We start from the raw sequence: 72089 nt of genomic DNA on the forward strand, positions 1-72089 counted from the left end.
TTCATAGGGTTACTTAAGATTTTAGTGCGCAACCTTTGATTAGGTCATACAGTGAAATATGTCTCTATAGCTTAACATCGTTGATCATTTTTGCGAGTTGCGTATTCACTAATTTGATATTCACATCATTCTCCTTTTATGAGCAATGTACTTTCATCATTCTTTTGCTGATAGAAGCGTTGCATCTCAGCTGCTCTGAGTAGCGGCATTGTCGTGAAGAGGATGCAGGTGATGCCGGTCTTCTCTTCGCGTTTCAAAGAGCTGTGGGAAGAGTGGGAGCTCCGTGGTGTCGTGCTCCTCAGCCTCACCCTCCAAATTCTGCTCATTTGTATGGGCAATCGCCGCAAATACTTCCACTCCGCCTTGCTCAGGGCGTTTGTTTGGCTGGCCTACCTAATGGCTGATTCAGTTGCGATCTATGCGCTTGGCATAATCACAAACAAGCTCACAAAGTTAAACAGCCCAAGTGTGGATGCGGAGACCCAGCTGAACGCATTCTGGGCGCCATTCCTCTTGTTACACTTAGGAGGCCCCGACACGATAACAGCATATGCCCTGGAAGACAATGAGCTCTGGTTGAGGCACTTGTTGGCACTAGTCACCCAAGCAGGAGTGACATTTTATATCTTCCTGATGGCGTGGTCCGGCCCGAATATATCCATCCTCGCCGTCATTATGATTCTTGCCGGGCTCATCAAGTATGGCGAAAGGGTTTATGTGCTCTGGGCCGCCAGCAGTGAGCAGTTCAGGGACTCCATCCCCGACCCACCTCCTAAATTTTCCAAGATATTGGAGCAACATAAGTTGATGGAGGCCGAGGGCTATGATGTCATACCGCACGTGGTGATCGAGGTCCGTGACGAGACTGTGGAAAACACTGTGGATGGTGCCGATCTTTCGTCTCCGGAGAAAAACCTCAATCTGGAGCAACGTTATAAGCGTAAGCAAGGAGAATTGCTTGCGGCCAGAGGCTTGCTCAAAATATTCCAACGCCTTTTTGCAGATCTCCTGCTGAGTTCCGAGGATCGTGACACAAGTAGGTCGGTGCTCAAAGGATAAGGAATTTCCTCGCGGTCTTCAAGATCATCGAGATTGAATTGGGAATCATGTACGATTTGCTCTACACAAAGGCCAAAGCAATCCATACTGGCTGGGGCTTGGCTCGGCGCATAACTGGATTGGTTTCAATCTGCATCGTATTGGTACTCTTCATCCTGATCGAGGATCATAATTACTCAGTGGCTGATCTTTGTTTGACCTTTGTACTGCTAGCGGTGGCCATATTCCTGGAGATTTATGCTTTGGTTTTTCTTCTTTTCTCTGACAAGACGGCTTGTTGGTTGATTAAGGAAAAGAAATTTGCAGTCTTGGATTTCATCAATTGGTTGCAACCGCTGACTAAACGGCACCGATGGTCGGATCACATGGCTCAATACAGCCTATTGAGCTTTGCAATTAAAGAGAAGCACCTCCCTTGCCATCAGATCCTCGAATTTCTGCACATTGATGAGGAGGTCGAGAAACTCCTCTATAAGCATCACAAGAAAGTGACCGAAGAGATAAAAAATCTTATAGTGTCACATGTCACACAAATGCAATCCCGCCAGCCCACCCCAGGAAGCCAGGTGCTCAAAAAATTAAATATGGAGAGTTTGAAATGGAGCATCGAGTTGGAGTTCGACCAATGCATCCTCATTTGGCATATTGCAACCGAAATGTGTTGCCACCCAAATGACCGAGACAGTTTGAAAAACTCTGGCATCGAATCAAGATCCAATATCAGTAAGTGCTTGTCCCGATACATGTTCTATATCTTTGTCATGTACCCTGTGATGCTGCCAACCGTGATCGGACGCATCAAGTTTCAAGAAACCTATGTTGAGGCGATGAAATTCTTCAGCGACCGCAAGCCCATAGCACACGAGGATACAGACCACAAAGCAACTCGTTCCAACAATGAAGGATTCTGTGCGAGTACTTGGCGACATATCAAGGAGGGGATGAAGTGCAAATTCAACTTAACTACTGCCTCCAACGAGCTGCGGAATCAGGTGAAGACAGAGCTGAATTTGACGGTCTCAAAGGGAGACCGGAGCAAGTACGTGCTGTTCCACGGGTGTCGGCTCGCGTCAGAGCTGGATGCGATCGAGAGTAGGGAGAAGAAGTGGGAGATCATAAGGGACGTGTGGGTTGAGATGTTGTGTTATACAGCTAGTATCTGTAAAGGGAGTTATCATGCACAGCAACTGAGGAGAGGAGGAGAGCTTCTGACTCATGTCTGGCTCACGATGGCTCACTTTGGCTTGACTGATCACTTCCAGATTCCGCTGACCCCTGCTATAGCTGAGCTGATTATCCAGTAGGATAAGGGCGTGTATGATAAACATACCTCTTTTTTTTTTTTTTTTTTTTTTTCTTTTTTTTTTTTTTTTTTTCTGTTCCTTAAAACAAGTTTAGAATAAAAATCCATTTGGAAAATATAGAATAGATTTATATTCTAGAAATAGATTTGACTAAAAATCATAAGATAAAAATTTTAGTAATTCTATTTCGGAATAAAAATGAATCATGAAATTTTTTCTTATCATTCATTTTTGTCACTACTTGCCACCCACTTGCCACTTGCGGGACACCGAATGCCTGCCACTGACCGTCAATCGTCGGACGCCAGGTGTTGGTTCCCCACCACTTGTTGGACGTCAGCTGCCGAATGCTTGTGGCCTATCACCGGTCGCTAGCTACCACCCCCCCACTCGGGCACCAACTGTTGATCGCCAAACACCTCCTATCACCAATCGGCGCCGATGCCTCCCACTATCACTAGGGCGGAGAAATTTTGTGTTGTTATTAAACGAATTTCTATTTCAGGAATATAAATTCTATGAAGTTATCAAACGTGTATTTTTGCTCAAAATTTTTGCTCAAAAACTTGGCTGGGTATAAAAATAGAAAATCAATTTCTAGCCAGAGATTGACTTCGGAATAAAATAGTTATCATGCGTGCCCTAACACTCTCTGTTTTATTTCAAGCATATATTGTTAATATACAAATGGTTTAGCATGCTGTTCTGTATTGGATATGCTCAATTAATTGAGACTCCCTTTGTGGAACTTGTGAATTTTGTGCGATGTAACTCAATAAGGGTGATTAAATATTTGCTGAGGATGATGACTGGAAATATAATATCTCACTTTAAATTTAATCGCCATTGCTTTAGTGATCATGAGTACAATATAACGTGTGTCGTGCTGAGGATTAACCATCACGTAATGTCTCTTTATGCAGTGACTAATCATGGCTGCAACGGAGAGTATCATAACTGACTTGAATGAGGTCGAAAGATTAAATGGTGATAACTTTGATATCTGGCACCAAAAAGTGCAATTTGTGTTAGAATAACAAGAAGCGACAATTTTTGAACCAAGCTATGGATGACCCGGCTGAAGGAAACACTGCTCAAACTACGAGAGATCGAGAGGCTTTTAGAGCCTGGGAGAAAAGGGATAGTGTGGCTCTTAATACATTGTAAGTTGTACGCAAGGATGATCTCATAAGAGAGTTTGGGTGATTTCCCTATAACATGGGAGATGTGGCTTGCACCGAAAGAGAGGCGTGGAAAAATTACTTTCACCAAGCAATATACTATAAGAAACACTCACTAAATCGTTGACTGTTAGACTTGACATCGATAAGAAACGCTCTAATCATATTATGAAACAACAACATTTGTGTGAAATGTCAAACATAAGCGAATTTGAGTCGGTTGGTCATGCCCTTCTTAACAAGCAACGAGTCCAAGTTGTCATCTGATCGCTTCTTAATTGTTGGGAGCGAAGGAAGGTTAACCTAAGTCACAGTGAGAGCATCAAGACGTTTGATAACGTCATGAATCATTGCATCCGGGGGGATGAGCTATTGATGTTGAATGAGGATGCTGTAGGTCATACTCACGTGGTTGAACAAGTACGACGAGAAAGGGAAGGAAAAAGGGCTTGGGCCGAGGAACAAAGAAGGGAAAGAAAGGCTGGATTAAGAAGGATAAGACTAAATTCCCGTGCTTTTGTGGGAAGAATGGACACTTCGTTCGGGGAGTGCACCGAGCAAAAGAGGGTTGGCCTTATCTTAATATTCCTAATAGTGAAAAATTATCCAAAAAGTCATAAATCTATCGTATAATGATCAATTTAGTCATGAATATTTCAATTATATCAATTTAGTCCTAAAACTTTTAATGATTTGTCAATTTAGTGCTAAATTTTTTCATGACTTGTCAATTTAGTTCTTTTAGCAAATTTTAGCCATAAATTGCTCATGTGGATGCTAGTCATTTTATATGACATAGCTGGTGTTGACGTGTACAAAATTTATATTTTTTTTTATATATTTTTTCTTTCCTTTTCCTTTCTTGTTATGTTTCCTTTTCTTTCCATTTGGCTTGTGGCCAAGGGCCATCCTTGCCCAGGCCAAGAGGGTTGAGCCCTCCCAAATCCAACGAGGGCAGCCCTCACCTATGGCCGGTTTCTATCGGCCATAGGCCAAATGGAAAGAAGAGGGAAAAAATTCTTAAAAAAGAAAACAAAAATTAGCCACGTTAGCGCCGGTGACCCACATAGAATGGTACTAGCTAGCCGACATTTACATAAGTGATTTCCAATCAAAATTGGCTAAAAGAGCTAAATTGACAAGTCGTCAAAAGGTTTAAAATTAAACTAGCAAATATCAAAAAGGTTTAAGACTAAATTAATACAATTGAAAGGTTTATGACTAAATTGGTAAGTTGTTAAAAGATTTAAGACTAAATTGACATAATTGAAATATTTATGACTAAATTGGCTGTTGTATAATAAGTTTATGACTTTTTGGACAATTATCCCCTCCTAGTAGTATATGTGTTTCTAACCTTGCGATGCTTGTTGAATTTTTTCCTTAGAGAGTTGTACACTAAGGAGCACTAGGTGATGTAACGATGGATCGAGGGTCTCTCGTGGACTACATTCCGATACATGCAAAAGCAAGTGGATTTTATGTAGGTAACAACTTAACAGTTGAGGTTAAAGGAGTTGGCACATACATGCTGATTTTGCATGGAGGCCGAACTCTATGCCCACTTGATGTGTCCCCTCCTCGACCTATTTGGTTGCTTTTCTCCGTTTAGTGTTTACTTTAAATTTCTTCAATGTTGGTGAAAACTCTATCGTGATTCTTGTTAATATGATTCTGGTTATGTTAAAATGATTTTATTGTACTTGATTCCTATTATATACAACTCTTAATGCTAATATTTGTTTTTTGGCTAAAGTACACTGGAAGTATCAAAACTTAGCACAAGTAGGTATTTAGGATACATATGGTAATGTTTCTATTTCTAGGAATGGTTTTTATTCAGAAACACTTTTTTCTATTTTTATTTTTGGGAACAGGTTTTAGCATTTTAAGGCATTTAGTAACTATACAAAATTTTTATTCCCAGAATAGAAATGCGTTTGGTATGACCCTAAATATTTTTTGTAGTTTAGAATTTCTTTTAATTTATTAATGATTTTATTCCACTTTTCTTTTTCTTTTTTCTTCTCCTTTCTCTAACCGGTTGCCAACCTTGACCATGAGTGATGAGGTCTCCCGAGCCTCGTTGTGGCTCAATGAACTTAGGGTGACCTTGCTAGGGGCCAACAAGGCTTCAACAAGGTCCTGAGGAGGTTGCCTTGAGCTTGTCGAGCCTCATCTAGCTGGTTGCTGACCATCACCAAGGCCAGCGACCGGCTAAGGGGAAGAAGAGAGTAAGAGAAAAAGAAAAAAAGAAGAAGAAGAAAATAAAAGAGAAAAGGCTTGTTTCTTAAGTTGTTCTCAAGAACAAAGAAGCAATTTTTTTTTTTGTTATCTATTCCAAATTTGGTATCGAGAACAAAAAAATTACCAAACGTGTTTTGTTCTATGTCTATTTCGGGAAACAAAAAACATAAACACGTGCTCTTCAGAGTGTTATCAAACATACCCTTAAGTGCCAAAACTTCTAAAAAGTACACTTAAATGCCATTTTTTTTTTTTAAATTAGGACACTTAAGTGCCAACATTGACGAGGATAGCTAGAAATCCGGCATAACTTATTTTAATAATATAAGTGGTCTAAGTGGCTCACCGGAATTCTTACTTAGCAATGACCGTACAAAATGACATCGTTTTACTCCTAAATTTATTAATTTAATATTAATTATTTTTTTTTAAAAAAAAAAAAGAAAAAGCCACAGCTTTGGTGAGGGCTATGGAGGCCCTCGCCAAAGCTATGGCTTGTTTTTAATTTAGTTTCTAATTTATTTTAATTAAAATTTATATCAAAAAATTAATTTATGGGGCTTATAGCGCCACATGGATATTTTTAAAAGCATTGCCAAAAAATTATCACGATAGTAAAAAGTTGCTGAAAAATGCCATGTTAGCAGTTTGGCCAAAATTTCTCGCCGTTGGCACTTAAATGTTCAATTCTTCTTCAATTTTGCCACTTAAATGTATCTTTTGGAACTTTTGGCACATAAGTGTCTATCTATACCAAGTTTTGGCACTTATGGCATTCAATGCTCATTGTTTTTCATTAAATGCATCAATTAGTAATGAGAATGCCAACGTAAATGTGGCATGCTAATGTAAGTTAGGGCACAATGGACAGAGTTAGATGAATATTGATGAGGGTTTTACCAAGGTAGAGTCAAGGATGCCACATTCTTAGAAAATAAATTTCCTAGTAATGGTGAAATCAATCAAGACTTCATTTTTTTTAATGAATTAAATGATGAGAAATAATGTTATTGCTCGTAATCATGGGAATGATTTTGTCGACACCCCAAAGTAACCAACTTTTAATTACTATCAACGAATGACTTTAAAAGGAGGCATATGTTGACACCCAAAAATAATAAACTCTTGGTTGTTCTCGATTAGTGACTATCATGACCCTCCCGAACGAGTGTAAGGGGAAATGACGGGTTTAGAGATAATGTTAAATAGGGGACCAACAATCTTCAATCGGTGCAAGTTCTCAAAAACTCCTACCTCATGTTATGTTGGGATTTTCAATTTAATTCAATTGACCCCAGGATAATTCTATGTGAGGATTCGCCACTAGGCTAATTGGCATTGGCGAAAAACCAAGCGACATATGGGAGTATACCTCACTTTCTACATAACTAGAGATTTAGGGTTGGGAATATAATTACATTAATTATATAACTAGTGCCTTTGCTCTCAACCATCCATCAGAGTCAAAAAAAAAAAAAATGGCTGTAAGTCACAAAGGGGAATATGCTAAGGCCTTGACTTTGTATATTTCACGAAAAAATATGACATTAATAAAAAATATTCTCTGGAAAGTGATTTTCCAAGGAAAATAACAATATATTTTGGTATTTGGCCAAGACCTAAAAATATTTTCATCTTTTGGTAATGATTTTCTAAATAGATATACATTATTCCAACGCTAGTGACTTAAGAATGAGTAGCCAAGAAAGACGACACAGGCACTGTGGTTTCAAGTTTGGATCCCGAACTATCAGGCATGAGCATGAGCATTATTGTTGAGTCTAGGCCCGGACGTTGGGGTTTCACACCCGGCATTGATGGATCGAGGTGTGGGCCTAGCCTTGAGAGTTGGGGAAGTAGGCATGAGCGCTAAGGACCCAGTCCCAACCTTGATGGACACAAGCACAACATTAGCATCTTAGGTCTAGCCTTGATGGACCTAACCGTGGTAGCTAGTGTCTCGTGCTTGGCCTTAATGGACTCAACCCCGACCTCTAGTCTTAGCCTTGCTGCCAAGGGCCCATAAACAAGTGTTGGGGTTCTCATGATCAAGCGTAGACTTTATGATCTAGGCATTGATATCTAATCATATACGGAACATGATTTTCAATTTTTAAAGAAGAAATCATTTTCCTAAATTTAATCTTTGGTAAGAAAATTTTTTCCATTAACTCATTTTTTAAAATGATCCAAACATTGGAAAACAACAAAATGTTTTTCTAGAAAATGTTTTCCATGAAACAAATGGAGCATGAGCCTAATCTTATTATTTCCTATGGGCCTTTATTTTCATGGGCTAAGATGATTTTCAAAATGTTTTAGGCTTATGCTTACGAATTATGTTGAGATGAACCGAAATAGTGGGCCTTAACATATTTCAATGGGCTGAAGTCTTTTCAATTTCTTATTGGTTATTTTTTATTGCTTTATTATTAATTTCTTTATTACAAAATTGCATATTTGAATTATTGGCAAAAATTCTTGACTCAATAGCGGCAAACTGATTAGATAAATAGTTTGATCAAAACAATTGACAAGTTGAACATAATCAACAACTCTCTGATAAAGCCATTGACACCAAACATCAATCATTGAAGGACAAAGTCATTGATGGCCATAGTAGATTTTACTAAGTGTTGGAACTTGAAGATAGTAATGATGAATCGACATTAGAACATATGTGTGCTGAGTGGTTAATTCTGTAACTTCTTGTAGATAAGTGTTGCTTAATAGTAGGAGATTGTGGAGTAACGTCTTATAACCCTTGATAGAGTAAGGATTATTTGGTCTTTCAAATTCAATAGTCATAGCATGCAATAGTTGTGCATAATTATTTGTAGAGAGTTATAAATAACCTAAGGTTGCATTTAGTGGCCCGGATTAGAGTTTGGATAGGATAACAAATTATCCTACCAAGTGTTTGATAATGTTCTTTGGACAAGATAAACCTAGATACATTTGGACAAAATGTTGGATTAAATTTAGTCTACGGGGTGGGATAAAGTCGGATTTGATATAAAATTTTAAAAATATTAAAAATTCATATTTTATCTTCACCGTCACTACCCGCCCAAGGACCACCACGAAAATTATCCATCATCATCACTTTTGACCACCGCATGATTGTCGTCGCTTTTGACCACGCTGGTCATCACTACTGGCCGGTGATTATATTTTGACGAGTGAGGATGAAAAGGGGCCCAAAGACGGTCGTCATGTTGGGTTTGCATAGATCATCCTTTCCGCCCAATCGTATATGTCCTTCACGTCAAGCTCGACTTTTCACGCATGACTCACGATCTATCTATTGAACTGTTGGTTGTCGAAGAACGGCCAGCATACTATCAGCTTCTTGGTGACCACGCTCTCGAGTGTTGAGTTCCAATATCAAGAATATTGCAATGGCACCGTGGTGCAAAACCTCTTGTGGGCCCATCCCACGACGCCACACCTTCTTCGCCGTTGCCTCTCTTAGCTGTTTTCTTTCCACAATGGAGTTCGACCGTACAACCCACCTGAAGTGCCTACCCGCAAGGCCATCCCAAAATTACGTGAACTTGTGTCGGTTGAGAGACATCATGCTCCTAAGGTCGACTTGCCAGAGCCATCATCAAGAGGATTTGAGTTTGATGTATAGGAGGAGTAAAGTCACGGATTGGATTTTTAAAGATTTTCAAATGAGAAGGATTTTCAATCTTATCTTAAGTTGCAGATTTTCGAAAATTATCAAAGTTTTTTTTTAAAGATTCCAAGTCTTATCTTAGGTTCCACCAAACATATGAATGGGTATTTTAACAATCTGGGGATAATATTCTATCCCAATCCGAATCTAGACGACTAAGGATGTGTTTGCCTGTTAGGATAAATTCAGGATGCTTGCTCAAAATAAGATAAAGTCATATATAAAGGAAATATAGGTAGGATAAAATTTTCCCATGAGAAAAGTTGAATTAATGTGCATATGATTTCTAATATCCATAATAGAAAATTTATTTTTCTCAAATAACAATATTCTTAAATTAACAAATCTAAAATTATATTTCAACCAATATAAGTTCAAAATATCAAAAAAATAACAATTTATTTTCAAATTTAATCTTATTTTTATTTATATATTTGAATTTAATTCTATCTTATTATATAAATTCAATATATAAATATATTTATTACACATTTTATGTGGTTAAGTATTTTAGGTATGTTAGTACAGTTTTTTATTTAATAAAATTTTATTAGAGAATGATGGAAGGAGAAGAAAGAAATAGAAAAGAAATTAATTTAAAAAGAGAGTAAAATAAGATAAAAAAAGAAAATAAAAATAAAGTAGACAAAAGTATCATGAGAGATTTATACCATCTCTGTTTGCAAAATTTGTGATCATTTATATTGATATGTCATTTATACTAAACAATATATATGATATAATGTGAATATATCGACTTTATTACGCAATTACCAAACTTGATTGATATGATATAGATAAATCCCTTAGATTTTATATCATATCATGTCCGATCTTATTTTGATTAGAAATTGAAATGACCAAACGTAAAGTGCATTCATTGTAAACCCCCTCCTAATCAATCACAAAACTCAACATTTTTTTGCACATTTATCTTTATGTTTACTCTACGACAATTTACATTGCTAGTCGCGATTGCCTTTAGTCTTTGTACCTTCAAAAATCTTGTCAATTTAAGCACTATTTGTTTTGTCGAAATTGTGACATTACAGTAAAATGTTTTCTGGAAAGTCATTTTCTAGGAAAATGATAATGTTTATCACTATTTGGTTGATACCTAAAAATGAATTGGAAAATATTTTTCATCATTTGGTAAGGAAAATCTTTAGATTTTTCCTAAATAAACACACATTACTTGGGTGCTAGAGACTTTCGCATGAGTAGCTAAGGAACCCAATACAAGCATCAGGTCTCAAGCACAAATCCCCAACTTCTAGGCACTAGTGCAAGCATAATCTTGGTCCACCAAAACCGAGCTAGGGAACTCGGTGCCCGTGCTTGACTCTATAGTGCCTCGACTCGATCTATAGAGGCTGGGCCAAGGAACCTTGGCCCAGCATCAATGAACTAGGGCTTGGGATCGGCTCAACCCAGTCGATCCTAGTTTGGTTCCCAGGGGAACAAGGTCGGTCATTGGTCTTGGGACCCCTAGACCTTGCACGATACAGGTTGATCCTTGGTCCGAGGAGTTTAGAGTTGGTCCAACCTAGATCAATCCTGTACATAATATATATTGTTGACACCTAATTTTTAGCGGACATGTCATTAAAGGTTAAAAAATCAAGATTAGCACCTCTAATAACGAAAAAACCCATTTCTCAAACAAAAAAAATGTTGTTTTTCATTTCATTTTGCTGTGTTGTCATTGTTAAACAATTTCCCACTCATTTCCATCGAAAACCCAAAAGTCAAATTGTTGCAATGATTGACTTTTGGGTTGACCTTTTGGTCAACTCTTTGACAAAAAGTTAACCCTAGGTCAAAAAGTTGACTTTTTGTACAAAAAGATTCTAAATAATCATAATTTCACTTTAGCTAAATTAATTTTCAAGAATTTCAAATATTTGATTCAAAAATCAACATTTTAGAAAAAAATCAACTAAATAGTTGACTTTTGTTCAACCATTTGACCAAAAAAATTGGGAAAGTAAAAAATCCACAAATCATTTCATTTTAGTTTCAATTTGAATTTAGCGTCGAAAGTCTTGTGAAAATCAATTAAAAACCTTATTTTTGAATTTTTTAGTTTTATGTTTAAAATTAACCAAAAATAAAATTACTTATGTTCTAGTCATAATTAAGTTTAATTCTTTTTACGACATTTGATCTAGGGACCATCACCCATTTATCATTTATTTAGTTTCAAGAATGATCATGTTAAAATGTGAATTGTCACTTTTAGCCTTAATTAGGGGATTCAAATCAATTCTTCATAAGTGATGAACTGACACTTCCTTTCCACTCATTTTCATGAGATAAGTTTGAATTCAAGGTTTGTTTTAGGAAATTCATTCAGGAACTTTTCAATTTAATGAATTTAGCCTTCTTGAACATAGGAAAACCAAGCTAACAGACTTCAATTAAAGAAATTGAACTTGACCCATTTGAGACTAAGGTTCAATTTTGCAAATCAAGGCGTAATTTCATCATTAAACCTTGATTCATTTTTGGCATAAAAGTTGTCTCACTAATTCAAAGTAAATTTGGATACAATAGGTCACCATAGATATGGGCAGTTGATTTAATAGGTGCCTCACAATATTAATTGAATTCAATTTTAATTAATTTGTGATTTCGATCAAGAAATTAAGTGAAATTGTCCAATTTGGCCTAAAAAGTCCAATTGCATGTACCCATGGTGTAGGTCCAATATTTTCATGTTAATCAAGCAATTAGGTCAATTGAAAATTACTAGATTGCATTTATATGGTTTAATTGGCCTAATTTCTTAAAAATTGGACTGTTTTTCTTAAATTGGGCAAGTTTTCATTCTAGGGACTAAATTGCATAGAATCTAGAACCCCAAGGACCAAGCTGCCCAAAGGATCGCCGAATCGGTTGAACTAGCTTGGATCGGTCCGATCGATCCAATTGACCACTGGCGAGGAGGCTAGTTCGGCCATCCGCCGACCGGCTCTCGATGGTCCGCAACCAACCTTGGATTTAACGTCACATATATTTTATTCCTTTGCCCCTCAACTTCCCATATTTTGCAAAAATTACCCCGAATTTTGTGAAATTATAAAATTGCCCATAATTAGGCCTTAATCGTAGATTCAGTTTAAACTTCCGATTTTGATACATCGACATCATCTAGATGATCATGTGATACATTTTGAATTTGATTAACCCCTAACGGATTTAATTAGACAATTCAATCAAGTTTCGACTGTTAGATCAAACCGACGGCTGAGATTTGATCTCAAAGGGAAAGTACATAAGCATTTTTCCATCCAAAACTTAAGGGAGGTTCATTTTTACACATTTTCTATATCGGTAAATTCTCGAAAACTCTCTCTCTCTCCCTCATCTTCCCACCATTTCTCTCTCCTCCCTCTCTCTTGTGTGCGGTTGCATTCACCACTAACTCACGGCCCCTCGCCGGCAGCCCTTGACACCGTGCCACCTTTTCTGGCCACCCTCTCTCTCCCTCGGTGCCAATCAAAGCCACTGCTGACTCTAGTGGTTGTTGGAACCGTCCGTCCAAGTCGATCTACCGATTGAAGCTCAAGACTCGCAAATAAGCCGATGATTAAATAAGTAGTTCTATCCACTCCAACCAACGACTAGCAGTGGTCCTTCATGGTCCGCCACCGCCAATCCTTCCTCAAGTGTATCCCCAAGCTCACGGTGGCTGGGGAATCTTGCAAAGGTAGATATCTGAAACTTGAATCCAATGGGGCAAGATCGAGTTAGTCGATCGGGGCTCGGATTTGAACCCTAGGTCTATATCTTATGTTTAGATCTATAATTTAGATGTTACATGATGAAATTTGATGATGTTGTGATGATTGAAGATGAGATTGAGACATGATTTGTATGTTTACTTAGTTCTGATAGGTTTTGAACATAAGTTTTGTTAGGGCTGATTGAAGTTCCTAAACCTCGTTATTTGGCTTTGAAGTGTTCTAGACATTTGATCTACATTTGATAAGCTTCGATTTGATATGTACAAGCCCTGAACAGAGTTTTTTGATACTTGAAATCTATCTTGAAAGTTGGATGATTTCTGTTGGAATTGATGTGTTATTTTGGTTGTTTTGACTTTTGAAAGTGTTGTCTATTTGCTGATTTTTTACCGATTTTTGTGATTTGATTTTGAAGATAGTTTTTTCATGAAAGTTGTACAAAACTATGTTGGTCATTACATATCTTTTTTCTAGAATTTTTGGAGTAGATTTGATTAGGAAAATCTTCAAAAAAATCATCACTCTACTATTCTGCCCTATCCGAATCTTATTTGTTCTAAAATGAGGTAGTAAACTTGTTCAATTAGATTTCTATCATTCATAAAAGTCGTAGAATGCATCACAAGATTTCTAACTAGGTATAATTGTGCCAAATTATCATCGTTTACTAGGTCAATCGTTTGTGTGAAGACATGTTCAAACTGTTGCAATTTAAAACATTGATTGCATTGTCTTGTATTCTCTTTTTCGTGTAGGTTTTTGTGAACCAAACTAGACTTTGATGTCTGCGCAAATAACAATCATGACATTGCATTCTCATGTAGGGAATTTTTGTAGAATTTTACCATGTCATTAGATTATTGAAAAAATTCACGTTCTATGCAACCCCCGCTGCAATTGTGGCTGATCATGTACCTATAAAAACGTTTTTGTTTCAGCTCCTTAAAGAGAAATTGGCATATGATGCCTTCTAGACATACTTAGAGTATATCACAAGCTTCATAATGATGTATGATATGCCTCATTTGAAGATCATTTGTCATGTGAAAACCTTACACCAAGTTGATATGTTACAACTAAAATTGTCATGCATTTTGTCATAAGTGTTTCCTAATGATGAGTCACCTATCAATGTTATTGAATTTGTGTGATTTGTTGTACATCGATCCAAGGTTAAATGTCTTAACCAAACTTATTTGTCACATTTAACCTTACGTCATATTCAAATTTCACAATTTTCATGTGTCTCGATCCGATCTCACCGCCCGATCCCTCTCATGAGGAAAGGAAGTGGGAAAGGTCGGATTTAGGGTACCTGACTATGAGAGTTCTCTCACGGTTAGCGTTCCAAAAGACGTCATCACATTGTCTATTAGATCGAACCTCTTGTGAGTTCCCTCTACAAGGTCGCGAGTTCTTCCAAACTCATACCCTGTGTGATAATGGAGTGTCAAGACCCGTAACCACACCTGCAACACACCTTGAGAAAGGAGGTTGGGTGTGAATATTAGATTTAAGGGTACCTTTAGCATGGTAGCTCTCTCTCTCTGGTACTCTCTTCTCTAAGGATGGCATCACTTCATCCATTATGAGATTTCCACATGTGGGTATGCTAAACCATGATAAGTCTTATCAAGACTTGTACCCTGCGCAACGGGTTCATTGATACGATCTAATTATTTAAGACATCCTAGAAACAAGATGAGAGTTGCCACTAGCTCGTTTTTGGGAGCCGGCTAGAAACCCAATCGAGGGTTGAGAGTGTTCCCTCGTTTCCTATATAGTCAGACATCTAAGTCTAAGAAGTTGGGTTACGCTAATATTTCTATGAGTACATTTTCGATACCTAAACAGCATGTTGTGTTTACCTAACATGTTGACGCATTTTTTCTTACATTTTTGGGATTATTAGTCTTAAACTAAGCGATCATGTGTGATTGGTCGTTTTCATGCAATTCTATTTCTAAGGAAAATGAAAAGAAAGCATTCAATTGAATTGAAAATTGCAAAGTAGTAGATAAACAAACAAGGAAAATTGTAAATCTACCATACATTCCTAGAAAAAGTATAAAAGAAAAAAACAAATGAAAAGGAAAAGAAGAAAAGAGAACTCGCAACTCATCAAGCTTTGTACAACAAAAGGAACCCAAGACATATGTTGGGGAATGAATAGTACATAATAACAATCGAAATGGACATCGACTTTCACCATCTTCATGTCCTCTTTATCTTTAGGATCCCAATCTAAACCTGGTCTCAAAAACTATATAACTAGGTACATACAATAGAAAGAAACAAGCATCCACATCAAAACAACATGACATCATACCAAGGTAAACTCTAAAAAGAAATTCAATTTCACAAATTAGATTTGAGTCTCGGGGTCAACCTTTGTCTTTCATGCGTAATTCCTTCTAAGACACCTACCCAATTCATTTTATGTGACTTATAGCCACTATCGACCAATTATATTCTCGCATGACTGATAACACTTATAAGTCTCTAATGAAGCAGTTTATGTGATTCTAGGATTTCCCTTGATATCATGCATCGACCCTATCATTCATCTAGAAATCACATACTTTTGGTGGAATTAAACATGCATACATGTCTTTTGGACTTTATTTCTTAACGAATCAAACAAATGAGTGAGCCGTTGGCGGATCACTTATTACCAAACGCATGCACCAATCGCAAACATAGATACTTCTAAATGAATGACATAATTGTGTGCGTGGGGATACATGTGATGTTTCAAAGACATTTTTCGAAATCATCCACAAAAAGTTTTGAGATAAAGTGATGTCTCGGCTATGAAAGGCATTCAATTGCCAAGACTAGCTTAAGGCTTGTATAAGTTCACTTACAAGCGTTGCATGCATTTTGAATACAATTTAAACCGTGACTTTTCACAATGTCAAATAGAATTTTAAAGAGATTTAAACATATTTAAGATTAAGGAATATCTAGATTATGGAATACATTCAATTGCTAAGGCTAGCTCAGGGCTTGCATAAATGCACTTACAAAGAGTCATAGGTATTTTGAATACGGTCCAAACCATGATTCTTCCTTAAGCCAAATCGAGCTTTGGAAATGAATATCTTAGAAATTGTTTTGGGAAACATCACATATACCAAAGTATTTTTGAAAGATGCAATTTGGAAAAGTCAATTATTTAACAACAAAAATCAAAGCATTTAGAACAATTTTCATGAAGATGACATGGCCTAATTTCATGCACAAACTAGCCTAAAGTTTATCTCGCCAACATTCTTCGGATTCGTCATGAATGTACCGACAAGGATGTTTATCCATTCACCCTTCCGCTTCTCCTCCAAATTCTCAATACGTCCCTGCGTGGTTCCATCCAGTAGGGCCAGGTTTAGGTTCACTGGAGCATGCCACCCTCTGCTATTTTTGTTCATTTTCATCATGAATGTGACCTCATATGTAGTCTTCGGCGAGAGCATGATCGTCTTAAACTTGCCTCAAGCATACTTCCAACAACTCTGCCGCGGGTATGTCTACTTCGCCGCTAAAAGCGAGAGTCCAAATTTGAAACAATTTGCTCATTAATGATGAAACTTGTAGATAATTTTTATTTTCTTTTTGTTCTTAGAAAAAAGTCTTAGACAAAATTAGTCATAATGGATGGAGCACAAATAGAATTCGATTATTTCAATTCAATTTGGTTTATTACTATGTTCTAATAGAGGTAATGTTTTATGCGAGCTCTATCGATGTAAATTAGGTATATCCGAGACTTTCAAAGACAAAAGTTGATTCTATTATTTACATTTTGGTAGACAAAATTATTCATTGATCTTTCATATTACAAGATAAGGACATCACAAGTATTATAACTTTCGTATGATACTTGAGTGCTATAATTTGCAGTCAATCACTTTAGTTTCATACTTTTTAAAAACGTTTATCCAAGTGCCGAATATTTTATGTAACATGACATTTGTGGTAAATACTCAAGTGATCAATTGAAAAGTTATATAATAATGAAATTATTTGAAAAAAAAAAAATTCATGGCGCTTAGGGAGTGTCATGCATAATTTACTTTTCCCTCCATATTACACTTTCTTGTCTTTGGGCAAAACGTCCATATCAATCCAAAACTTAAACAATTCGAAGTAAATCAAGCGGCGAAGAATACCTTTTCAGATGAAACTATGAATTAATATCAGTCATTGTTTTCTTCTATCACTCATTTTACAATACAAACACGCATTTCAAGAAATACTGAGATCCACGGTGGATGCTACTAAAAACAAACAAGTACCGGCAGGATTTCGACCATGTAAATGATTCTGTGTTCACAATGAAGAGCGAGTATAGTTACCATTTTTCCTTCTGGTCGATCCAACCCCAGTATCGCTCATTGTTGATCCCAGTGATGGATAACTCTTGAGCAAGCAACAAGAAGCAATGCTTTTCGAGATCTTGGTCGACCCAGAACTTCTACAGTTTTACACCAAAAGTGAATGGTATATTTATTTCATAGATTCAAATCTGCTACACGTTTCTTACGTCTAAATTAAATTATTATAAAAGTCACAGTTTCTACAATATTTGTTTTTCCTGATAAAAAAAAAAATCATTCAGAGAGTTGAATTACCAGTTTGTTAGGATTCATGAACACCCCACCGTAGATCCGATTGCACAATTCTTCGATGCCGATAGGGGAATCCGAGTTCGCCGCTTTTCTAACAAAAGTTACGGCGAGGAGAGGAGGCCTTCTCTCCCTTCTTCTCTCTTCTTTCGTGGCTTCTGCATCTGGCCTCATTGAAACTTCCTTTCCTTCCTGTATGTCTTCCGCCCTTTGTTTTCTCTTCCATGTTCTCCCCATTGAGTTTCTGGCAGCGGACTTCACCTGTTTCAATCCAAGAAGATGTCTCGAATCTCACAATATTGTGAGAAAGGATGAGAAGAGAAGGGGTGCCTGTCGAAGGTAGACTTTGCGGTCTTTCATTATGGGTGGTTGACTTTTCAGTCTTAAATAAAAACCACAGGGTATTCATTTTATTTTAATTTGCGAATGCACACTAGAATGAGTTAGGTAAAATCCTGCTGCCGGTTTCCAATTAACCAAAATCATGATCTAATGAATTGCAAGATCAAATCGATACTAGTCTCATTCTTTTCCCTAATAATTTTCGCTAGCTTCTTTATTTGAATACTGTATAAAAAGTATATAAAAACCAATCTCTTAATTGTGTATGCGTGACTTTTTCTTAATTAAATTGCTATATAACTAGTTTTTAATCCGTGGTAACAGATTTTATATGACAAAACATGTTATAAAGAAACTCATTTAGAGACTCTAAATTTAAATATGTACAATTAAAATGAAAAAAGTTTTGTAATCTTGCGGCACATGAAGAGTTTGAGAAATCCAACAATGAAAGCTGTTGATCACAGAAAAAAAGAAAGATTAAGAGAACTTAGGGCCCGTTTGGTTCGGCTTTTGGGGAATGCATTTGCAGAAATGCAAATACCTTTGGTGAAGGGGGTTTTCCGAAATGCAAATGTCGTTTGGTAAAATTTGCATTGAGAAACAACTTTGACCATTACTCATCTAGGAAAAATCTGAAAGCATCCCATACAATAGAAGGATATAGTACAAATCACAGCGATAGGTTCTCGTAATCCATCACCAAACACTAAATTGAAAGCTCAAGCTATCCACCAATCGACAATTCAAATGAGCGAAAATGAAACCCCTATATAATCACGACGATTACCCCCACTGCTCCGCGAGGGACTCATATTCCCAATACTCCTTGGGCTGGATCACGTTGACGTCAGCGTAAACCCGGGCTTTGGACATGCTTCTGAGGTCGCCCTGGCGCGAGAACTCGCGATCGCGGCGGCCGCCGTGGCGGGGGGCGGGGGTGGAGTCGCCGCCGCTGGGGGTGCCCGCGACGGGGAGGTGCGCGACAGGCGGGCGCAGGGTGACGAGGGCGAACGCGAGCAGGAGGTGGAGGTGGAAGGGAGGCGGCACGCAGCGGCGGGATGCTCTCATGAACCGCTGGACCGCCGTCGGGAGCCCATTTGCCTGCAACTTCTCGGAACGTCCTTCTGCTCCTTCCGCTTCACGACGAGGGCAGGAAGATCGACGACGACCTGTCGAGATCAAGATTCGATTTCCATAAAGAATCGAATTAAAAAATTGCCTTATTAATTTTAGATCTCTTTTATTTCGCCAAAAATATAAATATTGTTTAGAATAATTCATATAATTTATAAAAATAAATGAATAGAAAATATTTTCATAATCTACTAAATTATTTAAATATATCGACTAATTATCTCGATACAAAAAATTATTTTTAAAAAATTGTATTCAAATCTTTTATTAATTTTCCTCCTATCTAATCGTATAGTGCATTTTTAATATGTACATGCAAAAACAGGTGTTTATTCTATTTTCACAATAGAACGATTATTCAATTATTTTTTTCCTTTTCATCATAACTCAATCGAAATGTATCAGATTCTCTTAATCTTTAGGACGTATTCCTTGATTCTTCAATAAACCTTCAAAAAAGAGAGAAAGAGATGAAAGATCAAAAACACGAAAAATATGGGTGGGGGTGATGGGGATTTTATCAATCTATTTCACCCTATAAAGCCAATTATTTTGCCAATGCTATTTCTTTAATGGAAGGAACAATTTCTTCTCGGATTTTGCAAATATTTTGTAACATTCCATTCATCGTTGTCGCAAGACAATCACCAAGCTTTTCACATGCGCATAACATCTGCAAAAACACTAATCATTATATAATAACTCTCCTTACAAATGCCAATATCTTTGTTACAATAACTAGAAAAAAGTGCATTGCGTGTATGCAAACAAAATTACGATAAAAAAAAATTGTAATGTCAACTTATTAAGCAATATTTAGATTGTTAGTCAACGAGAAAGATATTATGGACTTTTCTGGTAAGGTTTTATAAGATAGAAAAGATTCAAAATTTGAAATTATGATACATGAAAGAAAATATTAAAGTTATTAATTTACACATTCGTCCATTCGTCAATCAATTTGCATATATAAATGAGGATAACGTGACAAGGAAAAAAAATTGCATTTCTCTAAAAGTAAGCTGTCCTCTTTGCTTTATCTAATAGTGTGATGATCATAAAAAAGTTATTATTGTTGCGAGAATATTTATCAATTTATGTGAATTCAAAGTATGAAATTTGGAAAAGTGATTAGGAAACAAAAATGATTTATGGGAAAAGCTCAAATTTTTTGAAGGTGCCAATGATGTCACATCAAGTTTTTGGCAACCTAATGAGGCATCCTAAGTGGATAGTACTAGTAATTTATCCTAATTTGGGTCATTCACTCCAATCTCTCCCGGTATGTATGGTTTATATGAATAATTATCTATACTCAATCGGTTTATGATGAAACAACTATTTTTTTTATAACAAATTACACTTCGAATAATTAAAGTATAATTTATAATAGAAGTAATAAATTATAGAGAATATGAATATGTTAAAAGTATACAAACTTGTACTTAATTAATAAAACAAGATATTGAATACAGATATCATTGATACTTAATTCTATCTAATCAGACACGCACCGCCAGCCTTCAAATTTGATTCCACTCGCAAAAGTCCATAATAGTCTAGACAATTATTGGTCTTTTCAGGGAAGAAAAGGAATTACCTATGATGCTTTTAATAGAAGAGAATAACAAAATAGCAATTTCTATTGCTTTGAGGGGAGTAGGGATTGTAGGGGGTTTGGTTTTGATCTGTTATTATCCTAAAGAAAAAACACTAACAACCTGAACCGGCGAACTACTTGAAACGCTTTACCTATTTTTCCTTACAAATAGACTCACTTCACTCTTGACGAAGGTGATGCACCATAAAATAGATGAAATTATTTATAATAGCTATACTTCCTGTCGAAAGATGAAGATCTACTAAAAATGAGGTCTGTCCTATTTTTTATGAATGCGATTTGTGAAAAATAAGCTCTTGATCAGCTGCTTGAAATTAATGACCTCATAAGCCCCCCTCTCGTGCCGTACATCCTCAGCACAGTCTTGGACAACCAAATCGAGCATTCTAGAAGTGAGTCCCCACTAGCTGCTGCAAGTATCAGCTACGTTCTCCATAGAGACGAACCATGATTGGTTTGGAAGATACATACAATGTGATTGCAGCCATGGTGCCTCTCTACGTTGCCCTGATGCTCAGGTACGGCTCTGTGAAGTGGTGGAGCGTGTTCAAGTCCGAGCAATGCGCCGGCATAAACTGCATGGTCTACTATTTCATCATCCCCTTTTCATCTTTGAGTTCACGGCCGCACATGCCTATCTCTTCGAGATGAATTACTCCATCATAGGGGCGGATGTTATCTCGACGTTCCTTGCTTCCCCGATGCTTGTGTTGTGTGCCGAATGCAGCAGCAAAGTGGACTTTAGCAGAAGCATCACCACCTTTTCCTCGCTTACCTTGGCTAATCTCCTAGTTATCGGGATACCGATAGTGAGACCAATGCATGATCAGGTGGGTGTGGATCTTGTGGTTCAATTATCGGTTGAACAAGTCACTCTTTGGGTTCCGCTTCTGTTATGTTTTCTCGAGTTTTGGAACATAGGGATGGACTTTTCTCCAACGAGTGCGAGAACGGGTGATTCAGTGCCGATCGAGAAAGATGCTGAGGGAATGGCCGAGGCCGTGGAGAGCAAGAACATGAGACCGAGACTGTGGATCGCCGTCAACATTGGAATGGCTTTGAAACCTAGCGTGTATGCTTGCGTCCTTGGCGTCGCTTGGGCAGTAATAGCTCACAGGTTTGGAATTCAAGAGAAGCCTTTTGATTTTAGCGAGCAATGTCAGATTGTCACCGAAGGTCCATCAACTCACATAACTATTTCTTTTTTAAGGTTCAAAGTGAAAATGCCGGACATTATAGAAGGATCCATACAGATTCTATCTAGTTTTGGGTAAGGAACTGCTCTGTTCAACTGCGGTAAGTAAGGATATAACTTGAATTAGAAACATGAGTAGGCATGTTACAAGAAGGTTTGGTCCACGTCTAGGAGAAACTATACCGAGTAACTTTCATTTACAAGAGCAGAATTTTTATATTTGCTTATTTCATATGGGTGCAGGTACATTCATGGTAATTCAGAGAAAGGTGATGGCTTGAGGCATGAAAAATACATTTTTGGGAATTATCTTGAGGTTTACTGCTGGACCAGCTCTAGTGGCCGTGAGTTCCCTCGTCTTGGGATTGTGCGGCGACCTTCTCAGAATCGTTGTCATATAGGTAATGAGATTAAGTCCATTGCGTATCTTCAACCACGTGATTCTATTAGATTCATTTCACATTATGAACTCAAACAATCAATAGCTCATATTCTAAACCCGCCAACATAGACCTCTATTAAGCCTAGTAATACGATTTTCAAACTATAGCTCTACTTCTTGTTAAATGAATTTAACTACTATTGATCAAGAAAAGTGATTTGCAATTTCCTTTTGCAATCAGCACTGCAACAGCTGCCTACAACTTTCATCTTTGCGAAAGAATAAGAATTACATCCCAAGTGTTCTCAGCACCTCGTCGGTTCTCTGAATTCATTCAAATGAGTTATATTCACAGTGTTCACCAATATGAACTTTCAATTGTCTATGGAAGTCATCTACACTTAATTATTGTAGGGTGGTATATGGCACATTGGCATCCCTTCCACTCTTGATAGCCTATTATGCTGCTTTAGAGGTCATATGAAAGCTGACCCACATCCAAAGATCAGGCAAGAATCATACGAAGAGAGGGAATAAATGATCAATGCAAGTGCAATTGAGAAAATTTGGTGGTGATTATCTCATGATTTGTGTAACATCATGAGCAAAATACAACTCTTAAGTGGTGATTTATGCCCGAAATTCCCTTAGTTCATATACAACAGTCACGCAAGAAAAGAAATTTCATAGGGAGTTTAATTGTAAACTCAACCAAAATCAAATGTGGGCAATGTCCATATTGAAACTTACCAAGTTCAGGAATTGGAATGTGCTCTTTCAATGCTTTGATCAGGAATATTGCAGAATCCAGGCTGAGTCTGTTCTACGTACCTTGTTGCAATTTGAGCTATGAGGCCCATGTTGTATCTCATAGCTCCTGGTTTTATCCATGTTCTTTTTTCAGCTGTAATCAATGCCAGGCTAACCTGAGTCGAGCCGGGCTCTTCAATATGCACCACTTTTACTAGTGTATCCACTTTGAGGCCCAATTAACTTAAGAGTCCTCACAAGCGAATCTATCACGAAGATAATAACGGGTGCTCCCTTGGAGGTCCTTATTTTACTTTCGAGTATCAAAAAAAATTTCCTTTTTGTGAAAGGAGACGAGTGTATCCATCTATAAATGTTAGAGACGAGCAATTCAAAAGTTCTTATACTTGCAATAGTGAATAGAGGTGGTTCACTTCTTAGGTGCGCAGCAACTTCGTAGCTGTAGAAGCTCCCCTCCTAATTTATGATACCTTACTGCAACCATGTGTATTCCTATATATCTTGGTAAACATACAATCTAGCATAGTAACACAAATTATGACCCAGGAATATGATCCGATCTTAACTATTTGGAACATCTAAGTGTAGGCTTTTATGGTCCGGTGACCTTACCTCATCATAAGGTAAGGGAATTTACATCGAATAGCAGCTCGAAAGGTTTTATTTTTTATTTTTAAAAATTTTTGTAACAAATCATATCAAAAGTAAACTAGACCTAATTTTTAGGAGATCATCTTTCAAAAGGAAAATGAAAATTCTCGTGTAAAAAAATATAGTCATTATAAGAAACTTAATTTATTTTGTGACATCTCACCTCTACAAGAGTAAAGTAGTTTGTTCATAACTTTCTAAAAGAGTTCACGTCAAATACATATTGTTAAAACAAGTTATCCATCACCTTATTTCTCAGTATTTTGTTGGTAACTTACCAACAATTTTATTAAATGTGATTCATATATAAATCAACAATTAAAGACAATGTGAATACGACAAGTTATCCATCTCCTGAAGAGAAGTTTGGCTTCAAACCCAATTCAAATAAAAGAAGAACACCATGCTAATGTGCTTGAATGATCCAAGTCTCAAGATCAAGTTTGTCACTGAGTGAATATAAATACTTCATTTCCAGTTCAAACAAGCTTAATTTCGTATACGATTACCTTTGCTATGTCAATAAACAAGGTTCATGAACCAAAAATAGCTCATATTGGAGTCTATATATAGCAAAAAAATTTCCCTCACAATTAGTCATACATGTCATTGTAGCACCTTGAACTTGCAAACTGGGCTTCGCCAGCTAGTAGCACCTAGGCTCCTGGCATCTTCCTATACCTAGATTCAGGTAATCTGGGGGACACAAAATTGATCATGAAGTTGAATATCATATTAGAGTCACCACTAATAAGTTCAAAAGAACAAAGTCGATTGGATACCTAAGGGATTAAGCAATGATGAGAAAGTCGACGACCTAAGTATATTATTGGAGGAAACCGGTCTACAAAAGAAATTAGATCTTAGGTTCGGAGGTTCGGTTACGTGTGGGATGAGTTAACATTACACGACGCCCTCTTGGTATCAATGCCCATTCTTTTTTCCCCAGGTCATTCATCATCTGAGGCGTTTTTGCAGATGGTGTCCTTCCCTCTGTTGCAGATGGTTGTGCGGTGCTAGCAGCAGTGGATCCTCCAGTTTCTCTGACTTGTTGGGTTAGAGAAACGCTTTCACTTGCTGACACCTCAGGAAGTTGAGTAAGATCAACTTCATATGGCCCTTTTGGAGCGCAAGAGAGAATAGTGGCAGTTCGTGTTGATTTGTATACTGCAGTTACCTTATGAGTACTTCGTGATGCATTGGGTGCCATTACTCTCAAAGGTTGAAGAAAGAGATGACAATTGAGAATTTGATATCGAGAGAGATCCATCGGTCGAGAGAGATATATTGACAGAACTTTCAGCCCCCAGAAAAAGGAATGAGCTTACTTAAACGGACGAGAACATTATCAAATTCTATGCCAAGATTTTTTTTTTTTTTTTTTTTTTTTTGAACAGAGGAATCAAGAAATTTTTATTCACTGTTTCTATATATTCTTAAACTTCACCCTTTAGATGTGTTCTAGTCTAGACAAATTGGTGGACTTTCACGGATGCAAGTCGTTAGAAAAGAAAAAATGGAAGAGAACTATCAATACGAGAAGATTAGATGTAACAGGTCTCTCACAGTTCCTATCAATCACTTTTCGTAGTTTACGTTCCTTAGTCGTTAGTTCAACCTCGCAGAGCCCAAAGGGCCACAACCCAAGTTTGGTTCTTTTCCAGGACAAAGATAGTCTGATGACTTCAAGGACAACGATGTATGCTTATCCGAAGACCAACTGTATAATCTGTGCCAACGACACCACGTTGTGGCGGTACACAAATATCATAAATCACACTCTTCAGTCAAGCATAGCTACATCTAGATAAGACAAACCAGAACATTCATTTATCAGAGAAATTGCATCCACCAAGCACTTCCATCTTGATGAAACAACAGAAACTTGTTTAGTACTAAAGAGTTCACTAGACAACACACCTTTCGCTTTTTCTCTTTTCCTAGGAATGTTGCATATTCAAGCTTTGTTACAGATTTGATGCTCAATCTTTTGGTCGAAGGATAACACCTTTGACGAGGAGTCCGGACTTCCAATGGTTACCCGTTTCAGAGAAGGAAAAGCTTATCTCGCCAACATTCTCCGGAGTAGTCATGAATGTACCGACAGGGATGTCTATCCATTCACCCTTCGGCTTCACCAACAAATTCTCAATGCGTCCCTGCGTGCTTTTATCCGGCAGAGTGAGTTTTAAGTTCACCGGAGCGCCCCACCCACTGCTATCTACACTCCTTTTCACCACAAAGGCAACCTCATATGTGGTCTTTGGAGAAAGTGTAATCGTCTTAAACCTGCCCGAAATTTTTAGCCAGCACACACTCAACAGCTTCGCCACGGGTACCTTTACTTCGCCGCTGTAACTGAGAGTCCACATTGGAAATAATTTACTAGTTAATGATAACATGAAAACTGTAGATAATTTTACTTATCCTTTCATGGAGCGCAAGTAGAATTTCATTATTCGGATCCAATTTGGTCTATTAGTATGTTCTACAAGAAGTAATGTTTTCTGCAAGTTCTATCTACGTAAATCAAGTCTATCCAAGACTTCGAAGGACAAACGTTGATACTGGTTTTCACATTTAACTAGAGAGTATAGTTGATTGATCATCCATATCACATTTTCTTCTTTTTGTGACCAAAACATCCATACCAATCGAAAACTTTAAAACAAACCAATAAATTCCAAGTAAATCAAGCAGCGATGAGTACCCTTGCAAACGAAATTACGATCATCATTGTTTTCTTGTATTGTTAATTCTACGGGACAAACACACGTTTCAAGAAATTACTATTACAAAAAACAAGTACCCACGTTTTTTTCCATGTAATTGCTATTGTGTCCACAATTGAAGAGTGAATATAATTACCATTTTTCCGCTTCGTCAATCCAATCCCAGTATTGCTTTTCTTCGATCCAAATGATGGATAACTTTTTAGCAAGCAACAAGAAGCAATTCTTTTCGAGATCTTCGTCGACCCAGAACTTCTACAATTTCACACCAAAAGTGAATAGGATATTCATATCATCGATTCAAGTTTGCCACACATTTCTCGTGTCTAAATTATATAATTACAAAGTGGCATGCCTGTTTATAATCCTGTTTTTTATCCTTCATGAGCACTCCATGGTTGATCCGCTTGCACAACTCTTCCATGCCGATCGAGGAATCCGCGTTCGTCGCTCTTCGAACAAGCGTTACGGCGAGGAGAGGAGGCCTTCTCGCTTCAGCTGGTCTCACTGGAGCTGAGCCTTCCTCACTTTGTTCTATCTTCCTTTTTTTTCATCATCGAGTTTCTTGCAGCAGACTGTTTCCAATTGAAAAAGACGCTCGACACTCAAAATTTTGCAAGGGATGGTAAAGAGAAAGGGTGACTTTATGGGTAGTTGGCTTTTCGGTCTTAACTAATAATCAAAAGGTATTTATTTTTTTATTTTTTTATATTAATCTGCGAATGCGCTCGGAAACGAGTTAGGTAAAATCCTGCTGCCGGTTTCAAAAGTTCAACATATTAAGCCACGAAATCAGAACCAGGATGAGCCGCATAACCATTGCGTATTTTCTCAATTCAGGGCTTTCTTTATCCTTGCATGCGTTTCAATTCTGATTATTTCGTAAGCAAATGTAAACAAAAGAATAGCTTGAACTGTAAAATCGGGCTTGTTTCTGCTTTGAGCTTGTTTGGTTTAATTAATCGAGGAAAAACATGATCTAATAAATCGAATGGCCAAACCGAACCAATAAGTCTAATTGAAAGCTATCCCTCGAAGCAGGTGTCTCATACCTTTCTTTAGTCTACTTTGTGGAAGAATTAGAAAAAAATCTCAGAAATCTCAAAGATAATTTCGGGATATGAAATTATTTTGTTTTCATTTATTTTATTTCTGAATCCTTATAATTAGGAAGTAAATCTCTAGAATTAAGACGTAGGAAATCTGTTCCCATCTCTTGCTATTTTCTAGTAATCCTAGGCTTTATTTATATTTTATGTTCTTTGTAATAATATATGCAATAAAAAAAATAGGTTCTCCTTTGAAATCCACATAGTTTATATGTCGGGATGGTCCTATGACCCTTTCGCCTGATGAAAATGAATGGCTGATCCCTTGCTTAATTACCATCACTATGTGTTTAGTGATTTACATCTATTAAAAGGAAAGCCTATACAGAAAAAGTTCCTTTACAGACTGAATCATTTATGTTTTCCGTTTATCTTGAAAATTTATGGACAAAGCAAACTGAAGTTTAAAATAGTTTCTGAGGATTCAGAAACAAAGAATAAAAAATTACATTTGTAATGTTGTGAAAGTGATTGCAGTATGTTTTTAGCTGTTGTTTTTATTGTCTTGCTTCTTATGGCCGATGATTTCTTGTGCATGGCACTAGTAACAACAAGACTAATAAAGATCGTTATTTTGACATTGATAATTTAATAAAGATCATAGCGTGAAATGCACGGTGTCGTTACGGACTCGCATGTATACTGAGAAACAATCAGTACCCCATAAGACTTATTTTAGTTCTCTGTCCCCCATCTCCTCAGTGGAGCTGTTTATCACTTGGATTAATCTGTAATGGTTGAATTCTTTCTTCCGGATGGGCCCAGTCATCAATTTACACGCTCCAATCGCAATAATGAATGTGCTTTTTCTCCTGTGACTATGATTATGATATGTGGACCTTGCATGTGCTGCGGGATGTACATCCTTTGAAAGGAAAATCTCACCCTGCCCTTCTCTATCATGTGTGGGATCGTGCAGTGAGCGATGGGAAAGGCAACCAACGACGTAAATCCACCTCAACCGTTCGCCACCGACAATCACGACTTTTTGCTCGGCAAAAGTTGTGGGGATGTAGACTTATTTGTCTTACTTTGTTGTCTTGTCCACTTCCAAAAGATCAATGTCACGTAACTTTTCTCCCAGCTTTTTACGGACATCTGTTGTCGTTTGCCTAATCTTCGCTTCTCTTTAACTCAATAATTCCTCTTCATTTTTTTTATGTGTCAAAATTTTTCCCCATCTTTTTAAGTTACTAATTTTGCTATTTATATTTCTCACCGCTACTTAGCCCAGGCCAGGCTCCTTTCGAGAAGGTTTGGTCCCTTCTCGTCTGGCCCCAAATTATTTTGGGCCTAATGACAGTTGGGTCAGCGGTCTTTTGCAAAAAGAACAAATTAATAGGCATTTCGAGTAGCCTCAGGATGAGGCGCGTTTGCCTTGTTTTGAGACTCACGCACCTCGAGTTGAGGCTCGCTCTTTCCGAACCTATATCTTCTCCATCCAAGATCCGATTTGGGTCAAATTTGCTTCGTTGGAACGTTCACATCGAGAGCCCTCCAACAAGACCTATATCATTAGGTAGAATTATAAAATCACAGGCCTGATATATAACTTAGGGGTTCAAAAAGTTTCGTTCCATTCCAAGATCTTTAGGCATGGTTTTGGACTCAGGGATCTTTCTTTCGGCATCAAAATGTTTGGCCGCTGATTACTCCCTCCTTCTATAGCGGTTTGAGTTGATTTTGGTTGCGATGGGATGCTTTGCATACTGCTTGCACTGTGAAATACGGGGGACCAGTCCTTAATCGATCCAAGTCATCGACAAGCATGGCCACACCTTGAATCGGTATCATGCTGATAACTTAACTAAGTTTTGGTGTAAACAAACTCATCTTTTATTTTAAAGTATTTATTGGGCCTTATATGGCCCCGGTAAATCTTTGATCAATTTTAGATTAGACAATGATTTTACAAAAATGACAGTATAATTTGAGGCGACGACACCCATAGCACTAAGGTCAAGTGGAAAGAAATATCGATAAACTAGGCTATGACAGATTTGTTTTGATTACACAAATAAATAAATTATAATTTCTGTCTTATCCAAGGGCTAAATTCCACGAAACCAACATCTTATTTCGAGGGAGCGTACCTGGTCTCTTTAACAACGGACAAGTATGCCCAACAGAGAAAAAAATCATCTTTCACTTGGGACTGTCGGATTCATATTGAGAGGTTGACTTCGTGTGGGAAAATGAGACAAACAGACCATGATTTAATTTTTAATTTATTTAATAAATTAAAAATCTAAAAATTACATTATATATTAAATCAAAATTTAAAAATCATCAACGTGATCTTCGTGTTTCGCTGTTTTTTATGTGAATCCACTCTTCTGTTTTAACTATTGCGTTGTGTCATGTCTCATCAATCCACGAGAAAACGTGAGGTGCAAACTGTCTAGTTGACCAGAAAATTAAAACATATGCCAGCAATTTAGGATTGGACTCAGAATTACATTAAATAAATTAAAAATTTCAAGCTCATAAAATTTAAAAATTATTTATATCGTTATTGTAACCCGTGTTGATGGGTATGGCCTGGGGTACGAGGTTAGCCTATAGTTGTGAGCAGTGCCATAAGCGTGCTAACCCTACAATGGATCTTTCATCTACATTCACTTACCCTAAGCGTTGGTAGCTATTATATCAGCCTATCCGACAGTAGTCGAGGCATGCAAGCACACCTCGATATGGAGTCTACCTTTCTCATCGTGAGGCCTTCTAATTCTCTATTTATTTTTGTTTTCTCGACAAAGAGGGAATACGAAAGACAGCGCAAGGTCTCCCACCTTAGGACGAACTCCCGCTTGTTTCCTCCTTGAATCTTTTAAAGATCTGCTCATATCCAAGTCTCATGTGCATTCGCTCCTTTTTATTTTTTTTTAAATATCGAGTCATGTCATGTCGCGTCAATTCATTAAGGACAAAATGTTAGGCTGACCATCTAGCCAAATGGATAAAGTAAACATATGCCAACTTTGCCTCATTTCCTTATTCACCGTTGATGCCTTAAGTGCTACCATGATGGTCCCCGTTTGCTTTCAATTATTGTCCTACTTCCTATTATTGTGCCCTGAATTTGTCATTATTAATAAGCCTTAAATTATTTAATCAACCAAAGGCCTATTAATATTTTTTAATCAACCAAAGGCCTGTTAATATTTACCCAAAAAAAATGCCTCTTAATAATGACAAACAGCGAACATTTTGAGGGCGCAATAATTGGAAGTAGGTCAATAATTGAAAGCAAACGGGGACCATCATGGTAGCGCTGAAGGCGTCAATGGTGAATAATGAAATGAGGCAAAGCTGACATATGTTTACTTTTCTATTTGGCCAAACGGTTGTCGCTAATGAATTGACGCGGCATGACATGACTTGATATGTGAAAAAAGAAGAGTGGATGCACATGAGACCACCCATCGGCACAAATTGCACTGATGACATAAATAATTTTTGAATTTTATGAGCCCAGAAGTTTTCCATCTTTTTAAGTTACTAATTTTGCTTACTTCGATGAGGTTTATATTTCTCACCTTTACTTAGCCCAGGTCAGGCCCCTTTCGAGAAGGCATGGCCCCTTCTCGTCTGGCCCCAAATTGTTTTGGGCCTAATGACAGTTTGGTCAGCGATCTTTAGCAAAAAGAACAAATTAATAGGCATTTCAAGAAGTAGACTCGCCCCCTTACAAAATGCAGAAAAGAAGGGTACTAATAGGCATTTCAAATAGCCTCAGGTTGAGGCGCGTTTGCCTCGTTTTGAGACACGCACCTCGAGTTGAGACTTGCTCTTTCCGAACCTGTTATCTTTTTCATCCAAGATCTAATCTGTGTCACATGTTGGAATGTTCACATCGAGAGCCCTCCAACAAGACCTATCTCATTAGGTAGAACTATAAAATCATAGTCCGGATATATACCTTAGAGGTTTGGAAAGTTTCGTTCCATTCCAAGACCTAAAGGCACGGTTTTGGACTCTAGGATCTTTCTTTCGGCATCAAAATGTTTGCTGCTTATTACTCGCTCCTTCAATATTGGTTCAACTTGATTTTGGTCACGTTGGGATGCTTGCAAAATCGAGAAATCATATACTTCTTGTGCTGTGAAATACAGGGGAACAGTCCTTAATCGATCCGAGTCATCAACAAGCATAGCCATAAACACGAGTTCTTGCAATCAGCATGGCCAATAATAAAAGGCTTTGGTACTGGTGTCTCGCCGATGGCTACACTTGAATTGATATCATGCCAATAACTAATTTTTGGTGTAAACAAACTCATATATTATTTTAAAGAAATTATTGGGCCTTATATGTCGCCAATTAATCTTTGATCAATACTAGATTAAACTTAATAATTTTACAAAAATGAGAGCATAATTTGAGGCGACGACACTCATAGCACTAACGTCAAGTGGAAAGAAATACCGATAAACTAGGCTATGACAGATTTGTTTGAATTGCACAAATAAATAAATTGTAATTTCTGTCTCATTCAAGGGCTACATTCCACGAAACCAACATTTTATTCCGCATAAAACTGCTACAGCTCTCACAGTTTTAACCGGCCTCACGGTCACGGGAGCGTACCTGGTCTCTCTAACTATGCACAAGTCCATCCCCAACTGGGAGAAAAATCATTATCTTTCACGTGGGACTGTCGGGTTCATATTGAGAGGTTGACTTCGTGTGGAAAAATGAGACAAACTGGTCATGATTGAATTTTTAATTTATTTAATAAATTAAAAATTTAAAGATTTCATTATATACTAAATCAAAATTTAAAACTCATTAATGTCATCTTCATGTTCCACTATTTTTTAATGTGAATCCACTTTTTTTTTTTAATTGACATGACATGTTATGTTGCATCAATCCACGAGAAAACGTGAGGTATTGTCTAGTCGACCAAAAAGTAAAACATACGCCAGCAATTTAAGGTAAAGTTAAGAATTATATTAAATAAATAAAAATTTCAGGTCCATAAAATTTAAAAATTATTTATGTCATTATTGCCCTTTGTGGGGTGGGTGGTCTCACATGCATCTAACTCTTCTTTTTTCAAATATCGGCTTATGGTCATGTTGCGTCAATCCATTAACGGCAAAACGTTAAGTGCACACTGTTTGGACAAATAGAAATGCAAATATATGCCAGCTTTGCCTCATTTCCTTATTCATCATTGATGCCTTCAGCGCTACTATGATGGTCCCCGTTTGCTTCCAATTATTGTCCTACTTCCAATTATTGTGCCCTGAAAATGGTCGCTGTTTGTCATTATTAACAGGCCTTTGGCTGATTAAATAATTTAGGCGTACATTCATGTTTCGTCCGTTGAGTTAGTGTAATTGAAGGCAAAAATTTTAGATGGCTCTCGCTCTATTAGTTTGTAATTGGATTCTCTACTTTTTAATAACTTGTGCAGCTCTTCCTTGTACGATGTGAACAGATCATATGAGTGTCTCCCTATGCTCCTCCCTTGACATTAGATCAATATTTACATTTCATCTGAAATCACATTGAACTAAGACGAAAGAATGGCCCTAATGCATGCATATTCGAATCATGCATTAAGCTCCCAAATATGATGTTACACACGAATTTAGAAAGATGGCCGGCTCAAACTCAATCCAACGTGAACGATGGGTGCATGAGAGTATGGTAAGCGTGCGTGGACCTCACGGAGGCGGATAACATGAAGTGAGACCTGGCCAAAACCCTAAGCACCTAATTTCGGCCACCTTTCCCTATGTTTGGATATGAGTGGTCTTGGAAACAATATACACCTTTTTCCAGGGTGATTCAAGCTTGGATATGCCATATAAAATGCTTTTTTGGGGTGAGTGTGATTCTAGAATACACATGGTATGTTTCAAGTTTCAAAAAATGAGAAACATGTTCCAATATATAGATCCGGATAAAATCTGGACGAAAGTTGGAATCGTTCACCCTTATTTACGAGTATCCTTTTGCTACTTAAACTCGAATTGATTTGCTGAAAGCAAAGCAAAGCTATGGACTATCAACAACTAGATATGGCAACCAAGTCCTCATTTGGTTGTGGCAAACTTAAAAAGTCTAGAAAACTAGGTCACTTCAGTCCTTTTTCACGTCAAAAAAAAAAAAAAAAAAAAACAACAACAAATTAAGCTTAACTAATAATGAAACAAAAATAAGAAAAAGAAATTGATTGATTCTTAGGTAAATCCTGGATGTTCCAAATTCTAAGGTATACATAGTAGATTTCAAATTTTAAGTTAGGCTATTTCAATTGCTCACTTAGAGACATGGCCGAAGGCCCATAGGTGGGATCCAGCGAAAGATGATTTTTGTGCATGTATCATGCGCACGAACAAATAAATCCTCTTTGATGTCGGGATAAAATTGTGGAAGTTATGGGTTGACGAAGATCTCTCAAGACATTGCCCGACCTTGATTAGAGATGGATTAACGGGAATCTCCATACTTTACTACACTGAATTTATCGTTTTTGATTAATGAATACCTCGGCCGCAGAGCGCCCGCATCGCACGATCAAATTACACACTCCTCACCCTACTTAACGCAAAATCTGCTCTGTGTCCCACCATAAAATTTTGTATCCCTGTTTTTTCCTCCATATGCGTCAAGTATTGATCTATATAATTTGTTCTTTACTTCAGCCAGAGAAGTATAAGCTTTTACATTAATATTGTCATGGGTACGTGGTGAATCTGCATGAGAAGGCATGGAATTTGTTGAAAATAAGCAGCCTCCACTCTCCCAAGCTAGTTGAAAGTATGGTGGCTTGCAACAACCTATAACTCTTCTGTGTGACCGTTGAGTGCAGATTAACTGATGTGGGATAACCTTAACAATCTTCTTCTTACACATTGGACCAAGGTCGGAGTCACTTGCAACAATCCATAACTCTTCTATACGATTGTTGAATCCAAATTTATTGGCAAGTTAGGCTCCAATATCAGTGTTGGGTGGTTTTTGACTTCTTTCATTCTAAAATCTAGTTCAAATGATGAGACTTTCCTCACTTTTATAAATCAATTACTGGCCCTTTCATAACTGATATGGGATGATCTTAACACATACAAGTAAAACATTTGTGGTGAAGATGGGCAATAATAACTGGGAGCGGTAGGCTCTGGTGAGCCTAAACCTCACTTCACCGGATGGAACTCTCAGAGACGCATCTAGAATTTGGAGGAGAAGCGGAAGGAGCAATGGATGGACACTCTAGTTGGTACATCTGTGATGACTCAGAAGAATTTCGGCATAAGATTTCCCTCACTGAAGTAAATGGGCATTGGAAGTCAGGACTCATCATTAAAGCCTAAAGGTGCAGTCTATTAGGCGGTAATGCAGCGACGGATTCCAAATGTCCACTGTCGACTAGGGGAAGAATAGCGAAAGATGTTATCTAGTGAATGATTAAGCTGCAATAAGCTTCTATCCTTGATAGTGCTTGGTGGATAAAATTTCTCTCTCGATTGTATCGTCTGGTTTTTCTGATCTAGATGTCTTTCTATTCTTGATAGTGCTTGGTGGATGAAATTTTTCCCTTGAATATACCATTTGGTTTTTCTGATCTAGATGTCTTTGTGTATTGTCGGATTATATCCAGGGAAAAAAACGTAGAGGCTTGATCATTGGAGAAGGAATTTCCATAGTTATGGGATAAGGAATTTTCAGTGTATGCTTATGATTGACAATGATATAAGATATAATGATTGGCTACTACTTATTTTACTTGATAGATTTATTTTTATGAAATGAGTGTGTACTTAACCCTACTGATACTCTATTGATCCTTATTTTTTTCTTTTAAATTTATCTTTATTTTGTAGTATTCTGGCATTTGCTCTACTTCGATTTGATTTATCGTGAAAGTTTATGTATTTCTCATGTATTATTTTAAGTAGTGAATATAATTTTCTTTCAACTAAAAAAATTAATTTTCTAAATCCTGCCAATAATGATTACAATTCCATGTATGGTGAGAAACTAATAATATCTAGTGATCAAGTTTCAATTACTAGCAAACAACTTTCTTGTTTTTATTTCTGCACTTCTAATTACCGGCACTTTTTCTGCACTCATTTTTCAGTTTTGTCAAATGGGCCTTTACTAAATTGAATAAGCTCAATTGGAAAAAAAAATTGTTTAGTATTGAAGACTCTCATGGTGAGATATCATTTTTTATTCGTTAAGAGCAAAAATGGGCAGGGGCATGAGGATAAATTTTATTTACTATGAAGGTCTTTAGCTAATTCACGCCAAACTGAACTTGAAAAAATAAAAAGAAAAAAGGCATGCGTGGTCTCACCAGCCATCACATCTTCTTCTTCTCACAGCTACATACATACAAGCACAAACCTCATTCCGTTGCATAACAGAGAAGGGCTGAGCTGAGTGCAAGTCCCGCCGGCATTCGGCCGCGATGGCATCTCCCGAGGTGGCCGCTCTCGACAAGTCGCTACACGTACTCTCCGAGAGAGAAATTCTCTTGTCTGGATTACCAGATAATATCACGACGGCCGTTAGTCATCTCCAGACAATCTTGATCACCTTGATGGTACTGCAATCCGGCACGGACAACGACGAGCAAAGCGGCGACCACGGACCTGGCCTCCTAGGTCGAGCTCGAGATGCTGCGGACTTCGCCGGTAAGTTCCTCCTGGAAGCATCACGACACTTGAAGTCCCCTAAGGGCCGCCTCGCGAAAATTCGCGCGCTAGTCCGCTTCACGTCGCTCAGGGCACGCGTGCGCGCCTCGGAAAGAAAGGCCCTCGATTTGATCATTAGAGTCCATACATTGTCCACTCACCTGTCCCAAACGCAAGATCCGCCTCGCCATGACCTGCTTATTCTCGATGAAGACGCTTCATCGAGGAATATGCATCGAGTGAAAGTATGTTGGAATGGGAAAATTGAGTCGGACATTGTGGGTCGTGAGGCTGAAGTGCGGAAGCTCCTGGCTCGGTTGACCTTGAAAGATGGCGATCAGGATGCGTTGAGACTTCGCATCGTTTGGGTGGTGGCAGAGGAACCCATCGGCAAGACGGCTCTCGTAAGGAGCGTGTACAACAGACCCGAGCTAGATCATAGCTTCCAATGTCGCGTCTGGGTTCATCTTCCCGATGAAGTCAACTTGAAAGTCAACTTGAAAGATCTCTTGGTGAAGATAGTGAAGCAAACACCTGTGCCAGAACTGAAGGATCTAGAGCACAAAAGTGATAAATACCTGAAGGAGATGCTTCACAAGTCCTTGATGGAATTGAGGTACCTCATCGTGTTTGACAATTTGCGTGAGGCCAAGGTGATGGACGAGCTCATGACCCTCCTCGCAGACTCGAGGAATGGAAGCAGAGTCATCGTCACTACTCGGGATCCCAAAATCCCGTCAATTATATACCCTTGGGCTTCTCCTCTAAAGCTGGGCCAATTAGATGCTGACCGGAGCGAGCTCTTGTTGAAGGAATGCGGCTCCATTAGCGAAGATCCGGGGCTCAAAGCGAGTATTCTGAGCAAGTGCAGTGGCTCTCCTCCGAGGATTTTGCTGCTTGGAGGACTTACGATGGCGAGCGGTGATTCTTCGCCTCTCATGGACCAGCTCGTTGATGATCCCACGCTCCATGATATCGTTTCCCTGAGCTACCACAAATTGCCTTACCTGCTCAAGCCCTGTTTGCTTTACTTGTGCCTCTTTCCCAAAGACTCGGACATCTCGACAAGGAGGCTCTTCCGGCTATGGCAAGCTGAAGGATTGGTCCCAGTGCTCGAGTTCACGGCCATGAAGTGCTTCGAAGAATTGGTTGGTCGAAACTTGGTTCATGTGGTGAGGCGTAGGAAGCGGAGTGAAGAGCCCAAATCTTGCCGTGTGCCTAGTTTCCTGCACGATTTCTTGTGCGAGATGGCAACGCGACTCGGACTACTTCAGATCCATTCGGACACCAAGGGAACTAATCATGATGAAGAATCTAAGCTTGTTAATGGCTGCTTATGGATTGTCAAGCAGAAGAGTGCTGAGACGGGGGATCATTCGCACGGCAACATCCAATTCCGATACCTCCGTTCCTACGTAACCTTCAAAACGCAGAAGCAGGGGACTCGTTCAAGGGAAGTGGAAGAGCTGCTTCGGCCATTGATTTCAGAGGCAAACTGCGGTCTGCTCAGGGTGCTCGATCTGGAGGGGACTTACAAGCCGTTGCTCCCAGACGAACTTGGTAATGTACTGCTGAACTTGAGGTACTTGGGATTGCGATGGACGGTCCTCGATTCTATCCCTGATTCACTCAGGAACATGTCCCGCCTTGAGACATTGGATCTGAAGCACACTAACGTTAGGAAATTGCCGAGTTCGATTTGGAAGGTGAAGTCCCTCCAGCACCTGTACATGAACGAGGTGTGCTTTGATAAGTCCACCAGTGGTGGTAGCTTGAGCAATCTCCAAACCTTGTGGGGCTTATACATTGGATCTGCTAAGAGTCGCATGCTCGATGTGCTTAGTAAATCGACCGGGCTCGAGAAATTGGGGCTGACGTGTAATTCTCCAGTGGTGAAGGAAGTGACCGAGTGCATTTCGAATCTAACCATACTTCGATCCCTGAAGCTGAGATCCAGGGATCTCTTCGGTCAGCCCTCGGATCTCGACTTGAGCGATATTAAGGAACTCAACTCTCTTTCGGACTTGTATTTGCTCGGGGGCTTACCCATGCAAGAAAGCTTGACGCTTCTTCCTCGGGACCTGAAAATCCTTACCTTGTCCATGTCAGGACTAGTCGATGATCCGATGCTGGTGCTAGGAGAGCTCAAGAGCTTGGAAGTTCTTAACTTATTTGCAGAATCCTATACGGGTAAAAAATTGGATTGTCCCTCAGGTTCATTCCCAAGCCTTCGCGTCCTCAAACTGTGGATGTTGGAGGAAGTGGAAAAAGTTTATGTAGGAGACGAAACCACTCTTTGTCGCCTGGAAGAGCTGGAGATCAAGGAATGCAGACGCCTAACTTATATTGCTTCGTTGGATCATATTGAATCCCTGAAACAAATAATATTGATTAAAGTGGAGGAAGAATTGGCGACGAACATCAAAGCCAGATTGATCCGAAAACTGTTCATCAATGGGAAGCAATTAGGGACCTCTCCTTCTTCCCGAGAAATATTCATCAAAGAGAAGCAATTGGTACGCCCTCCTCCTCCTTCTGCGCAGGTAATATTTCATCATCTATACGCTCTGTTTTTAGCACCTTGATTTTAAATTTATATGCTCTGTTTCCGTACATTTCCTCGTAACATTGTTGCATATTCGATATTCACGTGACTATTCTTTTTCTTCAATGTATATAACTTAAGTAATTTGTTCTTTTCTATCCAAATATGCAGGCACCCCAAGATAATTGACGAGGAATGGACGTGAATCGTGATCGTTCCTCTTTTCCGGACACTGTCGTACTTTTTTTCTTGATATTTATGGATGTCATCGTGTATTGCAAATTATATTCGATATTTAAGTGTTCTAGAAAAGAGAGTGGAGTTCGCAAAAGATTCTTACTCTGGATCCCAATTTTATAGTAGAAACATCCTATGTAAACTTTTATTTACACAAGCTATTTTAGATGCATACTATTTATGAATTTGAATTATAGCTATTATGAAGCGTACCCCATACCTATTATTGATCAGCCAAATCACTAAAATTGCATTTGGTCGCTCAGACATTTTTGATAAAGATATGATGGGATTTTGAATTCCCTATCTAATGTTTGATAACATCAGTATATAATACGGATTCTGATAAAATATTATCCAAATAAGTATTTGGTGTTCATTGGCAAAACTGGATTGGACATTAGAAAAGATCTCTGAGCATGATGGATTCACGACTTCATCGCCCAAGCCCGCCACTACCACCTCTACTGTCTCGAGAAGCACGTCGTCCGCCTCCACCACAGCTCATATCGTCATCATGGCCTTGCTCTGTCCCTCGGTCGTCCTTCTTCTCTATCTTGATCTTTACATTGTCCTTCTTTATCGCGCCCGTCATCCATCCTCTCTGCCATATAGTCGCTGCCATCAAAGAGGGCGAGGTGGCTACGATGAACCCTTGACCTGGGGCTTCAATCGAGCATGAGCCTCAAATTTCAGTTTGTCTGTGATCCTTGCCGTCGGGTCCACATCGGCTTGGTGGTGCTCGAGGTTGACCGGAGATGAGGTTGGGGCTGCACGTGGTGGATCTGTAAATGAGTCCAAGGCGATTCCAATTGGGGTCGAGGGTGGCCGTGGCAGCAAGCTGATGGCACGAAAAGAGGTCAATTGAGAGGAGAAGATATGGTGTGTCCATGTGAACAGTCGACAGAACGTGCTTGAGGTCTCTCAAAGACGTAAGGCATAGAAGAGCCCAAATGACGCAAAGAATGAGAGAGAAAGAAGCTCAGATTTTGAAACTTCGGAAATTGAATAGAGTGAGAAAAGGTTGAAGAAGAAGAGGAGAGTGACCATGGGAAGAGAGTGAGACCTTGGCCCAAGATTCTATACCACCATCTTAGGTGGGATTTTTTTTATCAGAATTATATCCAATGCCAAATGGAATAAAAGTTATCCTATCCGGTTCTATCCAAAACACCAAATATAGCCTAGTAATATAACATTGAGCAAGTAGGTTCTAGACCTCTTTGCTGGTCTCAAACCTCCTAAATTGAAGATGAAGGGATGGAACAGAGGTGTCGTGAATCCATTGAATGGTACGATGATTCCTATTGTCCCAATCTTCAAGTTTTCGCCATATTTTTCGGCAGCCCGCGTAGGATCTGTGATACCTCCTGTCACATATCATATCACCATAGTTTCCTTCCCTACAGGAAGCTACGCATAGCTTGAACCCACAAAATATTATTAGACCCATTTAGAACAGTCTGTAATGGGCCGGGCGACTTTGACTCGTGCATTTTTCACAAAATAATAAGCATGGAAAGAGAGAAACTCAATGTTGCATATCGAATCAACAAAAACTAGCCTCAAATTCGGAAAGAGCGCCATGAAAAACCTCAGGAACCGGAAAAGGATGAACTGGTCGGCCAAAGTCGAATAGGTCCAGTCAACGGGGTCTGAATACTGTTGATGTGGTGTTGCTGAAATGGCGTCGTTAATGTCGCTCTGCTGACATGGCGCCATTGTTGCGAGTGCTGACATGGCAGATGACGTGCCCCTGCTAACATGGCAATTATGTGGAGGCACATGTGCGATGAAGGATAGACGGTTGATTCAAGCGCGTGCAACTGGTGGTGGTTTTGTGGTGGCCGGATTGATGGGTGTGGCTAAAGTAGACAGGTGGTCCTCCAAGTCGCGAGAAATAGGTTGTGGCTGTGACTTGGCTGCAGGGACACGACTGAGGACGGAATGAAAGCGGTGGTGGATGATGTGAAATGCGAATAGGGGGCAGCGACGTGAGACCACAAGGCGGCGGAGTGTGGACTGAGGTCGGGGCATTCGAACTTGGTGAGAAACTTGACACTCCTGAAATAACAGGCACGACTCTCATTTTGTGCGAGCGATTTGTGCACCCAATTATCACGAGCGATGAGTTTGCACATTGCTATATAGCTAGGTATTGGCTCTAATACTCTGTCGGTAAAACTATTTTTCCCAATGGTAAAGCTGTTAGTAAATGAGCCAATAATGTATTTCAGCATTTAACTTAGTACTTCCTCTAGCGTTTAAGGCAGTGTTACATCTGCGAGACAGGTTTTGGACGGCACCTCTTTAATAGAATCAATAGCAGAATAGGAAAATAGGCATAATAACGTTAATAATAAGCAGGAGAAAAATGAGTGTTAGGATTCGAACCATTAACCTATATTCTGATATAATGTTAAGACAAATCATATTTCCCAATAATGTTATGTGGTTTAATAGCTAGAAAGCTTTGAACAGCTCGTGCTGTGTTCTCTAGTTGCGACATACTTTGTCTGAGAAAACTTCCTGGCTGGTAGCATAACGATAAGGCTATGGTGTTGAGCTTATTAGTCTCGAGTTTTTAGATCACGAGTGTTGTAGAGAAACTATGACTCAAAATCAGGACCACGGACGTGTGCTTGTTTATTCTCACTCGCAACTAGGGGCTGCAATTAGAAAAGGCATTCAAAATTAACAAAGTGAAATTGTAACCTCGTTCGATTAAATTATGTTGCCAAATTTGACATCCTTTGTCAAAGACCGAGACTTCTTCACTCCTTGCTTTTTCAATCTTAATCTATTAAAGCATTAGCAAAATGTTTATCTACTCATAGTTTAGCCTATGCATCTTGAGAGAAAGAGAGAGCCACACCCCAAATCCTATAGGGATAAAGGTAATGACACAACCGTCATTCTACCCGAAAAATGCAGTCTCAAACCACCAAAATCCAAATCCTCACTCTAACAACCACCAATAAGGGACCTGAAAAAACACGAAAGATGAATGGAATGAGTAACCATAGTTTAGTGAGTAGTGCATATTTCTTCTAAGCAGATCGAACACCTACTATGCACTTTACAAAACAAAACAACAACTTATTTTACCCAAATCTAGAATATAACAAACTTATTAGAAGAGAATGAGTTACATATGCTGCAACATAGCTATATGATAATAGAAATATCAATTTCACAATAATATCAAAAAAAATATCAATGGTTTAGCCCATTGATCAATCTCATCAATTCACATGCCAACAATACATTTCATTGGACAAACTTCTACTCAAATATCTACCATAGTCACGTATTGTGGCCCGTGATAAGGCAACCAAGCCCCCCCGCCAAGGTCTCCACTTATATTGCGAGTGGCTGATCCACAAGGATATCCTAAACTATTATGCATATCCACAAGCCTCTTACTAGGCTCACTGTGATATTGAGTATCAATACCAATCCATAACAATATCCTCTACAATTCAGAAAGCCAAACCAAAAATATATCATAAATCGGTTTCACAAACTAAAGCATATAATCTTTCACAACTTAGCTCATCCACTAGAAATACCTTTTTGTAAAGCATTTCTCATTTCAAAACTAATTTCATAAATCATTTCACAAAGCATATATCCTATAATAACCTTCCATAACACATTTCTCAAACATTCTTAAATACTAAAATATAGTTAGCACTTGGTTCATATTTTATGCAACAAATATGCTTATTCATAACTTATAATATATCAAATCTTTATTGTTTTCAAGACATGATTTTAGTAATTCATAAAAGAGATAGCACCACTCACTTGGAAATGGCCAAACCAAACAATGCATAACTAAACGAGCCAACAATTTTACAATTTTATCAATTGAAGGAGAATTGACGTTAAACCCAAATAAAACTCTATCTCTATTATAAAACGGCTATACTATGTCCATACGCTAACAAAACAACTTCTACGAGTTAACAAATCGCTTATTTGAAGCAATTACTCAAACCTAAACGCGATATAGAACTCGCCTGTAAGGTCCTAAAATTTTACTTGGACCAAATCGTTGCTTCAAATCAACCTCCATGAAACCCCACGGCTTTACAATGACATAATCCACCATTTTGATGAAATCCCAAAACTCCACAAATCAAAAATCGGGCTAGGCGGCTCAAAATTCATAAAATTTCGAATTTAAGACATAAATATGAAAACTACTAACTACTCCGGGGGCACAAGTACTTATCAAGCATTATAACACGAAGTCAAATTTGCTTAACGCGGCATTCGTGGCTAGAATCCCTCTTCTTTCTTCTTTCCTCTTTCCGTTTCTTTTTCTTTTCTTTTCTTTTCTTTCTTTCTCGGCGAGCTCCCCGTCCCGAGCGCCCCTTTTCCATGTAAAACTGATGGGAAATGTTAAAGAACTGAGGCCCACTTTCCCTTCTTTGTTGAAAAACTGAGGTCCACTTTCACTCCTTTAACATTTCCCTTCCTTCCGAGAAATTGTTGGGTGCTGCATCTTTGACTGTTCAAAACCCATATTTTACGCAGAGAGAGAGAGAGAGAGAGAGAGAGAGAGAGAGAGGGGCTCCGCATCATGGTACTGTCCGCTTGCTTGCCTGTGTCACATACCTCAATATCAGTCCTTGTCCTCTCTCTCTCTCTCTCTCAAACATAAGAGATCCTTGTTACAAAAGACCGATGTTTCTTTGAACCCGTGGATTAACATTTTCACTATCGAGTGATGATATTGCCAGTTATCGGTAAGTAAAAGTCATTCATTTCATTTCTGCTTGACGTTCATCTCATCTCTGCTTCAGTGAACTTTGAGCTACATATAGTTTGTTTTGGCTTTGGATGTCCAAGTTTTTCTTGGGTACAGTAGACTTTGCCTCTGCAGATGACTTCAAAAAAGCTGTAGAAGATAGAAAAAAATGCGAGAATTTACACCAAAAAAGAAAGAAAGAAAGAAAGAATGCGAGAATTTCTTTTGTTCTCAAATCTGTCTGCTGAAGAAACCATGTAAGTAACTTGTAAGGCGGCGAATTTTCTAAAGCAGCATAGAAAAGTCAAATCATCTCACCGATGTTCATAGGGTTACTTAAGATTTTAGTGCGCAACCGTTTGATTAGGTCATACAATGAAATGTCTCTCTAGCTCAACATCGTTGATCATTTTTGCCAGTTGCGTATTCACTAATTTGATATTCACATCGCTCTCCTTTTATGAGCAAATTACTTTCGTCATTCTTTTGCTAAAACAAGTGTTGCATCTCAGCTGCTCTGAGTAGCGGCATCGTCGTGAAGAAGATGCAGGTTATGCCGGTCTTCTCTTCGCGTTTCAAAGAACTGTGGGAAGAGTGGGAGCTCCGCGGTGTCGTGTTCCTCAGCCTCACCCTCCAAATTATGCTCATTTGTATGGGCAATCGCCGCAAATACATTCACTCTGCCTTGTTCAGGGGGGTCGTTTGGCTGGCCTACCTAATGGCTGATTCAGTCGCGATCTATGCGCTTGGCATAATCACGAACAAGCTCACAAATTTAAACAGCCAAAGTGTGGACGCGGACACCCAGCTGAATGCGTTCTGGGCGCCATTCCTCTTGTTACACTTAGGAGGCCCTGACACCATCACAGCATATGCCCTAGAAGACAATGAGCTCTGGTTGAGGCACTTGTTGGCACTAGTCACCCAAGCAGGAGTGACATTTTATATCTTCCTGATGGCATGGACTGGCCAAAAGATATCCATCCTCGCCATCGTGGTGATTCTTGCCGGGCTCGTCAAGTATGGTGAAAGGGTTTATGTGCTCTGGACTGCCAGCAGTGAGCAGTTCAGGGACTCCATCCCCGACCCGCCTCCTAATTATTCCAAGATATTGGAGCAACATAAGTTGATGAAGGCTGAGGGCTACGATGTCATACCGCATGAAGTGATCGAGGTCCGCAATGTGATCATGGAAAACACTGTGGATGGTGCCGATCTTTTATCTCCAGAGGAAAACCTCGATCTGGAGCAACTTTATAAGCGTAAGCAAGGAGAATTGCTTGTGGCCAGAGGCTTGGTTAAAATATTCCAACGCCTTTTCGCAGATCTCCTGCTGAGGTTCGAGGATCGCGACACAAGTAAGTTGGTTCTCAAAGATAATAATTTCCTCGTGGTCTTCAAGATCATCGAGATTGAATTGGGAATCATGTACGATTTGCTCTACACAAAGGCCAAGGCAATACATACTAGCTGGGGCTTGGCTCGTCGCACAACCGGATTGGTTTCAATCTGCTTCGTATTGGTTCTCTTCATCCCGATCAAGGATCAGAATTACTCAGTAGCTGATCTTTATTTGACCTTTATACTGCTAGCAGTGGCCATATTCCTGGAGATTTATGCTTTGGTTGTTCTTCTTTTCTCTGATAAGACGGCTTGTTGGTTGATTAAGGAAAAGAAATTCGCAGTCTTGGATTTCATCAATTGGTTGCAACCACTGACTAAACGGCACCAATGGTCGGATCACATGGCTCAATACAGCCTATTGAGCTTTGCCATCAAAGAGAAGCACCTCTTTTGCCATCGACTCCTCGAATTTCTGCACATTGATGAGAAGGTCGAGAAGCTCCTCTACAGACATCACAAGGAAGTGACCAAAGATCTAAAGAAATTTATAATGTCACATTTCAAGGAAATGCAGTCTCTGTGGACCACCAGAGGAAGCAGGGTGCTCGAAAAGTTCAACAGAATGGAGAGTTTAAAATGGAGCATTGAGTTGGAGTTCGACCAAAGCATCCTCATTTGGCATATCGCGACCGAATTATGTTGCCACCCAAAAGACAAAGACAGTTTGAAAAACCCGGTTTACAACGAAGATCATATAATAGAAAACATCAAATCGGGATCCAAGATCAGCAAGCGCTTGTCTCGATACATGTTATATATCCTTGTCATGTATCCTGCGATGCTGCCGACCGGGATTGGACGCATCAAGTTTCAAGAGACCTATGTTGAGGCCATGAAATTCTTCAATGAGTTCCACGAGCCCAACAAAGCAAACGTTCAAGGTTATATGAAGTACGTGATGAAATGTGCAGGATTCTGCACAAGTGCTTGGCAACATATCAAGAAGAAAAAGAAGCGCAAATTCGATATTACCAGTGCCTGCAACCAGCTGCGGGACCAGGTGAAGACAAAGCTGAATTTGACGGTTGCAAAGGGAGACCGGAGCAAGTACGTGCTGTTCCACGGGTGTCGGCTCGCGTCACAGCTGGACAAGATCGAAAGTCAAGAGGAGAAGTGGGAGATAATAAGCGAGGTGTGGGTTGAGATGTTGATTTATGCAGCGACTAAGTGTAAAGGGAGTTATCATGCACAGCAACTGAGGAGAGGAGGAGAGCTTCTGACTCATGTCTGGCTCATGATGGCTCACTTTGGCTTGACTGATCACTTCCAGATTCCACATACCCCTGCCATAGCTGAGCTGATTATGCAGTAGGATAACACTTTCGGTTTTATTTCAAGCATAAATTGTAATTATCCAAATGGTTTAGCATGCTGTTCTATATTGGATATGCTTAACTAATTGCGACTTCCTTTGTGGAGCTTGTGAATTTTGTATGATGTAACTCAATAATGGTGATTAAATATCTGTTGAGGATGATGACCGGAAACATGGTAACGTTTCGATTTTTCACTTTAAATTTAATTACCATAGCTTTGGTGATCATAGACTACAAAATAATGTGTGTTGTGCTGAGGATTAACCATCACGTAGTGTCTTTTTATGCAGTGACTAATCATGGTTGCAACGAAGAGTATCATAACTGACTTGAAGAAGGCTCAAAGATTAAATGGTGATAACTTTTATATTTGGCACCAACAAGTGCAATTTATATTAGAATAACAAGAAACGATGGAGTTTTTGAACTAAGCTATGGATGACCCTGCCGAAGGAAACCCTGCTCAAGCTACAAGAGATCGAGAGGCTTTTAGAGCCTGGGAGAAAAGGGCCACTGAGCCTCTTGTTAGATTGTTAGTTATATGCAAGGACGATCTCATGAGAGAATTTGGGCATTTCCCTGTGACATGGGAGATGTGGTTTGCACCACCAAGCGACATACTATAAGAAACGCTCACCGGATTGTTGACATCGTTAAAATCGATTAGAAAGAGACTTTGTGAAGATAGGTTGATTTGACAAGAGGAATGTAATTAAATTGTGGGTGATTCCATTTGATTGCAAAATTCATGTCGAATGGCACTAAACCAATTTTTTTGTCAATTCTATACCCCATGCCCACAATTTAAAATCTTGCCATTTTACGACAATTGAGAGTCGCCAATGAGTCGGAGATGCACAATGTGGATCGAAAATAATCAACCACGGGTCAAACGCGCTAAAAATTCTAAAAGCTACCTCGGTAGGTTAAGTAACGCTAAAATCGCGTTCGGTTGAAATTAACCACGAAATTGAATCCGATTTCAGGAATAAAAAATTCTAGCGTGTCATAATTTTTTTTTTAGGACGTCAGCTCATCCTTTGAAGAATTTTCGGCAAGTCCGGATTTTTGGCAAAAAAATCATAGTTGGACAATTTTAAACTAGGAAATTCGGAGGGCCATTTTTGTGTACATTTTTTTGGCATTCAAGATGGATCAATTGGTGAGGAAAATTAAGAAAGTGGTGTGGGCTTCCTCCTCAGCATTTTTGCCATCAATTGAGGTTAATTGGAGAGTGAATTGAGTTGAAATTGATGATGGAAATGCATGAAATTCGTAGGCCATAGGGGGCTGCAACATTTGGACCTCAAAATTGGCTTGTTGGAGAAGATTGGGAGGAAATTGCTGTTGGATCAAGGCTGAAGATTTTATGGGCTTAAACTCAAGTGTTTTGGATATTTTCAAAGACTTTGTGGCTTCTTGTCCCCTCATTCCCCAGCAGCAACTTCTTCTTCTTCTTCTTGCTTCTTTGTTCATTTCCATTGTTCTGAAAACTTCCATTTCTAGAGCAAACAAGCAGCTAGCCCTCCACCCCAAAGCCAAGCCAACCACCGCTAGGCCTCTTCATCGATGTCCATGTTGTGCTCACAAGCCCGAGACCATGCGTCTTGCTCGTGCGTGCCGTTCCCTTGCGTCCCGTGCCCCTCAGCCGCGCCCCGGCCACTCGCTCGCCGTCCGTAGTGGCCTCGAGCCACCGTCGCCAGTCCCGAGCCGCCGCACGCCCACCTCCACCTTGCTCATTTGGCCCCCCATATCGCCAGCCCATTCTCGCGCCGTCCCAAGCCCTTCGATCCAACCTCTGGTTTAGCCCAGAATCGAAGTCCTTGTTGTGTTGTGGGCCTTGTGGTTGTTTTTGAGCCCTTCCGAGCCTCTCTTGGTGTCGCCGTAGGCCCGAGTCTCGCTCGTCTTTGCGTTGTTGTTGCCGTGAACTCATCGACTCATTAAACCAGTGAATTAACTTTCTAAACCTTAATTATGGGGTTAATTATGCTTATGGTGAATAGTGGGCTAGCCTAGTGAGATTAGGTTAATTAGCTTAGGCTTGATTTAGAATAAGTTAGTTTAGTTATTTAATTAGTTAGCCCAATTAGGTGGTTAAATTAACTTATTAGATTAATTGTTTAGATTAGTTAATTAGATTAAATTAGTAGATTATTTTAATTAGTGATTAGGTGGTTAGATTAGTGTATATAGCTTAATTAGTGATTTATTTAATTATTTTGCAATTTATTTAATTATTTTGTAATTTATTTAATTATTTATTATTTTCCGGAAATTATATCGGGATAACCGGTCACTAGAATTTTGTGCCGATCGTCAGTGTGCAATTAGTTTGTACAATTGATTGTTAAACTGTGCAATTGATTGATGATTGATGATTTTTGATTTATTATTTCAAAATATGGAATTTTGGTATTTTTAATTAGAAAAATACCATGTGTCGGTTTTCAACGCCGAAAACGTTTTGAAGTACTATATAAAATAGTTGGATTTTTAAAAGAGAGGATATCGCGTTTTATGATTCAATTTAACCATGTGTCCACGCACACCTATTTTACCGGGTGTTTTTAATATGAATAAAATAGGCCAAGCACATTATAAGCACATTATTTAAATTGAAGCATTTGAGTACAAGGCATGATGTTCTTGACTGGGATTGGATGTGCGTGTGAACATTATGAGAACTCGTCATGAGTGTTTACATCGGACAATGTTCCTTCAGGAATGCCCCATGTCAACGGATGTCGGTCGTAGTAGAGGTTGGGCCAATGCTCCTTCGAGAATACCATCTAGAAGTAGACGTTATCGTGCTAGATATGGCGAGACGGTGTCGGGCTATGCCGGATGACCACTGACTGTTGAGTCGGTCATGGCCGTTAGGTCGTAATTAATTGAAACGCTTGAATGAGTGATTTGACCACACCTGATTACGGGACAAAATTGTGTGGCACGGAATGGGACGTGTTATAACAATTTGGCCTTATAATTGGGACCCCCGTAATTGATTGATATGTGGAAAGTGAAGCGTTTCAATTTTTGAATACATTGATTGTATGCTTATGTTATATGAACTATACTGATGTGTAGGGAGGTGCTAAGGCAAGGTAAGTCTCATTTGATGTGTGCTTAGGCTGCCTCTAGGTGTATTGTCTTCTTAATCGGGGCTTAGGGTGTAGACTCATTGAGACATTGTCTCACCCCATCATGGCTTACAATTCATAGGTCTTTAGATAGAGGTGAGACCCGTTCATTTTGGGCGGCCTCAAGAGGCCGAAGAGCAGCGTACCATCTTCCTTATCCATGGGAACCTTGGACCCGCGACCCGATGAGCTCGTGAGTACTATGATCTGGGTCGATGAGGGCCTACCTCGGTTGATACCTTATCAATTCAAAGCGTGGTTCTGTCACGGGCTTTCTCGGTGGGGTTTGGGAGAGGTCCCTTGGATGGTTTCGATGGGCCTCCGCCGTCAAGGGATGATGAGTATGTGGTGGATCTAGACCCCATGCATGACCCGATATGTTGATCATGGAGAACTAGTTGCATGAGGATGAGGAGTGAGGAGGTAGTAACCCTTAGACCCGACATCCCATGGACTATAGAGTTATAGACCCGAACCCAAGTAAATATGGTCCGGGTAGGGTTAACCTAGTAGTCCTTTTTTGGTTTGACTTTTTGTATATGACTTCAAGGTTTGTTTATAAAATGTGTTTTGTGTGAATTTATTGTCCTACTTTTTTATCCCATGTTTGATTATTGTCTAGCGATTGTTTATTTCACTTCTGCATGTGCATGAATCATTTAGGTCGGCGACGCGTCCTTAGAACGTTGCAATTTTATCGACCACCAAGGGATGTACGCACTCTCGAGGTTCGGGGCGTGACATCCCCGCCCGAAGTGGTATCAGAGTTGGTCAGTGTTTGGAGTGATAAGGTGCGATGGGTCTTGGGATAGTTAGTAGGAAATGCCTTTTTCTTATGCTAATGCATGTGATTGATAGCTGATTGGTAGATTATTTTATGTGATCGCTCAGTTTCTAATTATGTGTGGAATTGGAAAGTAGGTTATGTAAGGATCTTGCATCATGAGCGATTAGGATCAAAGAACTCCTAGGAAGAGGTCTATGATGTCTGTCACTCGGGGTAGGACACCGACAAAGGTTGGTACCTAAGGAAGAGCGTCGGCTTAGGCCAATGCGAGTAGGATAGTGTCACCGCAGGTCAATGCTGGTGTAGCAACGCTTGGTGTACCAAACACTTAGTGATCCTAAAATTGATGGGATCGTGCGGCGCATTTGAGATGTTGGGAATGTGGGGCAACAAGCCAGAATCAAATTGCCGCCACTACCGCCACGCCAATGTTGCCGCTGCTACTACTGCAGCTATTGCCACACCTGCTGAGGTTCCACCTAGGAACGTGATTGCTGACCAATCGATGCATAAGCTCGTTAAGTAGTTTCTAAAGCTAAACCCGCCGAGGTTCACAAGAGTAGGTGATCTTGAGGCTGCAACCCTCTAAATCCAAGAGTTGGAGAAAACCTTTGCACTATTGAGATGCTCGGAGGAAGAAAAGGTGGTCCTTGTAGTCTATCAGCTGTAGGGAAAATGCGAGTACCTAGTGGAGGGCCACCAGAGGTAGAGTGTTCCCTAAAGGTGTGGTTTCGGAGTGGAATGCCTTTGTTGAAACTTTTAATGGTAAGTACTTCTCTTACAATGCCAGGGAATAGAAGATGGAGGAATTCTAGCGCCTTTTCAAGGTCTAATGTTTCTATAGCTAGTACGAGACAAAGTTTACCGAGTTATCTCAATATATGCCCCAAGACGATGGAAGATCTAGGAGGAAGAGTTAGGAGGTTTAGGAATGGCCTCAAACTAGAGCTGAAGGATCCCGGTGCCGTTCAATCTAAAAGGACTACAATGAGTTGTATGGCGGGCCTAGTTGATAAAAGGAACCTGAACGAATGAGCAGCCGCATTTGGGTCGCGATTTTGTTCGAATAGAGATGGCAACAGGTTTGGGAAGAAGCCTATGACTAGAAGGAAGGTATTCTATTCCACCCAATAGGAAGGGTGGGATAGGCAAGTCAACGCCAAATCAGAATGGAGTATGTCATTTCTGCGGAAGACAACATGGATCGGCCCTGTGCCATTCTAGGACGGGTGCTTGTTATGGGTGTGGCCAGTAGGGTCACCAAATCAAGGACTATCCCCGAAGGTCGATGGGATCATAGCTATCGCTGCCGCCACCGATGGGACAGAACAGGGGGTATGCGCCGCATAATGCATCGCAGAGTGGTATGAATAGGCCTCCAGCACAGGGAAGGGTGTATGCTGTCACCCGACAACAAGCCGAGAACTCACCTGATGTGGTCACAGGTACGGTTTCGCTAAACGACCATGCTGCTTATGCTTTATTTGATCCTAGAGCTACTCATTTATTTATTACTTACTAGTATGTTAAGTTGGTAGGGTTGAGTCCTAAATTGTTGGAATCATTGGTTAGTATATCTACACCATTAAAGGATAAGGTGTTGTCTATAGTAGGTTGTCCTAGTTACAAGTTGGTTATTGGTGAGCGAGAGGAAAAGATAGATTTGATAGTCCTAGCCATGTATGATTTTGATGTGATAATTGGCATGGATTGGCTCACCAAGCAACGAGCTACTATGGACTATTATCATAAGGCGAATTAGTTCAACCCGTTAACGGGTGAAAGTTTCGAGTTTATTGAGAGTCGATGAGGACCCTTACTTACCTTAATCTCGTCGCTTGATGCAACCCATTTGTTAGACGGGGGTTGTCAATGTTACTTGGCAACTGTCATGGATACAACAGTTTAGGAGCAAAAGATCGAGGACATTGCCATGGTTCAAGAGTTTCCATATGTGTTTCTGAATGAATTACCCGGTTTGCCCCCAAAAAGGGAGATTGAGTTTGTTATTGAGTTGGCCCCCGGGACGGAGCCAATCTCTAAGGCTCCTTATTGTATGGCGTTGTTGGAGCTAAATGAACTGAAGGTGCAGATGCAGGAGTTGTTGGATAAGGGATTCATACGTCCTAGTGCATCACCTTATGGAGCACCGGTTTTGTTTGTAAAGAAGAATGATGGTTTATCGTGTCTTTGCATCGACTTTCGACAACTCAACCATGTGATGATCAAAAACAAGTACCTACTATCGAGGATCGACGACTTGTTTGACCAATTGTAGGGAGCATCGATATTTTCTAAGATCGACTTGAGGATATGATATCATCAACTGAGGATCAAAAATGAAGATACACCGAAAACGGCGTTTCGTACGCATTATGGTCATTATGAGTTTACCGTAATGCCGTTCGGTTTGACTAACGCCCCAGTTGCTTTCATGGATTTGATGAACCAAGTGTTCAAGGAGTATCTGGATCAGTTTGTGATCGTTTTCATCGACGACATCCTGGTGTACTCGAGAAGTCCAAAGGAGCACGAAATGCATTTAAGGATAGTGTTTTAGACTGTGTGAAATCATGGATTGTACGTTAAGTTCAGTAAGTGTGAGTTTTGGTTAACTCGTGTGGTTTTCTTAGGTCACGTAATTTAAGGTGAAGGGATTTCGATGGACCCGACCAAGATTAAAGCCGTGATCAACTGGCCAAGATTGACAACAATGACGGAGATCAGAAGCTTCCTGGGATTGGTAGGTTATTACAGACGATTCGTGGAAGGATTTTCAGCATTAGCTGATGACGCGACTGCTGAAGAAAGAAGAGAAGTTTCTATGGACGGATAAATGCGAGCGTAGTTTCCAAGAGCTTAAGTAGAAACTGACTACCGCACCAGTACTGACCATTTTGTCTAGTCCTAGAAGATACAAGATCTATAATGATGCGTCATTCAGAGGACTAGGTTGCGGTTTAATACAATATGGCAGAGTCGTTGCATACGTGTCTCGTCAGTTGAGACTTATGAGTTGAACTATTCGACGCATGACTTAAAACTCGTAACGATTATCTTTGCTCTGAAGATTTAGAAACATTACTTGTGTGGAGAAAGATTCCAGATCTTTACAGACCATCAAAGTCTCAAGTACTTATTCTCTCAAAATGAGTTGAATATGTGACAACGTTGTTAGATGGAATTCCTTAAGGATTATGATTGTGATATCCTGTATCATCTAAGAAAAGCTAATAAGGTCGCAGATGTGTTGAGTCGGAAGTCTTCAATCGCGTAGATGGTGATTAAGGAGTGGATCTTACTCGAGGGAGCTCGAGATTCGGTTTTCAAATTTGAGGTAGGCCACCTTTCAAATCTTATGGCCACCCTCATAATTGAACTAGAGGTGCAGATAAGGATCAAGATGTTGTAGTTGACAAATCCTGAGATCCAGAAGATTCTGCAAGAGGATGCAGAAAAGAGAAAGGCTGATTTTTAGATTTCTAAAGACGAAACACTGAAGTTTCGTGGATGATTGTGTGTGCTTGACGATGTAGAGCTTAAGGAAGAGATTTTGTCAGAAGCTCATCGTAGTAGTTACAACATTCATCCAGGTAAGTATGAAGATGTATCAAAATCTGCGTCAACACTATTGGTGGACCGGTATGAAGGCAAATATCGCCAAGCATGTCGCCAAGTGTCTGACGTGTCAGCAAGTGAAAGCACAGCATTATAAGCCGGGAGGACTTTTGCAACCTCTCGAGATTCCCGAGTGGAAATGGGAACATATCACAATGGACTTTGTGATGGGCTTACCAATGAGTCATCAAGGTAATGATTCCATATGGGCTGTAGTTGACAGATTTTTCATTGCCGTACGAAAGGACTATGTGTTGGATAGATATGCTGAGTTGTACGTGCGACAAATAGTTCGTCTGCATGGAGTCCCAGTGTCGATTACATTTGATCGAGACTCGAAGTTTACAGCAGCCTTATGGAAAAGTTTACAGACTGCCTTGGGAACGAAGTTGCAATACAGTACGGCCTATCATCCTCAAACGGATGGCTAGTCTAAGAGGACAATTCAAACCCCCGAAGACATGCTGCAAGCTTGCATGCTAGACTTCAAGGGAAGCTGGGAGGAATAGCTTCATCTAGTTGAGTTGGCCTACAAAAACAGCTACCAGTAGAGTATTCGGATGGCACCTTTTGAAGCGTTGTATGGCAGAGTGTGCAAAACTTCAGTTTGTTGGGATGAAATTGGAGAGCGAAAGATCACCAGCCTAGAGTTAGTTCAACAGACAGTGGATGCAGTTGCAGTTATTCGAGACAGACTAAAGATCGCTTAGAGCCGCCAGAAAAGCTATGTAGATAAGCGTTGAAGACCATTGGAATTCCAAGTTAGTGAACACGTCTTTCGGACGGTGTCACCAATGAAGGGTATTTCACGCTTTGGCAAGAAAGGAAGTTTGAGTCCAAGGTATGTCGGATCCTTTGAGATTTTGGAGAGAATAGGGACTCGGCGTATCGTATTGCTTTGCCGCCAAGACTAGCGCAAATGCATGACATCTTCCACGTGTCGATGTTGAGAAAGTATGAACTTAACTCGACCCACGTGCTGAATTTTGAAAAATTAGACATGAACGACAGAATGTCGTATTGGAAGAGACCAGGTCAGATTGTAGATCAAAAAGATCTAGTACTGCCTACCAAGACAATTTCCTTGGTCAAAGTGATCTGGCAACACCACAGGATAGAAGGAGCGATATGGGAAAGTGAAGACTTGATGAGATGACAATACCCCCACTTTTTTGAACAAGATTTGTAATGGTTTAAATTTCAAAACAAAATTTTTATAAGAGGGGAAGAGTTGTGACATTATGATTTTTGACTTTATACCGATTATATGAAATGGGCTTTTCATCTACACGTCTATAGTCTTTTTCTCTGAGTTGGTCACTCATGAGATAACTAATCTATAAGGTGAAACCGTTAAGGAATCTAAATGCAACCGACTTGAGAATTCGATCAGAAATTGACTGCTCGACCATGCTAATCTGTAATGGTCAATACGGTACCATTAAAATCGATTAGAGACCGGAGATAGGTCAATTTGACAAAGACATGTAATTAAATTGTGAGTGATTTCATCTGATTGCAAAATTCATGTCAAACAGCAATAAACCGATTTTTCTGTCAATTTTGTACCATGTGCCCGTAATTGAAATCTTGAGATTTCTACAACAACCAAGAGTCGCCTATGAGTCGGAGATGCACAATGTGGATCGAAAATAATCAACCACGGGTCAAACACGCTAAAAATTCCTAAAAGCTACCCGGTAGGTTAGGTCACGCTAAAATCGCGTCCGGTTGAAATTAACCACGAAATTGAATCCGGTTTCAGGAATCAAAAAGTTCCAGCGTGTCACAATTTATTCTTAGGACATCGACTCATCATTTGAAGAATTTTCGGCAAACACGGGATTTTTGGCAAAAAATCGAAATTCGGCAAAATTGGATCGGGAAATTCGGATGGCCATATTTGGGTAGAATTTTGGCATTCAAGATGGATCAATTGATGAGGAAAATTATGAAAAGTGGTGTGGGTTTCCTCCTCAGCATTTTTTCCATTGAATGGAGGTTAATTGGAGTGAAATGACTTGAAATTGAAGTAATGGAATGCATGAAATTCGTAGGGCCATGGGGCTACAACATTTGGACCTCAAAATTGGCTTGTTGGAGAAGATTGGGAGGGGAAATGGCTGCTGGATAGGGGCTAAAGACTTTGGGGCTTCTACTCAAGTGTTTAGGATATTTTGGGTGGACTTTGTGGCTTCTTGTCCCCTCCTTTCTAAGTTAGCAACTCCTTCTTCTTCTTCCTTGCTTCTTTTGTTCTCCATTTAGCTTTTCTTCATTTCCATCAAACTCCATTTCGAGCAAACAAGCTAGCCCCCCACCAAAGCCAACCATCGCAAGCCTCACCCCGCCATCCAAGCCAAGCCGGTGCACCACCCAAGCCGCCGCACTCATCCGTCTCCGCTCGTTGGCTCATGCTTTGTCCGCCTTGCGCCGCCCATCCTCGTCCGCGCCTCTAGCCACTCGTCACCGTCCACCTAGCCACCACCTTTGCCATCGCCGAGCTGCCACCCGCCTCCGCCTCGTTGCCGCCCGTCCCCCAACCCGTTCTTGTGCGCCAGCCTAACTCCCTTGACCAGGCTCTCGGTTCAGCCACAAAACCAAAGTCCTAGCCCAAGCCATGGGCCTTGTGGCTATTTTTCGGGCCTTTCTAAGCCTCCCTTGGCATTGCCGTAGGACCCAAGTCTGTGCTCACCTTCGCATTGCCATCACCGTGAACTTATTCGGCTAATTAAACGGTGAGTTAACCTTCTAAACCTTAATTAGGGGTTAATTATACACTTAGGAAGTGGTTAGATTAGGCTAATTGAGATTAGTTGTTATTAGTTAGCTTTTAGTTAGTTAGTTATTTAGATTAATTAGTTAGGCCAATTAGGTGGTTAATTATTTAGTTAGTTTAGTTAGTTAAATGTATTAGTTATGTAGATTAATTTAATTAGTGCCAATTAGGTGGTTAGATTAGTGTTATAGCTTAATTAATGATTTTATTTAATTATTTTGCAATTTATTTAATTATTTTTATTTATTTATTATTTATTTAAAATTATACCGGGATAGTCGGTGCTAGAATTTTGTGCCGATTGTCGTGGTTGCATTGGTTTGTGCAATTGATTGCTAATTTATGCAATTGATTGATGATTGATGATTTTTGATTTATTGTTTAAAAAATATGGAATTTTGGTATTTAATTAGAAAAATACCGGGTGTCGGTTTTTGACGCCAAAAATGTTTTTAGTTACTATATAAAATCGTGGGATTTTTAAAAGAGAGGATATCACATTTTATGGTTCAATTTGATCATGTACCCACGCATAATTATTTTACTAGGTGTTTTTAATATGAAGAAAATAAGCTAAACACATTATTTAAATTGAGGCATTTGAGTGCAAGGCATGATGTCCTTGGCCGAGATTGGATGTGCGTGTGATCGTTATGAGAACTTGTCACGAGCTTTTACGCTGGACGATGCTCCTTCGGGAATGCCCTACGTCAACAGATGCCAGTCGCAATGGAGGCTGGGCTGATACTCCTTCGGGAATGCTGTCTAGATGTAAACGTTGCCATGCTTGATGGTGCGAGACGACGCCCGGCTATGCCGAATGACCACTGATTATTGAGTCGACCGTGGTCATTAGGTTGTGTAATTAATTGTAACATTTGAACGAGTGAGATAACCACACTTGATTATGGGACAAAATTGTGTGGCATGGAATATGACGTGTCATAACGATTTGACCTTATAATCGAGACCCTTGTGATTGATTGATATATTAAAGTGAAGCATTTCAATTATCGAATACATTTATTGTATGCATACGTTATATGAGCTGTACTAATGTGCAGGAAGGTGCTAAGGCGAGGTAAGTCCCTTATTTGATGAGTGTTTAGGCTGCCTCTAGGTGTATTATCTTCCTAATCGGCGTTTAGGGTGTAGACTCGCTGAGACATTGTCTCACCCCGTCGTGGTTCAAACTTTTACAAGTCCTTAGATGGAGGTTCGACCCATTCGTTTTGGGTGGCTGCGAGAGGCCGAGGAAGAGCGTACCATACTCCCTATCTATGGGAACCCTAACTAGACCCGTGAGCTCGTGGTTACTACTATTTGGGTCAATGAGGGCCTACCTTAGTTGGTCCCTCATAGATTCAAAGCGTGGTTCCGCCATGGGCCCAACGGAGTTCGGGAGGGACCCTTGGATGGCTTCGATAGACCTACTGTCGATGATGAGTATGTGGTGGATTTGGACCTCGTGCATGACGCCGATATCATAGCTGATATCGAGGCGAACCAGTTGCCCGAGGATGAGGAGCTTGTAGTAGAGGAAGCTAGTCCTCTAGACCTCGACATCCCGACGGTGTCGTTATAGACCCGGAACCTAAGTAGGCAGGGTCCGGGGTAGGGTTAACCTGGTAGCCCCTTTTTGGTTTATACTTATGTATATAAACTCGAGGTGTTTATAAAGTGTGGCTTTTGTGAATTGATTGTCTTGCTTTTCTATCCCATGTTTGTATGTTGTCTAGAGTTTATAGTTTGCTTCCGCATGTGCATTAATTGATTGGGTCGGCGATTCGTCCTGGGAACATCGTAATTTAGTCAATCACCGAGGGATGTGCGTGTGCTCGAGATTTGGAGCGTGACAGCTTCTATAGGAAGGGAAAGAAAGGCTACATTAAGAACGATAAGACTAAAATGTTTTGCTTTTGATGTGGGAAGAATGGACACTTTGTTCGGGGAGTGCACCAAGCAAAAGAGTGTTGATCTTAATACTCCTAATAGATGAAAATTATACAAAAATTCATAAACTTATGATATGGTGGCTAATTCAGTGTTCAACCTTTTAATTGTGGCAATTTGGTCCGAAAACTTTTGACTACTTGCCAATTTAGTCTTATACTTTTCATTTGTGCTAATTTAGTTTTAAACATTTTGATGATTTTCCAATCTAATACTAAATCTTTTGACAACTAGTTAATTTAGTCATTATAGTCAATTTTGGCTGAAAATCATGAATGTGGATGTCAACCATCTTATGTGATGTGATCGGCATTGACGTTGACAAAATTTACAATTTTTTTTCCTCTTTTTTTTCCTTTCCTTTCCCTTTGGCTTGTGGCTAGTACTTGGCCATAGGCGAGGGCCCTCCTTCCCCATGCCACAAGGGTTGAACCCTTGCAGATCTGTTGTGGGTGAGCCTCACTAGTGGCTAATTGTTGGCCATGGCTGAGTACCGGCTACATGCCAAAGGGAAAGAAAAGGAAAAAAGAAAGTGCAAAAAAATCTATGGTAGCGTCGGCCACGCCACATAGGATAGCAGCCGACTAGTAGGCATCCACGTCAGTAATTTTCAATCAAAATTGACCAAAAGAAGCAAGTCATCAAAATGTTTATAATTAAATTGAAAAATATCAAAATGTTTAAGACTAATTGGCATAATTGAAAGGTTTAGGAGTAAATTGGTAAGTTACTAACAAGGTTTAGGATAAAATTGGCACAATTGAAAGGTTTAGGACTTTTTGGACAACTATCCTCTCCTAGTAATATATGCGTTTCAAGCCTAGCAATGTTCATTGAATTTTTTTCTTGGAGACTAAGGAGCAACATATCACGTAGCAATGGATCGAGGGTCCCTTGTGGAGTACCGTCCGATACTTGCAAAAGCAAGTGGGTTTGTATAGATAACATTTAAGAGTTGAGGCTAAAGGAGTTGGCTTATGCATGCTGGTTTTGCATGGAGGCAGAAGTCTATGCACACTTGATGTATCCCCTTCTAGATCTATTTGGTTCCTTTTCTCCTTTTAGGGTTTACTTTAAATTTCTGTGATGTCGGTGAAAATTTTGTCAGGATTCTTGTTAATACGGTTCTAGTTATGTTAGTATCAGCTCTGCCTTTACCTGCCTATTTTGACTGATTGATCAAGCCAATAGACCTCTCATGGTCGCCTTCCTTATCAGTGTAATCAACCTGGATTAGCTCTAGTTGTAATTGTGGTGGAGTTCTTACGCAACCTGATATTGACGAGTTACTCTAGAAGGGTAGTATTTGGTGGCACCGATGATGCCTAACAGTGGAACTAGTTCGAAGCCATTATATGTAAATCGCGCATTCTGGACTTAGAATTAATTAATACACCATAAGAAACCTTTGGGACTCATATTTTCCATAATAGTTAACCATTCGGAATAGTGATAATCCGGAACATTCATTCGGTTATCTTTAAACCTCAAAATAGGGTGACTAGAGTCATCAACCTCAAGTGTTATCAATAGGTCGCCACACCTTTTACATGATAAAGAATCCAAATTCGCAAAAATTCAAGAGGGGCATGGAAGGTCCTGTCACCATTTTGCTTATATTTAGTGAGGGAAATGAAAGTTTCGGCTAAAATGGTATTGACAAAATTCTTTTCCATACAAACCTGTTGAACTAGCCATACAATTGTTGGGTTACAAGCATTCCTATAGTGATGACAAACTACGAAAACAAAGAAAGTTCGCAAGAAAATCCTACTCTTTTGAAATGGCGAAGCATTGTTAAAACACTCACTCAACGATGAGAAAGGACATGTTCCATGATTCCCTTTCAAAATTTTCTTCACATCATCTTGTTTGATGCTTAAAAACTCAGATGAAACCAACATGGGATCTATTCCGATAGACGGGCTAATTAGTTCAGAGTCCAAAGATTTCCCAATGACAATGCTATATTCTTCCAATGTAGGTGTAAGTTCATGCTCACTGAATATAAAGGTGGAAGTCTCTGGACACCAGAAATGCACCAATGCTCAAATGAGACCAAAGCGGACCTTCATTTCCAACGAAGGGAACAACCACCCTATCTTGGATTTCACGAAAATATGGCCAATTGGATTGAGTCTACTTCACCATATGCTCAATTTCGAATGTCAACTCCTCCCATTATATTGCAAGACAAAGGTTTATAAGACTTACTTCACCAAGTAGAACCATGGCAATTGCATAGACATGCACATAAAACTTAAGGTTCGATTTCTACTATAGATGACTTAGCAAAGTGGAGCCACTGATTGCCAGATTGAATTGACGTGGTCGAGGTTTGGTAGGGGTTTCCATGATTCCAGCTTCGTCAAAGAGTTGACCCGTGTCGCGTAGTTACAAATTGGGGTGGTAACTCTATGACACCAAGAAGAAATTTTGAGACTGAGAAGGGCAACTCATAATATGAGATTGTAATAGGAGTGTCCATAGTCTTAGTACCATCCTAAGTAATCCTATATGCCCTAGGTCCGATTGCAGGTTGTGTGTGTAGTGTAGTGTAAATGCAGGATATGCAATCAATTTATATCAAGTAGCGCTTTGTACTCGAAAATAAACAATACATTCTTATACCTCCTTGCAAGACAAAAGTTAGCAAGCACTTTCCCTTATATCTCTCATTTTGCAAGAACATTTAAAACCTTAATGTTAAGGACGTATATGGAATTCTTTCTGTCAAACAAAAACATTTCTTCAAGATAAAAAAAAAATGGCCTAAGTTCATTAAGTATTTTTAAGTCCCAAATAGAGTCACCAAGTTATCGTGACCTTACCTCTGGTGCACCATCTAGGATTCGACTAATGGATTATTAAGTCTAGATTTAATTCAGGTTCTCCCAAGCCCATATTAATTCGCAATTTACAGTTCAAGTTCTTAATATGCAAATGATTTTCAATAAAGAGTTGACACTAATCGGTTTATAGTGGATCGATTAAAAATCCAAGTAAAGTAATGGGAGATATACTTTAATCATACGAACCAAAGATTTTGGGTACGGAGATTTAGTTATATTAGATTTCTTTAATGCTTTTTCGGTACCATTCTTTTATGAAAAAAAATATTTAGCAGATAGGTTGACTTCCTAATGTGTGAAGTTATTATACAGGTGCGCAAACCACCAAAGTAACACCTAATAAAGCAACAAATAGATTGCAGGGAGAAGGTACTTGTTGGAGGCTAACAATACAACCTCGAATGGGTAAATAGGTTGTTTTAAAAATGTTGATAGTTTTTCGCAGAAATTAGCCGACGCTACGTAAAAATCAAGTCAATGTGATGTTCTAAAGCTTGTGAGCGGATTGTGTGCTTGTGAAAGTAATAAGAGAGAAAAATAGTGGCACACAAAGATGTATAATGGTTCAGTTTTATCCCGAAGCCTACGTTCGCTCCTCAAACTCACAGTCACAAGTTGGGCTAGAATGCACTATTAATTTGCTCCAAAAGTTATAATTGCCAAACATTGACCTTTTACATGATAGATCACACTATTATGACTCAATTGCTACTCTTACTCTTATACACTGAATCATTAGCACAATTACTCAGACAACAAGAATACAACACTTAGAGAAACAGTTGAAAGAGAGTAGTTTGCTCGGAACATAGCATACAACAGATTTTCAGTCTTTGTATTTTTGCATATGTCTAACATTTGGCTCTTAAGATCTTCTCTTTTATACCCATCTTCAATCTATCCATTGGATAAAGATTGGAGAAGCAAAGAGCCATTAGAGTTACCGTTGATGTTGCTGTCCAAAGATGGAACGTCTATACAATCATTTTCTCAAACATTCATAAACTATCAAAAAATAGCTTCTGCTGCCGTCCCTCGCCGTAGTTTTTGACAGACCTATCATTTAGGCCTAGCATCTCGATTTTTGTTATTATCTAGATTCTACTGTTGCACATATCCACCTCCACAATGGTTATTTTGTTAAACCAACAAACATTGTTGCCATGGTATCAGTGACCTGATGCATACAACGTCAGCACAAACATTGGCAATAACTGATCTTGAGGTTTGTTGCTATTGTTTATGGAAAAACTATACCAAGACATATCGCGATCTTTACCACCTACATCACACCATGGTTATCACATAGTCTTTAGTACTTGTCATGAACATCTACAAATATCATAATAAATATTATATAAAAAATCGTTTAGAAATCATCAAAATCATTTGGAAATGTTTCTCCTATAGTACTTATCTCAGAGTAACGAAAGCATTTGCTATTTTAGTTAAAAAAAAATCACATCAACAACCTAGATATGATTTCTAATTAACATGCACTTCACTCACTATTTTTTAGGATTTTCACTTATTTAAATAAAATCTAAGCTACATGCAACGCATGTAATGCAATTATTCTAAATGCAATGACATACAAAATATGCCATACTAAAATCACATGCAACTTTCAATTAAATAAACTTAACATGTCAACTATATAACACACAGTTTTAATTAAATGACCTAACTCTAATGACGGGCAATAATCAACATGTACCTACACTAACATGCTACACCTTTTAATTTAATGACCCTAAACATGTAATTACTAAATGATGTGCAGTTGATGAACCTAATTCTTTATGATATGCACATGATTTTTTTAATTTTTTAATTTTAATTAAATTCGTAATAAAAAATCCAATAATTAAACATGCAATTTAAATTTAAAAATATAATCTATTCAAGGCAATCGTTTTGTATTTTTATTTTTGAAAATTCAAAATAAACACATTACTTAATTGACACATGCAATCTAACCTAAAATAGGTAGTTTATCAACAAAAATCAATGTATATTCTATCTAATTTTTTTTGGAATATTTTAGAAACAATCCAACAACAAAATCTCATTCAATCAAATAACATCCACGCAATTCACAAAACTTATCTTATCTGTTTAAATTTGGAAACAAAATAAACTAGTGATCATATCCAAATAGTTAACAATATTGATGGAAAGTTTTTTTTTATGTAAATTTAGAAATGGGCAAATCAACGATCGTATCCAAGTAGTTATTGATAAGATGGAAGATTTTTCGTGTCGCCGAGTATTGTATCTCGTAGTTAGAGATCCGATTGCCATCTAAGCACGTTATTAAGTTAGGAAAGTTTCATAACTTGGGGTATATTAAAGATTTTTTCAACCTTTGCATATATGCATTATTGCTTCAATATTTGGCCAAAAATAACAATCAATCAAAATAGGCAGGTAAATATTTCAATCAATTAAAGATAGAAAAATTACCTAATTTGAAGATCGACTTTCCAAATTTAAACTTGAAGTAATTAGACTAGAATCGCAAGACAGACGGATCAGTGAATGATGGCTTAAATGACGGCGGGCTGGCGACTCATGACCAAGGCTGGCTGCCGGTGTGCTTGTAAATGACTCGGATCAGGCCGGCTCAGTTCACTAGGGCAACAACTAGGATCGGCATGCAACAGGCTCAACGGAGGACATCCTAGTGCAACAATAGGCCGTAGGGACGTCCGCGCTAGTCATGACCAAGGGCGGTTGTCGAGTAGGACAACGTGGCAAGGCAGCAAGCTCGCGAAGGGGCTCCACGTCTTGGCTCAGCATAGAGGGCTCGGCTCATAGTTGCTCCCAAGCGGTGTAGCGGCAGGTCGTCGGGCTAGGATTGGATCGGGATGGCAAGACGGCGCTACTTGACTCGAACACTCACAACGGTCGGTTGTCACGGGACAGAAGACAGTAACTTGCATCGTGAGGTGACAGTGAGGTCACAGCAACTCATCGTCGTCGCAGTGGGGCGGTGAGCTCACATTGTTGGTAGCAAAAGCCGTCGAGTAGCGGCGGTGAAGGGCGATGCGGCAAAAAGGAGGTGGTCGGCCACCAAGAGGGCCGAAGACTCTCTTTCTACTCTCACGTGTATCTCTGTATGTGCTCTAAGAATTATAACTTTGCCAACTTCTGAATTATGAGATTGACCTAAGTTTTAGGTCAATTTTACAAGCTTAATTTAGGTCTTATCAAGATAATGGGCTCATTAACTTAAGACATTTCATTAATTAACTCTCATGGGTTGAAATTAGACTGAATTGAGCTCAACTTGACCCGTTCCCCATGTGATTTTTGGCCACCTTCAGTGGGCTTAATTTGTTCAATTTTAAATTTAGAACCATCCACTGTCGATCAAATACTAATACGACTAATGAAATAAACTATATAATAAATGCTCCTAAAATTATATGCTATGTAATTTAATTTTAATATTTTTGTTCAAGGGTTAAAGAATTAATCCCTAATTTTTATGCAATTAATTACATAAATAATTAGTCAAAATTTTAAGTGTCAACATATATCTAATAATGATGGCATTTACTGATGCTAAAAATCTCTCTTATCTTTCTATTTACTTATTTTTATTCGGTTATAGAACTTTTTTTATTATTAGATCGCATTAAGTTATTTTTTTAAACTATAACCTATATAGTCAAGGGGTCTAATTTATATATAACAATTAATCGACGTTGACAATGATAATAGTAATAACAATAGAATTTTGGTATCAGAGCAATAGTGGAATCTTAAATGAGAGTAAATGCTCATGATAGGCTTTATTTATAGTATACCAAATACTGCAAATAAATTCAGATAAGAGAGGAATGGCCCTGTGGAATGGACCTGAGGAGGTCCTTAAACTGCTCCCCCCTGAATAGACCATTCCGGGGGGACTCCTCCTCACAAGCCATTTAAGGCAAGTGAGGGGAGAGTAGTATGGGATAATGGTCCCATTGGGAAACCCGGCCAAGCCCTTTACGGGTTAGGGTCCCACCTCTGATCCCCATGAAGCCTTCCCTGGTAACCAATCTGGGCGTGGTTCAGGGACATGACGAGGCCTGAGCAGTGGCACGCTGCTCGGGGTGGCCGGCTGGAAACCTTGTGGGCTGAGAGGAGTAGATTATTATGGGCCTAACATCCGAATAAGGCGTACCGATTATCTTTTCCCTTTCTTTCGTTTTTCTCCAAAATTGTTACCTTTTGTACGACGGAATGCTTCCAATCTCTGGTTTCATGACTGCAAGCGAAATTTGAGAGTCGCAAACTTTCGGGCACTGCGAAAAACGAATGACTAGTCCAATGGGTCAAACATTGATGGTTGGATTCGCGTGAAGACATGAGTGTCAAGAGACTAGTTTTGACGAGCAAAACTGCAATTTTAAAGTTTACAACGTGTTTTGTGCATTGTATCTCCTCAGCCAAACATTGGTCAACTATCGGTGAACTCTAGGACGAACTCAAAGATTTTTGAAAATGATGGCAAAATTCGAGGTGTCAACAATCATTATGTTGCAATAAGTCCAATGATTAAGGAGTTGCTTAAAATCGATTCTTCTGGAGATTGAATTAACTCGAGCCTTGCACGAAAAATCATTGTACACAAAGAAGTTTTAAACCATCCTAGGTACTCAACCTCAATTTTTGTTCTTTTTCGTTCATATATTATGATGTGGTCTTCTAAATCATGTAACGAATTATTTCTTATTTTATGTCTGCAAAAGTCAGCATGTAAAATTCTTTATGACATGCATTTTTCTTTCCATCAATTAATATTGGCTAATTTTCAATTATTTTTGTGACATCCTGAATTTCAGGTTCTGTTTTCGATTGAATAAGTTGGGCTTTTCATCGACGCGCCGATAGTTCGTTTTCTGAGTTGGCCACTCACAAGATAACTAGCCTATCATGTGAAGCCGTTAAGGAATATAAACGCAATGAACTTGAAAATTCGACTAGAATCGACTGTTCGACCTGTGTTAATCTGTAAGGACCCTTACAGCACAGTTAAAAATTGATTAGAGGCCAGAGATAGGTCGATTTGATTGAGTCGTGATTGAGTGTGGGTGATTCCACATAATTGCAAAATTCTCGTCAAATGACACTAGACCGATTTTTCTGTCGTTTTGGTATCCCGTGTTCGTATTTGAAATCTCGAGATTTTCACGACAACCGAGAGTCGCCAATGTGTCGAAGATGTACGTGTGACTCGAAAATAATCGACCACGGATCAATTGCACTAAAAATTCCTAAAAGCTACCCAGTAGATTAGGTCACGCTGAAATTGCGTCAAATTGAAATTAACCGCGAATTTGAACCTGATTTCAGAAATTGAAAGTTCTGTCATGTCACGATTCATTTTAGGAACGTCAACTCATCTTTCGAGGAATTTTTGGCGAGTTTGGGATTTTTACGGAAAATCAATTTGGATGATTCGGAAAAGAACGGAAATTCGGATGGGCCAAATTGAAGGAATTTTTGATTTCGAACGAGCTACTTAGAGAAAGGAAATTGTAGAAATTGTGTGAGCTTCTTCGTTATCAAAATTGGACACCAAATTGGAGAGAATTGCGAAGAATTGAAGTCCAAAAATAAGGAAATTCGGAGGTTGGTTTGTTGGCTGCAATTTTGGCTTCAAAATTGATATTGTGGTATTAATTTTCAAGAAAGAATTAGGGGGGGACATAAGAGATATATATGAAGACTTTAGGGGGCAGGGGGAGGGGGGGCAAGCATTTAATTAAGTGGATATTTGTTGACTTTGCCCCCTTCCTTTTTCAATCTTCTCGAGCACACCAATCTACCGCCCTCCTCCTTCCCGCGAGCTTCGGCTTCTGCTTTGCTTTCATTTCTTTTCACTTGCATCAGCCGCTTCTGCCTTTTTCTCTCTTTCATTTCCCATTCCTTGCATGCCAGCGAAGCCGCGGTCTGCCCATCTTCTCCACCGAAGATATCCTTCACCGATTTTTGCTGCCACGTCTAGCATCAACCTCCACCGACAGCCCACTTCCAGCCTCCATCTGCACGCGCTTCTCTCTCACCGAGTCAACCTCAGTGTTCCAGCGAAGCCAAAGTTGACTCCACCTCTGCCACGCCGAAGCAACCCCACCATCGCCTATCCCCTCCTTGGACGAACAGCCTGCTGCCATCCCCTCCTTGTGTCTCCTTTCAGCTACTACCGAGTCAACAACCCAGCAACTCCCACCGATTTTTCTCTCCACCGAGTTCAACGCCTGCAGCAGTCCACGCAGCAGCTCCATCCCCTGCGACACCGCCCCTGCCCATGCTCCATTCAGTCGGCCCATCTTCAGTCCCGAGCCGCAAGCACAGCCCACAGTTCGGCCAGAATCAGCTCAGCAGCCCGCAAATTTCCAGCTCGTTTCAGTCTAACCCGGTCCAGCCAACTCAAGAACAAATCTCAGCTTGGGCTGAGATTTGTTAGGCTTTTTCGGGTCCTCCCGAGCCTCCGTTGGTGCTACCGAAAGTTCGAGTTTCGGTCGCCGTCGCGCCGCCGTCACGGTGAACCGGTTTTCGCGCTAAACCGATGAGTTTATGCACTAAACTCTACTTAGTAGGCTAATGACATTTAAGGGGTGTTTAGTTTAAGTTAATTAGGGATTAGGTGGTTAGTTAGATTAGATTAGTGATTTAATTAGTTAATTATGCATGTTAGGTGGTTAGAACGGCTTAGATAGGAACTAGATAAGTTGTATTATTTATCTAGATTAGTTCGGAAATTTTCTGAGGCTGTTTCAGTATTTAATTAGGCAATTCCAGCTTTAGTTGGCATTTACGGTATTTAAATTGATTTATTTAATTAATTTTAGTAATTATTTAATTATTAATTATTTTCCGGAAATTAGACCGGGATAGCCGGTGACCGGAATTTCATGCTAATTACAATGGCGTGTTTATCGGATGCTATTTTGTGCAAATTGAGTGGTGGTTGTAATTTTGGGTAATTATCCCAAAATTTAGTAATTTCGGTATTTAGTCAGAAAATATTGGGGCGTCGGTTTTTAAAGCAAAAAATGTTTTTAGGCACTATAATAAATAGTGGGATTTTTGAAAAGAAAGATATTGCATTTTTGGCTTAGGCCGACCGTGTACCAACACACGATTATTTTATCAGGTATTTTTAATACGAAAAAAATAGGCTAATATAACCATCGCCCGCGATGGCGCAACTGGCTTCGGGCTCTCTCCCCCTCATGAAGGGGAGGAGTTCAAATCCCAGAGGCGTCGCATTCGCGCAACTCACCCGCGGCTGGGTCTGTGGTGGTGGCTCAGTCCGCCCTGGGTTAACGCTGCTGGCTGCCGGCTGTACGGTGGTTACTGGTCACAAAAAAAAAGGCTAATATATTATTTTAATCAAGGAATTTAAGTGCGAAACACAAAGTTCTTGGCCATGAGTGAATAATCGTGTGATGGTTTATAGTCATGGCAAGATGACTATAGAAAGTTGAGGTGACGTGTGTTGTGTTGAGGGAACCCAATGGGTTGTGAGTTGGTAAAGAACTAAATGTTACATGGTAATGAGGGTTCGTGTGTCTAGTACCTTGTACCGTAGCTTATTTGTAGTAAAGGTCTAAGTGCTATATGGTGACTGAGTCAAATGAGAGCCACCTCTAGAAGCCTTGCAGTACTGTCCTACATAGTCAAGAACTAAGTACTACACGAAAGCGAGACTTCGTGTGAGTTACCTCTAGAATCTTGTACTAGTGCTTTTTATAGTTAAGAACTAAGTGCTACACGATAGCGTGACTTCGTGGGAGCCACCTCTAGTACTTTGAGCTATTGTTTAGTATAGTCGAGCACTAAGTACTACACGATAGTGTGAATTCGTGAAAGCCACCTCTAGTACCTTGTACTATGACTGTTTGTGGTCAGGGATTAAGTGCCACGCGATGTCAGAACTTCGTGGGGAGAGGGCACCTCTAGAACCTTGAGTCTAGTATTGAGTATTGAGTCGGAATATTGAGTGGGGATGTCAAGTTGAATTGAGAATTTGATTATTGAGAGTGAATATTGGGTGTACATTGAACCATTGATATGATTTATCCGCGCCTGATTAGGGGACGAAATTGTGACATGGAACATGACGTGTCATAACGATTTGGCCTTATAATAAGGACTCTTGTGAATTGTTTGAAAGTGAGTTGCTTCAATTGATGCGTGAAATTTCTATATGCATATGGTTGTGATATAAACTATGCTGATGTGCAGGAAGAAACTGAGGTGAGGTAAGTCCTCTGTTCTAATTGTGTGATTGTGTGGTTAGGACGCTTTTAGGCATATTACCCTCCTAATCGAGGTTTAGAGCGTGAACTCACTAATTTATATCTCACCCTGTCGTGGGCTTAAATTTTCAAGACCGTAGGGTGGAGGACCTGGAGCCGAGCTGAGGTGACTTAAAGTGTAGGTCAGATAGAACAACTTCTTTTGAGAGTCGATCTTTTGAAGTCTTTTGGTTGTAGACTTTTTGTACATAAATCAGTATGTTTATAAAAGCATGTTTGTTGGTGAATCTGTTATCCTGCTTTTCTATCTTGAGATGGTTACCGTAAGGGGATTTGTTATTCGCTTCCGCATGTGCAATAAAATGAAAGGGTCGGCGACTTGTCCTGGGAAGTCGCAAATTTTAATCAACCACCGAGGGATGGGCACGTGCTCGAGGATCGGAGCGTGACAATTTTTCTGATAACAACTATTTTTTTCTGTTAAATAACTACTTGTTTCATAATTCCATGAGGAGAAATGAGAGGATCTTGAGAATATACTTAAGGAGAGTCGAGAGTATAGATATCTGTTGCCAGAACCTTTGTATACTTCCATTTGTGATTTACCTTATTGCACTAGATATATAACTATTTCATGCTTTCTCCTGATTTACAATTTTAACTGGAAACCTTAAGTTGTTGAGTTTTTAAAAATGCTTCTTTACTAATTAATAGAGATACAATAACCAAAGAAAAAAATGGAGAAGCGCATGTGTTAATGTTTGAGATAGCATAAGAAGTTGCTGGATGCCTTGATTTAAGAATTTATTCAATTATAAAGATTGGCGTTGGTTATCTTTGTTCTCTCTATTACTTACGAACAAGCTATATTTTGCTTAGCAAATGGATTCAATGACTTCTTCATTATACGCCAATAAGCAGATTTCAGCGTAGAAAAAGGTGCTACATCTTCCACCAAGCTGACAAGACGAATGGTTACTCCGACTGCACATTGAAAAGGATCATAGTACAAGAAGCGACCGGGAAGTGACTGGACAAGAACCTTAACAAAAACGAAGTAGAAGAAAAGAAGAACTTAATCATTCAATGAAGAACTTCAACAGCTGATAAACTTCACAGTAATCACGCTCTCGTCGGTGGAGATTTCAGCTAAAGAAAGGTGAGCTTTGGGGCTAAAAACAATTCAACTTTGACCATATGAAATGGATACATAAGATTCAAGCAACAACGAACTGATTTTGTAAGACTCATTAGTTGTTGTTGTTGTTGTTTTACTTTCAAACATCTTTAAAAACAGCAACCAGAAATCGAAATTCAAGCTCAGCATGTTCATCTTAGAGGACACTTCTTAGATTGGAGATGCGCCTCCACGACAACCACGACGAATGTCGAGATTTGCTGTCCATTTACAAAATTAGGTTTCTCGTACGTTGATGGGAAGAACAAACCTCGTTTCTACTCGTCAAAGAAAAAGCACACCAAACATCTGGTTTTGTCTTCAAGCATTTAATGCAGTCGTCATCTAATCACAAACATCTGAACAAGTGTAGAGAGAGAGAGAGAGAGAGAGAGAGAGAGAGAGATGGTCAATATATTTATAATCTGGAACAAACTGAGTATTCCTCACCTCTCTCTGTCATCCAAATTTGGAAGAAGCTAAAAGGAGTAGCTAGTCAACGTACAGTCAAGTAAATTGATGACTAATGAACTACTTAATAAGCTGGGAAAGAGCACTAAAGCCTAAATCCATAAAAACAAAAAAGTTAATCACGTAGGCAACCATGGAGTAGCAAAAGCTACATTATGTCCCTTCCATGTTGATACAAGATCATCTTCTTCCTTCTTCAATCCCCACCCTGCTGCATGCTCGTCGAGCATGGCTTTGACTTCGGAGACCGTGTCCTCTCCGAACGGCCCGAAAGTCCGCGTTCCTCATCCACTGCACCCACCGGCTCTTCGGCTCAAGCCTCTCGATTCTCTGAAGACCCTCTTGC

The 72089-nt window shown here is 39.4% G+C and overlaps 5 protein-coding genes and 1 pseudogene across 5 annotated transcripts; 3 read left to right on the top strand and 3 right to left on the bottom strand.

Moving 5' to 3' along the window:
• Positions 1–1106: 1106 nt before the first annotated feature.
• On the top strand, positions 1107–2363 carry LOC120287124. Its single transcript, XM_039299818.1, has one exon. It carries the CDS (start codon positions 1107–1109, stop codon positions 2361–2363), a length of 1257 nt encoding a protein of 418 aa, XP_039155752.1.
• Positions 2364–16458: 14095 nt separating this feature from the next.
• Positions 16459–18084, bottom strand: LOC120287125 (lectin-like). Its single transcript, XM_039299819.1, has 3 exons — positions 17854–18084; positions 17578–17696; positions 16459–16636 (listed from the first exon to the last, which is right to left on the bottom strand). Exons 1-3 carry the CDS (start codon positions 18082–18084, stop codon positions 16459–16461), a joined length of 528 nt encoding a protein of 175 aa, XP_039155753.1.
• A 7569-nt stretch (positions 18085–25653) lies between these two features.
• On the bottom strand, positions 25654–27305 carry LOC104457389 (uncharacterized protein PHLOEM PROTEIN 2-LIKE A4). Its single transcript, XM_010072337.3, has 3 exons — positions 27034–27305; positions 26815–26933; positions 25654–26304 (listed from the first exon to the last, which is right to left on the bottom strand). The coding sequence occupies exons 1-3, from the start codon at positions 27100–27102 to the stop codon at positions 25929–25931; spliced, it is 564 nt and encodes a 187-aa protein (XP_010070639.2). The 5' UTR covers positions 27103–27305; the 3' UTR covers positions 25654–25928.
• An 8808-nt stretch (positions 27306–36113) lies between these two features.
• Positions 36114–39414, top strand: LOC104457391 (putative disease resistance RPP13-like protein 2). Its single transcript, XM_010072339.3, has 2 exons — positions 36114–38990; positions 39164–39414. Exons 1-2 carry the CDS (start codon positions 36222–36224, stop codon positions 39179–39181), a joined length of 2787 nt encoding a protein of 928 aa, XP_010070641.3. The 5' UTR covers positions 36114–36221; the 3' UTR covers positions 39182–39414.
• Positions 39415–43926: 4512 nt separating this feature from the next.
• On the top strand, positions 43927–46841 carry LOC104416890. The gene is made up of 2 exons (XM_039299498.1): positions 43927–43986; positions 44501–46841. The coding sequence occupies exons 1-2, from the start codon at positions 43968–43970 to the stop codon at positions 46702–46704; spliced, it is 2223 nt and encodes a 740-aa protein (XP_039155432.1). The 5' UTR covers positions 43927–43967; the 3' UTR covers positions 46705–46841.
• A 25021-nt stretch (positions 46842–71862) lies between these two features.
• Positions 71863–72089, bottom strand: part of LOC120287126 — a 6764-nt pseudogene continuing 6537 nt past the window's right edge.

This window comes from Eucalyptus grandis, chromosome 8, assembly GCF_016545825.1.
Source record: "Eucalyptus grandis isolate ANBG69807.140 chromosome 8, ASM1654582v1, whole genome shotgun sequence".
Lineage (NCBI taxonomy): Eukaryota > Viridiplantae > Streptophyta > Magnoliopsida > Myrtales > Myrtaceae > Eucalyptus > Eucalyptus grandis.

Excerpts from the sequence above, each read along its gene's own strand:
- LOC120287124 (XM_039299818.1), top strand. The coding sequence starts at position 1,107 with ATGTACGATTTGCTCTACACAAAGGCCAAAGCAATCCATACTGGCTGG.
- LOC120287125 (XM_039299819.1), bottom strand. The coding sequence starts at position 18,084 with ATGGGGAGAACATGGAAGAGAAAACAAAGGGCGGAAGACATACAGGAA. Across the intron at positions 17,697-17,853 it reads TCATGAATCCTAACAAACTG|AAGTTCTGGGTCGACCAAGA; the intron begins GTAATTCAACTC and ends GTAAAACTGTAG. Across the intron at positions 16,637-17,577 it reads ATCGACCAGAAGGAAAAATG|CAGAGGGTGGCATGCTCCAG; the intron begins GTAACTATACTC and ends GAACAAAAATAG.
- LOC104457391 (XM_010072339.3), top strand. The coding sequence starts at position 36,222 with ATGGCATCTCCCGAGGTGGCCGCTCTCGACAAGTCGCTACACGTACTC.
- LOC104457389 (XM_010072337.3), bottom strand. The coding sequence starts at position 27,102 with ATGGAAGAGTTGTGCAAGCGGATCAACCATGGAGTGCTCATGAAGGAT. Across the intron at positions 26,934-27,033 it reads AAAAACAGGATTATAAACAG|AAGTTCTGGGTCGACGAAGA; the intron begins GCATGCCACTTT and ends GTGAAATTGTAG. Across the intron at positions 26,305-26,814 it reads ATTGACGAAGCGGAAAAATG|TTACAGCGGCGAAGTAAAGG; the intron begins GTAATTATATTC and ends GTGGACTCTCAG.